At 35.3% G+C, this 72,089-nt stretch overlaps 3 protein-coding genes and 1 pseudogene across 3 annotated transcripts; 2 read left to right on the top strand and 2 right to left on the bottom strand.

The window, feature by feature from the left end:
* Positions 1–20,464: 20,464 nt before the first annotated feature.
* On the top strand, positions 20,465–28,243 carry LOC114401556 (annotated as a pseudogene).
* A 7,306-nt stretch (positions 28,244–35,549) lies between these two features.
* LOC114401829 lies at positions 35,550–41,058 on the bottom strand. The gene is made up of 3 exons (XM_028364415.1): positions 40,863–41,058; positions 40,368–40,519; positions 35,550–35,843 (listed from the first exon to the last, which is right to left on the bottom strand). Exons 1-3 carry the CDS (start codon positions 41,056–41,058, stop codon positions 35,550–35,552), a joined length of 642 nt encoding a protein of 213 aa, XP_028220216.1.
* Positions 41,059–49,170: 8,112 nt separating this feature from the next.
* LOC114401828 lies at positions 49,171–56,877 on the top strand. The gene is made up of 10 exons (XM_028364414.1): positions 49,171–49,287; positions 49,998–50,531; positions 51,039–52,190; positions 52,299–52,626; positions 53,030–53,285; positions 53,373–53,589; positions 53,922–54,274; positions 54,366–54,875; positions 55,341–56,487; positions 56,581–56,877. Exons 1-10 carry the CDS (start codon positions 49,171–49,173, stop codon positions 56,875–56,877), a joined length of 4,911 nt encoding a protein of 1,636 aa, XP_028220215.1.
* Positions 56,878–57,735: 858 nt separating this feature from the next.
* On the bottom strand, positions 57,736–63,009 carry LOC114402955 (calcium-dependent protein kinase 17-like). The gene is made up of 8 exons (XM_028365664.1): positions 62,085–63,009; positions 61,218–61,361; positions 60,428–60,580; positions 60,169–60,284; positions 59,594–59,761; positions 59,366–59,493; positions 59,158–59,257; positions 57,736–58,316 (listed from the first exon to the last, which is right to left on the bottom strand). Exons 1-8 carry the CDS (start codon positions 62,809–62,811, stop codon positions 58,212–58,214), a joined length of 1,641 nt encoding a protein of 546 aa, XP_028221465.1. The 5' UTR covers positions 62,812–63,009; the 3' UTR covers positions 57,736–58,211.
* Positions 63,010–72,089: the final 9,080 nt, after the last annotated feature.

The raw sequence follows: 72,089 nt of genomic DNA, 5'->3' as shown, positions 1-72,089 counted from the left end.
TCCACAATCAATAACTCAGCATCATCAGAGATCGTCATGTCGATCCTTTTTTCAACATCTATATTGAGTCATGTGTTTGAAAATGAGTAAGGTATGAGTTTATTTGAGCAGAAACCCACCCATACCCAGGAATAGTGATAGGGGTAAACTTCTTTTCCCTACTTTTCCTAACTTTTTTGCCATATGCTGGAGCATTGTCCCTCTTTTGCCTCTTAACTTCCCCATAGTTTCCCTCTAATACCCTCTTACCTTTCTTCCCCTTTTCCTTAAAAATCTCCACCTCATCGCTGCTACCCACTAGAAAATCCTCTGTTTTCTAAGAGTTAGAAATAAACAAAGGAGACGAAACAAAAAAATCATCAACACTTCTAGATTCCCCTATACCCTTAACCTCCCTACCCATAAGAGACCTACCGCGAATGGGAGACCCATCCTCCATAGCAGAAGAATACATAGATGGCTAGGCTAGATAATAAATGTAGAGGATGAAGGGGCGTACCTACACTAGATGAAGAGCAAGCAATAGAAGCCAATCGAGGAAAGCACGAGTGAAGGCGAAATGAGCAAGGAAGAAGGAGATGGCCTCTAGTTTATGCAAAGTACCCCTTTTATAAGGTTTTCACAACCCTTCACTCAAAACTCAACATCATGACTCTCCATTTCTCAAATCTATTAGTGGCACCCAACCTTGATGACCCTCGGTCTAAACGCCTCACTCCCATAGTCACTTTAAAAGCTATATCCGCTAACGAAGCAACATGGGAAACAAAGCGGTAGAACTTTACATAAGCGTCATGACATAACGCTTGCCCCAGTTGGACTCCTGAAGCAATAAGACACCCAAGGGTTATCGTACAACCAACCGCACGGATTGACACACGTGTCACCAAACAATTAATATTTTGAAAATTTTCCATGTTTGAAAGAGAGGAGACATACGTGGCAAATGCGTCTATTTGTTACAATTGAGTCTAAGTTCACTTGACAAATTTTTTTGTTCTATACAACTCGACTACATTAATCACATGATGTACCATGCGGCCCATGAACTTGGTATACACTATTAGAAAATACACTTTCAACATCGGTTATTTAGAACATTCTACATCGGTTCTAAAACCGATGTTGAAAGTGCCGATGTTGAATGTATCAATGTTAACATCGGTTCTCTGAATACCCGATGTTGAATGTATCACTGTAAAACCGATGTTAACATATATATGACAACATCGGTTCTCTGAATACCCGATGTTAAACACAATGAACAACAGCAAAAAAAGTGTACACATGATGAACGTTGACATCGGTTTTGCAGTAAAACCGATGTTAATATGTTATATTAACATCGGTTTTTCTTTCTAGAAAAACCGATGTTAATGTAATACATTAACATCGGTTTCCTACGATAACCGATGTTAATATATTCTATTAACATCGGTTTTTCTAGAAAACCGATGTCAACGTTGATGATGCATACACTTATTTGGTGTAGTTCTTTGTGTATAACATCGGTTATGTGTAGATAACCGATGTTAATATTCAAATGTTCACATTGGTTATTTATAAATAACCGATGTTAATATACAAGAGTTGACATCGGTTATCTATAGATGACCGATGTTAAAATACAAACGCTGACATCAGTTATACACAAATAATCGATGCTAATATACAAACGTTAACATCGGTTTTCTATTACAACCGATGTTAAGGTTCATGTCGACATCGGTTTTTGTAAATAACCGATGCTGTTTATCACATTAACATCGGTTTTTGTTAATAACCGATGTTGTTTTCAAGTATTTTTTTTATATATACTTTCTGTTTTTACAGTAAACCCAAAATTGTACCTGTCAAATGCAATTTCAAGCCCAATTCACAGCAAATAAACATTTTATTCCGCTTTCAAGCAGTTTTAATGATAATAAACATCAAATAATTGATTTATCATAAAGAACAATCATCAAATGAATTCAATGTTCATATTACATAGAAAATGTCAAAAATGTTAAACCAAAGTAAACTAAAGCTAAAGATAATGTCCCTAAATCCTAGGCCTGATCTCTAACTCGAAGATAAAATTGTGCCCACTAGATCCGCAATGCCTTTAATCTCTCTGGCTCCAATGGTCTAGGATCGTTAAAATACTGCATGATGAAATAAATCATAATAAGTTAATAATGTAATACAAATGATAAATAAATCGATTTTGTTTGAAATAAACTTACCGCTTCCCAATTATTCCTAAAAGTTCCTAAAATGATGGTGGACATCCAGTGCATCACATAGTAGCCGCACTTAGTACTTCCTTTTTGTCTATTACACTAAATACATAATGAAATTTGGATATTAATTAAACAACTAGTGTACAGACACATAAAGAAATATATATAAGTGGAAGTTTTATGTAAATGACGTACCTTGACAACAATCCACCTAGCAGAAGCCTTTGATTTAGGCTGTGGAGCATCATCAAGACCTTTTAAAGCACTGTTCCAGATGAGTAACAATTAAAAACTGGTGTTGTACGTTGAGGTATTACAATGCAAATGTATTGAAAAGAACACTAACCTATTAATAATCCCCTTAAGGTAGTTGTCTGGCCTGTTATGCAATGAACAAAACCAGACAACTAGGTGTTCCTTGGGCAGGATGACCACCATCTGCCAGTGTCCGCTGCAGTGGAACCTAAAATGGGTTAGTACATTAGTAAACATTAATTAAATTTAGTTATTTTGTGATTTACCCTTTTAGGTAGGCTCCAAGATATCTGCATCCAACTCTTTATGTAACTTTCAGATTCAAACTGCGATTGCCCAGACCTCTGAATGGACTGTGGCTCGAGGAATCCATAGATATCAGAATTCCCCACTTGCATACATGTTTCAGTGAGATGCATGTTTATGTTAAGTCAAAGTTAAATATTTATGAATTGAAAGCAATAACTTAGGTAATTAAAAGTAATATAAAATGACTTACAGAATCCACAACTGTAACACTGATATACTGAGACATTGACCACTGTGTGCGATTTCAGAGAGGTCTTCGTGCTTTATGTAGAGGGGGAAATCTGGATTATAGACCCCGAACACGGTGGTATCCCATCTAACCGGATAAGGCCTCAAGAAAAGCTCTGGGATGGTCAATGTCATCAGATAAAGTGGATCATCGACCTCCGGATCGGGCTTTGGAGGTGGTTTTGCCGGAGACACAACTACCTGTTCATGAAACAAAGTTAAATAGCCTAATTTGTGGCACGCTTAATGAATTAATTTAAAAATAAGAAATATATAGTAAGGACAATAAGTACCTGTTGTGATAAAGACTTGACCAGATGTGTTGTCCAAGCAAGGAATGTGTGAAGTGTTTGCCCCACTAAGGAAACCTCATCAGTGGGTACAGGAACTGGAGCATCTGCATCTGTAACCTCCTCCACACTTACCTTTACTTGGCCAGGCAATAAAGGAGTGTTATGAACAACAGTGGATCCCTCATAAACTCTCCCCATGGCAACCAGGCGGGCAGGATCTGCTTCTATGTACAAGCCGCACCTGTCAGAGTCACCCGTCTCATGATCGTTTCATGAGGGATCAACACAACTCCCCTTTGTGCTCACTCGAGGACCGGAGGGACCAAATAGAGGGTCAGGAGGCACTGCAAGTCCCTGAGATTGCATTTGCGACTGAAGCTGGGACTGCATGTGGCTGAAGGATGCCATGACCTGCCGCGTCACTTTCTCTGTGATGGACTCCTCTAGTTGGTCCTTGATTTGTTGGGTCAGCTACTGCAATTCATCAGGAGGCAAGGAGGAAGAGCTGCGGGACATCTGTGGAGCCGATCCAAAGTATTGCTTGATGGTGACGCCGGCTCCAGCAGCACGGACACGTCTAGGGTGCTCTGGACGTCCAATAGTAGCAGCGAGGACATCCTAACGTCCATGGGGGACGAAGGATCCCTGTGTGGCCTGCTCCTCAAAGGAATCCTGCACAGAAAACACACAGTGGTACATGGCATTCACAAAATATTGAAATATAATTGTAATGGTTAGTTGAAAATGACTTACAATCTTCTCAACAATTTCCTTTGCGGCCTCAGTCGTTATCTCCCCTATTTTCTTCGTGCGGGCCATCTTCCACTTCACGTGGCGTCTGACCGGGGATGGAGGGTCAATGACGCCATCAACGCTTCCTGACTGTGTAGCTTCCTCCAGCTTCTTCTTCGTCTTCTCAGCCAGGAGCTTCTGCTCCAAATAATCATAATCCCCACGACACAAAACGTGGGGGGCAGTATTCTGCTTTTGGATGGCCTGTGCCTTCTTGCGCACATCCTGAAAAAAATTAAACAATAATGTTTGAAATTGGTAGAATGAAGTATAACAACATCATGTTTTTTGAAATACAACTTAAATGGCAAGGAACATACCTCCAAAGAAGGGTCTCTGCGAGTCTGGCAAAACTGGGCCCACTTTTCCTTGTTGATGCCGTATTTCTCACAAACAGTGTCTTCGACATCGTCCTGATCGGCTGCAAGGGCCCATTTCCTCGTGAGATCTGATTTAAACTGCCTCCATCTCTCCCCCACGGTCTACAGTAACTTCCTTTTCGTCCTACTGTCAGAAGCCTCTGGGATATCAAATTCTGCCTGACAACATGAAATAAAGTTTATTTGTTACAATAATGTATTTTTTGGCTATTAATTAAACAAAATCAAATAAGAAAAGAAAAATACTTGAATATCCTCCCAAATCAGGTCCTTCTAAGCAGTAGGGACCTCCTTCCAGTTCTCGTAGGTGACGTCCACCTTATCACGTGTCACAATCCCCAAATATGTTCTTAATTTCTTCCTGTGGGGACCGTCGGCCTTCCCAGTAGCAGGATCAACATGCACCACTGGTCTTTCAACACCAGGTGGTCTAGTGGACAACGATGGTAGACGTGAGGCTTTGCGTGTCCACTTCACGGCAGACGGCGAAGCCGATGCGTCCGAAGGAGGAGGAGGAGGAGAAGGAGGAGAAGGAGGAGGAGAAGGAGGAGGAGGAGGAGGAGGGGAGGCAGGTGGAGAACCCATGATCTTTTATACAATAACATACAGCAACATACAAAATAGGATTAATCAAAAGATGATCAATCATAAGTTTTTTTTTTGGAAGGCAAAAGTATAATATTATTAATAAAACATAACAGTACCAGAGGTACTGAGGAGATCAGATACAAGACACCCAAGGTGCCACCTTCCAAAAACAAAAAACCCAACAAAACCCCACCACAGATGGAGACAAGACAAATTATCCAAATGGTGGAGAGTCAAAAGGGGTGCCCTGAAAGTGATTTAGTTGTGCTTTTTTATTGTGATTTAGGGCAACCATGTTATAAAAAGTCTATTACATGTAATTAGGAGTCAATGTATGCTTGAAGGAATATAAATACTATATCTTCTGAAATACACATGTACATGGCATCCTTAGGACTTCATCTAGCTGATGTTTGTCGCCAGTTTCATCATCCACCACCCTGACCTTCTCTGCCTTCTCACGTTTATTGTTGTTAAACCCATATTTATGTCTTCTTCCCTTCATGTCTTGTTTTATCACAACTTTAGCCGAATTTCCAATCTTCAGCACAGTTGAATCTCCTGTCTTATTCTCCAATGACACACTTTGATGGCCTGTATCCTTTTTCTTCATATGTTCTAGTGCTTCAGCTTCAGAATGCATAGAGCAATTTGAACTTTCCTGTCATCACCAAAGGCTTCTGCATCAGCATTGGCACTCTCTACCCTCTTTGGTTTATGCTTCTGTGTTGCATTCCGTGCTTCCTCCTTATAATTCTCAGATTTATTAGAGACCACTAGAAGAATTAGCACCAATTCGTGCCTGTTCCTCCTCTACCAGCTCAATACCTTTCGTTTCACCTTTGCTTTTGTAAACTACACTGTAATTTACAAAACAAAAGTTGAAAGGAAAGATATTGAGCTGGTAGACGAGGAAGAAGCACAGATTGGTGCTGATCGTTCTAGTGCAACTTCTAATAAATCTAAGATTTATAAGGAGGAAGCACGGAATGCAGCACAGAAGCATAAACCAAAGAGGGTGGAGAGTGTCAATGCTGATGCAGAAGCCTTTGGTGATCACTGGAAAATTCAAATTGCTTTACGCATTCTGAAGCTGAAGCACTAGAACATACGAAGATAAGAGATACAGGCCATCAAAGTGTGTCATTGGAGAATAAGACAGGAGATTCAACTGCGCTGAAGATAGGAGATTCGGCTAAAGTTGTGATAAAACAAGACATGAAGGGAAGAAAGCATAAATATGGGTTTAACAACAATAAACGTGAGAAGGCAGAGAAGAAAAGGGTGGTGGATGATGAAACTGGCGACAAACATGAGCTGTATGAAGTCCTAAGGATACCATCTAAAACAAAATACCGATGCCTCAATCAGAGAAAAATGTAGCTGTCACTTACTTGCTTTGGTGACCTCTGTCTCTGCAGAAAATTACATTAGACGATGTTAATCAATTCTCCTTCATCATGATCATTTCAATTAGCATGAACGTCGTCAGCTTCTTCTTCTCCGACAACGTTAGGAGTGATTTGAGCGGTCAAAGGACTAACATAGGTGTCCATGTATGAATCATCATATTCTACATTAACACCAATTGTTTTGCCCTGCAGAACCACGCACCACCTTTCATCACAAGGGTCTTGCACGTAAAATACTTGTCTAGCTTGTTCTGCCATGATGAAAGGGTCATTATGGTAACCAAGTTTCTTTAGGCCTACCAACGTAAATCCTATATCATCGGTGCACACACCGGTGTTGCTGTCAACCCATTTACATTTGAAAACACATACCGTAAATTTCACATAGTTAAGCTCCCAAATTTCATCAATGAACCCAAAGTAAGGGATCGAAGCTACACAGGGATTGGCGTCATTGACACTTGCAAAGTGTTGAGATTCAGCCCTTAGGGTGACCCCGCTGTTTTGCATTGTACTTTTGTCATCTTATGCTTTTGTGTAAAATGAATACCTGTTTATGTCGTATCCTTGCCAGGTTATAACATTTCTTTTAGGCCCATCTGCTAGCTTTCTTAATGTTTCTGAAGCATTCTCATCTGCAAAGATTGTATCTTTCAACCAATCACAGAAAGTCTTGTTATGCTTTTTCAACACCCAATTCTTTGACATTTTCGAATTACTCTGTTTGACTAAAACTTCATGCTTAACTATGTATGGCAAAACTTCATTACTGTTGTTCAAGACATACAAGTGAACTTGTAACAAATCTTCTACACTTGGAGTGATCACATGTAGTCCTCTTGAACCCTTACCACCCACTCTGTCATCATGCCGAGACTCAGGAAGCCCAACAGGTTTAGCCTTCTCTAAGTATTCTGAACAAAATTCAATGGCTTCTTTTGCAATGTACCTCTCAACAATAGATGCTTCTGGACGATATAGATTCTTTGTATACCCTTTTAAGATCTTCATGTATCGCTCAACCGGGTACATCCACCGTAGATAAACAAGACCACAACATTTGATTTCTCTGACCAGATGCACAATCAAGTGAATCATGATGTCAAAGAAAGCAGGGGGAAATACATCTCCAACTGGCACAGTATAATTGCGGCCTCATTTTCCAACTCATCAAACTTGATTGGATAAATGACTTTGCTACATATAGCGTGGAAGAAAAAGCACAGGCGAGTTATCGCTAACTTGACTTTGTTAGGCAAGATGTCTCGTATAGCCACGACTAACAATTGTTGCATGAGCACGTGACAATCGTGAGACTTTAACCCTACAAGCTTAAGCTCCTTCAACTGCATAAGACTTTTAATATTTGAAGAGTATCCTTGTGGAACCTTCACCCGACGAAGACACTGACAAAAACTTATCTTCTCCTTCTTGGACAAAGTATGGCAGGCTGGGGGCAAGTAAATTTTCTTCCCATCAGACCTTGGATGCAACTGTGATCGTATACCCATATCAGCTAGATCTTGACGGGTATTCAAGCCATCCTTCGTCTTGCCTTGAATGTTAAGGAGCGTCCCAATCACACTGTCATAAACATTTTTCTCCACATGCATAACATCAATACAATGTCAAACGTCAAGATCACACAAGTACGGAAGATCAAAGAAAATTGACCTCTTCTTCCATATGCAACTCTGACTTTTATCCTACTTTTGGGTCTTCCCAAATACAGTATTCAGGTGTTGAACCCGCTGATATACCTGCTCACCAGTCAATGGTATCGGCGCAGTATCATGCTCTTGACTTCCATTAAAAGCTTTTTTCCGTCGTCTGTAAGGATGATTGGGTGTTAGAAAGCGGCGATGCCTACTGTAGACTATTTTTCTCTCATGTTTAAGTTGTATGTAACTTGTGTTTTCTTCACAGATGGGGCATGCATAATGACCCTTAACATTGTAACCGCTAAGATTCCCATATGCTTGAAAGTCATTAATGGTACAAAAAAGCATTGCACGCATTTCAAAGTTCTCCTTGCGAAACACATCAAACACTACAACCCCCTCGTCCCACAACTTTCTCAGATCTTCAACCAATGGACTTAGATAAACATCAATGTCATTTCTTGACTGTCTTGGGCCCGATATCATCATAGACAACATCATGTATTTTCACTTCATGCACAACCAAGGAGGCAAATTGTAAATTACTAGCAGAACTGGCCATGAACAGTGTTGAGTGCTTAAGGTGCCATATGGATTCATTCCATCACTGGCTAGTCCAAGTCTAAGATTTCTTGGCTCTTTCCCAAAATCCGGATACAAACCATCAATCTTCTTCCACTGCGAGCAATCAGCCGGATGATGGACTATTCCATCAAAAATCCTTCCATTTGCATGTCACGTAAGGTCTTTTGCGTCATCCTCATTAGAAAAAAGACGCTTAAACCTTGGAATGATTGGAAGATACCACAAAACCTTCGCTGGGGGGCCCTTGTTGGAGTTTTCATCAGAACTACTTTCTTCTTCATCCTTCACTTTGTACCGTGAAGTCCCACAGATAGGGCATTTGGACATTTCTTGGAATTCATGCCTGTACAGTATGCAATCATTGGGGCAAGCATGAATCTTCTGATACTCCATACCCATCGAACACAATATTTTTTTCGCCTTATAGTAACTTTTAGGAAATGTGTTGTCCTCTGGAAGCAGATTGTGCACTACCTCAAGCAGTGAGGTGAAACTTTTGTCACTCCACCCATACCTAGCCTTCACATTAACCAGACTTAACACAGTAGACAACAGGGTTAAGGAATTCTTGCACCCTACATACAAAGGCTTCTTAGAATCACTCTATAATCCTTCATACACAGGGGCGTGTGCTTGCTGGAAACACTCTTGTCCAAGGTCACGAATCATGTCCTCTAACCGATCTCCCATTTCTACATCAAACGGTTCAGATTGGGACCCATTTTGCATGTCTGTGACTTCACCATGCCATATCCACGTCGTGTAATTCTTCTTAATCCCATGACACAATAGATGGTCCCATATGTCATCGAGTAATTGTCGTCTTCTATTCAAACAGTTGATGCAAGGACAATAATATTTTCCTTCTTCATTCAGTCGACCTCTTTCTGAAGCAAATTGCAAGAACTGTTCGACGCCATCCTCATATTCTGGGCTCATGCGACTTTCATTCATCCAACTTCGATCCATCTAAGCAATTCCATGCATTAAAATCTCACTTTTTTATTTATAGGTGTGGCCCTATCCCATTTAGGAAAATTGTCTTTTATGTTAGCTTCAAACATCAGGGTTACCATTATTTACAAAAATTTGACTAAATTTCGGCAGCATTTCGCATTGGTCTCCAAGTACACGACATGACATCGGTCAAATGAATTTCCCGATAATCAAGTATGCACTCGGAGAACAACTTAAAATGCATTGAACCGAAATTTAATCAAATTAATGAAAATAATAATAACCTTCACGAATGAATCTAACATAAAAATACCAGTCTCCCCAAACTGTCCAAACAGACAATTCAAGACTAAATACAATGACTAATGCAAACTGTCCGCAAGAGTTATTGCATTCAGTCTCAAACGGGAATCTAAGGTTCACTCACCATGAACAACAGTTGTTTATATAGCAAATTACACTGATCACATACAAGAACATACAAAAGGTAAAATTCAATTACAGACAAATATAGACATCAACAGTTGTTTATGTAACTAATTTCAAATGCTGGGTTTCAAGGGTGCTTATGCTTTATTATTGTAGTTGGGTATGTGTGTGTGTGTGTGTGTGTATCATGAGGGCCTGTGTGTATCATGAGTACCAATGTTGTGTTAGCCATTCTTTGTAGATCAGCCAACAAACTGCAGATATATCTGCAAAGAATGGGAAATTGGGATTGAAATTGATACCAATGTGAAGAGAGAAGAGGTGGAGAAGTTGGTCAATGACTTCATGGCGGGAAAGAAAGGAAACAAAATGAGACAAAAGATCATGGAGTTGAAGAAGAAGGCAGAGGAAGCCACTACACCCAGTGGTTGTTCATTCATGAACTTGGACAAATTCATTAAGGAGGTGTTGCTTAATTAGATAAACCGAAAAAGTTTCTTCTAGAAATCAAAATTCTCCTTTCTTGCCTTGAGATAGAAAGCCGAAACAATTATTGGATTTTGCCCTTAACATCTTAGCATCGGATTCTCGCTCCTCTTCTGTTCCTTTTGTTGTGGTCCTAAAACATCATAATGATCCTCTTCTCATTATTTCAGGAACCAATCAAGGCTATAGAGAAATCTCATGTACCTAGCTGCAATAGCTGATTCTCAACCACAACCATCTCCATTGGCTGGTCAGGTACATCATACTCTTGGGGATATCACTGCAACAGCCTTTCTCAGTGCTTCAACAGCAGCAAGGCATGCACAACCAACTTGGCATAAGTTCCAGTGGAAGTCAAGGCCTCCATATGCTGCAAAGTGAAGCCACTAATGTTGGAGGCAATGCAACCATAGGAACCGGAGAAGGGTTTCTAGACTTTGTACGCATCGGTAGTAGCAAGCAAGATATTGGAATCTCTGGTGAAGGCAGAGGAGAAAACTCTAGTGGCCACTCTGGTGATGGTGGTGAGACACTTAATTACCTAAAAGCTGCTGGTGATGGAAACTAAACTAGCCAGGGAGAATGGTAAAAGTTTCCTTGGCCCTTAGCCGTTTATTGAGTTAATTAGGAGAATTAGGCAGTGGAGATTAAGTAGGGAAGGGAAGGAGGAAAGGGAAAAGTTGCTGCTTAGATATCTTGTTTGTTAATCTTGTGCTAAAGGCAAATTGCCTTAACGTTTCTGTAGTACTAGTATTTTCTGTGTATGGTTGTGTGTGTGTGTGTGTGTGTGTGTGTGTGTGGTTGTGTGTGTGTGTATGTGGGTGTGGGTGTGTGTGTGTTTCTCTGTGTGTGTGTGTGTAGGGCAGGGTGTGGGTGTGTGTGTGTTTCTATGTGTGTGTGTGTGTGTGTATGGTTGTCTGTGTGTGTGGGGCGGGTGTGGGTGTGTGTGTGTGTGTGGTTGTGTGTGTGTGTTTCTCTGTGTGTGTGTGTGTTTCTGTGTGTGTGTGTGTGTATGTGTGTGTTTGTTTCTGTGTGTGTGGCTGTGTGTGTGTGTTTCTGTGTGTGTGTGTGTGTGTGACTGTGTGTGTGTGTGTGTGTGTATGTGAGTGTGGGTGTGTGTGTGGCTGTGTATGTGTGTGTGTGTGTGTGTGTGTGTGTGTGTGTGTGTGTGTGTGTTTCTGTGTGTGTTGAAGAATTGGTTTGGGATGATTTTTTGGGGGAGATGAGTTTCTTGGTGACGCTGCGATGCACTGTGTGTTTGCATAGGATACTGTCTTCCATTGTGTTCCTTATTCTAATGACTGTGCCGCGAAGCAAAATAGGGAATGAAAAGAGAGAATCGTGAAGGGGAAGGTTAAATCGAAATCTTCCAAAAGGTTAAAAAAAAGAAAGATAGAAAGAAATATTAAGACATGGTCGGGACTGATGATAGGAATAAAGAGAAAATAACCACTTTTGACATCATGGGGGTGTGTGAGAGAAAGAGAAAGAAAAAAGGGAATTATTCAAATGATGTTGATTCCAATAGTGTTGAGAAGGTAGTAGCTATGTGGGAGAGGAGACTTTCGTTGAAACTTCTGCTTGCTGCCTTGAATGGAAAGGATTCTGTAGTAGCTATGTGCAGATTCTGTAGGCTCATGGGTACTACCACTGCTGAGATGTTGTTGAATTGGTAAAGAAGAACAAGAGTTCAGTTTCTGCTTATAAGTCCCTAACATTGATTGCCATGTTTTATAGGTTTAAGGATACTTGGGTGTGGGGAGCTTCATGTAATGGGATCTTCTCTACCAAAAGTTCAATAAAAAAACATATATATAGATAATACAAGAGAGAGAGAAGGGCAATGGTAGTCACAACATATATATAGAGAAGGGCAGTAGATAAAATTACAAAAACATTCAACACTAACAATGAACGAGTTGTGAGAGTTAAAATCACAGTAAATACTTCAAAGATATCAGTCCAATGAAAGAAAGGTCATGTAGAGAGGCATGAACATATCAGTCCAATGAAAGAGGTCATGTAGACAGGCATAGCATAAGTTACAAATATACCAGTAATGCATACAGCAACAATTTCAAATTAGTTTTCCAATCAAAGATATAAATACCTGAGTTCGAGGCTTCAGCACAATTGACTTTCTAGCAATGACCGCAGGACCAGTTTGAATTTTCAAACAGCAATGACCACAGGATCAACAATGGCTAAAATCGCTCCTAATGGAATCTGAAAATAGTATGGTAGCATAATTTAGTGTTTAGCAAATTAAATAAAAAAAAGGCTAAATGACATTATAAATAATATATTTGATTCTGTCCTGCATCCATTTTCTTCCCTCTATCTAGTTGGGACTCTTATACTCAAATTACTTGCTGACTTTCTTCTATATTCACTCTTGCATTTGTGGGAGCTTGTGATTATGCTTAGTCATGTTAATTTCTTCTATATTCACTCTTGCTTGTGGCTAATATTTATGCCCCATGTAATTTAGAAGGTAAAAGACAGCTATGGCAGTCTTTGAGTACAAGGAAGCTTCAATCTCAAGTGGACTGTTGGTGTCTTGTAGGGGATTTTAATTGTATTAGACATCCCTCTGAGAGAATAGGTAGCAATCACAGTAATTCAGACTCTCAGAATTATGGACTGGTGGCTAAAGGATAAAGGGTTCCAGAATTTGGTGAAACTTGAATGGGGTAATTATCACCCTCGGGGATGGAGGGGTTTAGTTTTGAAACAGAAAATCAAGTTCATCAAACAGAGAATAAGGCAGTGGAGTATATCTCAGGGTCATATCAGTACTAGAAAAGTCTTTAACCTAAAGAGGGAGCTGAATGCTTTGGAGGATGGTCTCACCAACAGAATTTTATGTCAAGATGAAGTCAAAATTAAGAAATCACTCCAGGAACAACTCTGGAATGCAGCCTATGCAGTTGAATATATGTTGAGACAAAAGGCTAGAGTGAGGTGGTTAAAAGAAGGGGACAACAACTCCAATTATTTCCACAGATTGATCAACCATAGAAGGAGACAAAATGCTATTCAAGGGCTCTTCATAAATGGCGTGTGGGTGCATGATCCTAGCAGTGTTAAAAATGCAGCTCTTCACTATTTCAAAAGTAGATTTGCTGAGGAGAATACTAGTAGGCCAACCCTAGATGGTGTACAGTTCCCTTCTCTTCCTCAAAGAGAAAAGGAAAGTCTTGTAGCTAGATTTTCAGAAGTGGAGATTAAATCAGCTGTGTGGGATTGTGGTGGGGATAAAAGTCCTGGTCCGGATGGACTAAATTTCAACTTCATTAAGCTTTTTTGGGAGACTTTGAAACCTGACTTTATAAGGTTCATGGATGTGTCATTCTCAGGAATTTGTCCCTGAGAGAGGCTTAAGGCAAGGTGATCCCCTTGCACCTTTGCTATTCAATATAGTAGTGGAAGGCCTTACCGGGTTGATGAGATCAGCAGTAGCAAAAGATCTCTTCAGCAGCTATCAAGTGGGAAAGAAAAAAGAGGAAGTTAATATACAATATTATGCAGACGAAACCTTGTTCTTTGGGGCTGCCACTAATGATAATGTTAGAGTTCTAAAGTGTATCCTGAAATGCTTTGAATTGGTTTCTGGTCTAAAGATAAACTACAATAAGAGCCAATTCGGGTGTCTGGGTAAATCGGAAGGCTGGTGTAGGGAGGCAGCTTTTTCTCTCAACTGCAGTCAACTGGAATTTCCCTTTTCTTACATTGGAATTCCTGTAGGGGTCAGCTCTAAATGCAGGTCTGTGTGGCAGCCTATTATTAGCAAGTTTGAGGCCAAGCTTGCAAGATGGAAGCAAAGAAATCTATCAATGGGGGGTAGAATAACCCTGATTAATTTAGTCTTAACAGCCTTACCCATCTATTTGTTGTCTTTCTTCAAGATTCCTAAACATGTGATGCAAAAGATTGTATCTATTCAAAGGAATTTCTTATGGGGAAGTCACCAAGACTCCAACAAGATCCCTTGGGGAGGCCTCATTTGCACATGAATCACTCTTGAGGCAAAAATCAAGGATCAAATGGCTCAGGGAAGGTGACAGTAACACAGGCTTCTTTCATAAATCCATAAATTTCAGAAGACATTATAATGCAATTCAAGGAATATTCATTGAAAGTATATGGGTTCAACAACCAAAATTGGTTAAGGAAGAAGCTGTAAAATTCTTTGCTGCCAGATTCACAGAGGAAAAGCTTGACAGACCTACCTTGGATGGGGTACAATTTAATATCATTACCCACACACAAAGGGAGGAGCTGACTTCCCCATTTACAGATCTTGAACTCAAGGATGCTGTGTGGAGTTGTGGTGGAGACAAATGTCCTAGGCCGGATGGATTCAATTTTAATTTCATAAAGGAGTTTCGGGGGGTCTAAAACCAGATTTCAGGAGGTTTATGGATGAGTTTCATGTCAATGGAAGCTTTCCTAAGGGCAGTAATGCATCCTTTCTGGCCTTAATTCCTAAAATAAACCATCCACAATCATTTAATGAATACAGACCCATCTCCCTCATTGGTTGTATGTATAAGATAATAGCCAAATTACTGGCCAACAGGCTAAGAAAAGTGATGTCTGGCCTCATTGATGAGAGACAATCAGCCTTCATAAAGGATATATAGACACATCCTTCATGGAACGTTGATACTTAATGAGGCAATAGAGGAAGCTAAAAGATGTAAGAAGCCAGCTCTGGTGTTCAAGGTGGATTTTGAAAAGGCCTATGATTCTATTTCATGGTCATTTCTGGACTATATGCTGGACAGGATGGGGTTTTGCCTCAAATGGAGAAAATGGATCAATGCATGTAACCAATCAGCCACTATATCAATCTTAATAAATGGCAGCCCCACAAAGGAATTTGTTCCCACTAGAGGTTTGAGGCAAGGGGACCCCTTAGCCCCTTTACTTTTTAATATTGTGGCAAAAGGCTTGACTGGTATGATGAGGACAGCTTTAATCAAAGGTTTATACAGAAGTTATCTAGTAGGAAAGCAGAAGGTGCCAGTAAACATTCTGCAATATGCAGATGATACTGTCTTTGTGGGAGAAGCCTTATGGGATAATGTAATTGTGCTTAAGGTCATGCTTAGGGGCTTTGAAATGGCATCTGGGTTGAAGATTAATTTTTCAAAAAGCAATGTGGGGATATTTGGAGATGATATTAATTGGGTACATGATGCAGCTCATTTTCTCAAGTGTAGGAAGATGGAGACTCCTTTTCATTATTTGGGGATTCCTATAGGGGCTAAGCCTTCTAGCTGCATGGTGTGGGAACCACTGATTAAAAAATTTGAAGCAAAACTTTCTAAGTGGAACTAGAAATTCCTATCAATGGCAAGGAAGGTTACTTTGATAAATTCAGTACTAACTGCTCTACCAAAAAAATTTTGATATAGTACTTCTGGTACTATGTAACTTCTAAGTAACTTCTATTATATATTTAATATAATTTTGGCCGTTCAAAAAAAAAAAGAAATAGCCATAGAGGGGGATAAGGAGAAGGATTTGCCTCTTGAGGTAATTCTGCCTCACAGCAGCAATTCGAATATAAAGAAGAAAAGCAGCGTCAATGTTCCCTTTGGTCAATATGACTTAAAGGTAGCAAGTGAGGAAGTGGGTCAGCGGATAAGTGGCCCAACTCATTCTGCCACAAAGGTTTATGTGAGAAGAAAGGAGGTGTTGAGAAGTAATGGAAAGGCCCAACAGTTTAAGGAACCAGCTGTGGACTCAAACTCAGTTTCTAAAACTAATTCCATGCCTTCAATACAACAGGACCCAATAGAGCTACAATGTGCTCTTTTAAACGAAATGGGCTTGACTTATGGGGAAGATGCCAATAAGGTTAAGGGGCTTATATTGGATATGGAAAATAGAGATGATATGATGGCAGCTGAGAGGGGAATTAAAAAACATCAATAGAGCTGCATATGTATTAAAAGAAAAAATCAAAAGGTTGAAGTGCAGATTAAAGATATGGAACAAGGAAGAATATGGGGATAGCTTTAAAAAAGTCCAGCACTTGGAAGTGGAGCTTAATAAATTAGAGGAGGACACATTGCATAGACAGATGACTGATTTGGAAATTTCAAGAATAAAGAAGCTGCAGGAAGATTTGTGGGTGGCTGCCCAGGCCCATGAAGCATTGCTAAGGCACAAATCTAGATCAAGATGGTTAAAGGAGGGAGACTGCAACACTAGATTTTTCAATATCAGGGTGAGTGCAAATAGAAATACAAATTGCATCAAAGAACTACTCATTGAAGGTGAATGGACAAATGAACCTAATAAGGTGAAGGAAGAAATCAAAACCTTCTTCTCCAACAGATTCCAAGAAGCAGATTTTCAGAGACCTAAGATTGATGGTATCAGTTTCAAAACCATAGACCAATAGTAGAATTCCATGCTTGTGGCCCCTTTTCAGGAGATTGAAATTCAGAATGTTGTTTGGGAATGTGGCAATGACAAGAGCCCAGGTCCTGATGGCATTAATTTCTAGCATAGACAAAAAAGTTTTTTCAAGCATTGTGTTGTTACAAATTACAAATAAAGTATTAGGGATGACAGGGGTATTCTATAATACCTGTAACCACTTAATTTTAGACACTGGAAGAAAAAGATATGACAATCTTTTCCAATGAAAGCAAATCATTCAATTAATATGAACATCACTAAATTTTTATAGAAAAAAATGAAGAAAAGTATACTAATTCATTTTCACTCTATGCTAGAAATCTACCAAAACATGCACACAAAATTTGGTTGAAAACAAAAATCCAGGCCTCCAAACAACAAAAACTGGATACAAACTTAAACCAACAAAAACTGGATACAGAAAGAACACTGTACTTACCTAGGATCAGCTCCAGACAAGGATAGATAAACCCACCCAGTTGGCTTCACGAGTTCCACGGTCTTAATCTCCTAAAAATGTTCCCAAAGTCAACACCAAATAATTAAGCATAATCATCCCAATCAAACCCAAACCAATAAAATAAAAATTTACCTTCAAGTTGTGAAAACCATCACTGGCACGGATGGAAACTTTGCTCGGCGTGTAACTCTCGTCAAGCTTGAAAACCACGTAAAGCACAATCAACTGCCACAACAAAATGAAACCCCACATTACAATTCTTATTGATACTTTTATATGGTTAGCCAAGTGGTCAAAATGACCCAATAATTTGATAAGAACCTTCGAACAATGCCACCTCACTGATTAAGAACTTACTAAGAAGAGCAACAAACTAAGGTAGAGCTCATACCTTGTTAACTGGCAGCATAGAAAGCTTTGAGCTTTGAGCACCCACAAACTGTTCCAAGAGCAGTGTAGGGTTTTCTTCAACCCACAGTTCCAACAGCAGTGTAGGGTTTTCTTCGACTTTTCTTCGATAGGAGGTTTTGTGGGTTCCAGCGAGCGGTTTCCGACAGTATTGAAATGAATGTGGGGCAATGTGGGTGTCGACCGAGCAGTTTCCAGCAGATTTCAGGTGGGAGGAGAAAGAGAAGAGAGAGTGTAGCAGGGTTTTCGAGCGCGCAAGTTGTGAAATTTCAACACGTTTTAACTTATTAACATAACAACATCAACATCGGTTTTTTAAGGATAACCGATGTTAGGATGAATATGTTAACATCGGTTTTCTAAAAACCGATGTTAACATCAACATGGTAACATCGGTTTCTCAAAAAATCGATGTTCAGTTCAACTCCTTAACATCGGTTTTGTCAAAACCGATGTTAACACTATGAAGTTAACATCGGTTTTTACAAAATCAATGTTAACATATTTATCTTAACATCATGTTAACATCAGTTATTTAAATAACCGATGTTAACATTAAGTAGTTAACATCGGTTTTTATAAAACCGATGTTAAGTAATTCCATTTATTTACAAAAATGCCACCGCGCTTTTGTTAACATCGGTTTTTGCAATAACCGATGTTAATTGACCGATGTAGAAAGCCTTTTTTTTAGTAGTGATAGGATTAGAAGATCAAAGCTTTCGACGTGGTCAGAGACAACACATAAAACTTTATCATTCACAATGAATTCAGAGCTTGAGGGGATTATGTACCGTATAGCCCACAAACTTGACAAGTACTCGGTTCATTGGAATCGTCAATTCCCCATGACCACACACGACATTTAGAAGGACAGTTAGTCCACATAAATCCTCAAAAGACATAACTTCCTTAAGATCGAACATGTATATATAGACCTAACAGAAAGACCACCAGGTATGTTTTCAATCATTCCACGTAGAGATACTTAAACACCTCGGGTTCAACTGACTTGATCGTCAGAGTCATTTTTGAAGGTACTTCACCTCACATCAAGATAGGAGATCAAAGATCCCGCTAAGACGAGAGAGAGAGAGAGAGAGAGAGAGAGAGAAGGAAGAAAGGCAGATAACTTGTCAAGAACTCATCCGAAACAATTTTAATAATCAATTATATGTATAATTGATTATTTATATAATGAATTGTAATCAAAATCAGTTTTTGTTTTAATAAATTTGTTAAAAAGTAATTTTAAGATTAATAATTTTATTTGTAGCATAAAAATCAATTTTTACTTAATAAAAAGAGGTAAAAGGATAAAGATGTTAAAAATAATCGTAAGCTATAAATTTTCAAATACAAGAAAACACCTTGCTTTCCAGATTTTTTTTCTAAATTTCAACCTAGTGTTCCAAACATCTAGTTTATTTTATAAATAACTTAAATTAAAAAAAAAACAAATAAAATTTGAAGGAAAAAAAGGCTTTCCCAAGTTCACTCTAAATCATGCTCCCAAAATCTATGATAAAAAAACTCAAAATTAAAATTAAAATATGAAAAACTATTATTTCAATCAATGAGAACTTTTTTATTATCAAGATGACAACGTGTTATATTATTGAAAATTATTAATTTGATGATAATTACTTTAAAATTTATGATTAAATTATAATAGAATTAATTAATTGTATTGAAAAATTTAAATTAAAACTATTTATTTACAAAAATGCTTGAGTCGTGTCAATTAGGTGAATCGAACTTGGCTCAGTTCGCTTACTTTCAATCCTACTTGAGTCTCTTAATTAAGGTTGATTTGTGGTCTTTGGCTTAGATATGGAGTCGCAATACCGGAGATACCACTTTACTATGAGCTCAGCTGACCAGTAGGGAGAAAATTAATTAAGTGTCAAATAAAAAAAATTGAATGCCAAAAAATAAAATAAAATTATAACTTTTGAATTACCACTTATATGGTTTGTAAAAAGTCCCAAATGACTCTGTTACGCCCAAAAAGAGTATAGGCCAAACTGCACATGACTTTAGAGGTGTCTACAACCCATATTTAGCTACAATTTTAAGTATTTGCAACCCAACCACCACCCCGAAAACTAAAACCTTGAATATAATCATTATCTGGCTTTGGATTATGTGGAATTGAGTGCTGCTATGTTATATTGCCTATTATTGGTTTGTTAGCTGGCAAGTACATCATATTCGGCAGCTACCATTTAAAAAAAAAACAAAAGAATTATGTGGAATCTATTGCACCACGGAGGACATATATGCTCTTTGTGAAGTATCCATGTTAAATATCGTATCCCCACTCTAGAATTGTCACTTCACATGCCTCACATTAAGTTAGCAACTAGCTAGCACTAGTTTATAAAATTTGGTCGGCAATATCTCAATCACAATATCACACAATTGAAGTTTCTCCAATTTCAATTGTGATTGCACATTAGTCATTATTATTTTTTTGTTATTTTCTAGAACATTAAGGATTGCAACAAAAATTGTGACGGCATTTTAATATCATAGTTAATATGGATCGCGGCAATATGGCCAGCTTAGATCACTTATTCCTTCTCAAAGAAATTGCTATGTCCATTTTGATCTTCTTAATCACCCACCTCACCATTCGTTCACACTTCACAAACCGTCACAACAAGCTTCCACCCGGGCCTAGAGGCTGGCCAATAATAGGCGCCCTATCACTCTTGGGGAGCATGCCTCATGTCACCCTCTCTAGAATGGCCAAAAAGTATGGTCCCGTCATGCACCTCAAAATGGGCACCAAAAACATGGTTGTCGCTTCTACTCTGCTGCAGCTCGTGCATTTCTCAAAACCCTATTCAAAACTTCTCCAACAAGCCTCCAAATGCTGGTGCAACTCACTTAGCTTATGATTCACAGGTAAGTATTGTTAGAATATATGATACATATATTCTATATTTATGTATATCTCCTATTTTGATTATGTAATTAATCTTGTGCATATTCTATCCAGATTCTTAGCTAATTAGTGTCCTACTTTCTAGGCTAATTATGCTCTTGTATATTGTATATATTCTCACGTTACTAATGAGAAAAGGGCACAGATTCAAACTCTTTCATGGTATCAGTTTAGTTTTGATCCTAAAATCCCTAACAGTCACCTCTCTTCCACCCTTTTTTATTCTCCTTCCGCTACAATTCTCCATGGCCGATCAACCCAAATTCCATCCTGCTTTGACTATCACCAATGTTAAGTCTCTCATTTCCATAACGTTGGATACGGAGCATGGCATGTATCGCTCTTGGGCGGCTTTATTCAAGGTCCTTGTTAGGGTTCATGATTTACATCACCACATCATCTCTCCTATGGAGGCACAGGAGGTAGCCACCTATGCCGCATCCAAAGTCGCAGACCCTGCTCTATGGAAGCGTCTCGATGCCGTGGTGCTTCAATGGATATACGGGACTATATCCACCGATCTCCTTCATGCTATCTTGCTCAAAGACGACACGGCTCAAGGGGCGTGGGCTCGTCTCGAATCTATGTTTCAGGACAACAAGGCTTCTTGGGCTACTCATCTTGAAGAGGAACTTGCGGAATTTTTCGTCTATTGATAGCTATTGTAATCACATCAAGTTGTTGGCTGATCAACTTGCCGATGTTGATGCCCCTCTCACCAACAGCAGATTGATTCTCAAACTCATGGCAGGGCTACCTGAGGCCTATGTCGGGACGGTAGATATCATCCAAAATCAAGAGCCATTACCCTCGTTTGCGAGTTGCCGATCTCGACTCAAGCTTGTGAAGCGGACCATTAAAAACTGTTTGGCAAAGGAAGGCAACTCCGGCAATGGCTCTCAAGCCACTTTCCTTACGAGCACCGACAGCCACCACGGCACGGACAACAACACCTCTGCATCCTCTGCTTCATCCCGTCAGAGTTCTAAAGGAAATAAGCAAAAGAAGTCCAACTCCAAGGTTTTTGGGAAAAGCCATAATAGCAATGGGCAAGTGGCCCCACAACAATCTGGACTCATGCCATTTAATTAGCAGCAACAGCCATGGGCCGCCTGGGCTCCTTAGTTGGCTCAATGGCCAAACCCGCCTCCATACCCATATCCTGCTTCCTCTTGGGCACTAAAAAATGTTGTTGCTCCTACTGTTGGGCCACGCCAATTTGGGCCAGGGATCTTGGGTTCGCGTCCACAGGCATACAATGCCATAGCACCATCCACTAGCTACACACCTACGGACATTGAAGCAGCAATGCATGCTTTATCTTTTTCTTAGCCGGATGGGAATTTCTATATGGACATTGGCGCTACATCTCACATGTCTGCGAACCAAGGCATTTTTTCTTCATATTTCAATTTGAGCATTAAAAATAATAACATTGTTGTGGGTAGTGGACATCTGGTTCCAATTATTGGTCACGGTAGTACTATGTTGCCATCCCTTTACCCTCCCTTTCACTTAAACAATGTCTTACATGTTCCTAAATTGATTAAAAATTTAATATTTGTCCGTAAATTCACCACTGATAATTCGGTTTCCATTGCATTTGATCCCCTTGGTTTTTTTGTGAATGACTTACAGACGGGAGCCAGACTAATGAGATGTGACAATACCGGTGACCTTTATCCTCTCTTCTCAAACACTCAAGCCACTCCTCCAGTCAATAGTTCAGTGTTTACCGCTATTTTATCCGATCTTTGGCATACTTGCCTAGGCCATCCTGGTGATGTTGTTCTTAGTTCCCTTAATAGAAAATTTTTTATTAATTATAATAAGGCTTGTAAAACCTTTTGTTCCTCATGTCCTCTCGGGAAACATTCTAAGTTACTATTTTCTGATTCTATGTCGCACACTGCTTCTCCTTTTGATATAATTCATAGTGATCTTTGGACTTCGCCTATCATGAGTTCTTCTGGCCATTGTTATTATGTTCTATTTCTTGATGATTACAGTAAATTTTGTGGACTTATCCTATTGCAAAGAAATCACAAGTTAAACACTTGTTCAAATCTTTTCATAGTCTAATTCATACACAATTTACCCGTGATATTAAGACTTTTCAATGTGACAATGGCGCAGAATATATTAATGGCACTTTGCAAGAGTTTTTTTTATCAACATGGCATGATTTTTCGTCTATCTTGCCCCCATACTTCCCCTCAAAATGGAAAATCCGAACGCCACATAAAATCAATAAACAATATCATACGGACCTTGCTTGCTCATGCTTCTTTGCCTCTTTCTTTTTGGCATCATGCATTAGAAATGGCCACATATCTCCTAAACATTCTCCTAACCAAGGTCTTAGGATTTATGTCTCCCACTCAAATTCTATATCAATGTGATCCAATATACTCAGAATTATGTGTCTTCGATTGCCTATGTTTTCCTCTCTTCCCGTCCATTTCTATTCACAAATTGCAAGAAAGGTCCAGTCCTTGTGTCTATCTTGGTCCTGCCCCAAATCATAGAGGTTCAAAATGCTATGACATGTCAAGTAAAAAAATTATTATTTGTCGTCATGTGAAATTTGTTGAAACTAAATTCCCTTTCTCTAAGGTTCACTCCCCTCACAAAGATGACTATACTTTTATGGATTTTAATCCCATTTTTCATCACTTGCACCACCAAAGCAATACTCCTCCAAATTTGGAGCACCAAGCTGACCCTACTTCCCGTCCTAGGCCTATGGCGTCAACAGACCCACCTCAGCCCACTCACTCCTCTACTTTCGGTACTGTCACATTGCACGCTCTTGACCAGCAGCCTGGTTTGCCCCCTTCTTTCCCTATGAGAACTGGGCCAGTCCACCAACAAGCCTATCATCCCTCCCCAGATCGGCCTACAACCATTCCCACACTGTTGCCAAGTCCTACCCCTCATCCCATGACAACTCGAGCTAAAAATGGGATCTACAAACCGAATTCGAAATATTTTTCTAATTTTTATGCCATGACTACCGCTACGATATCTCCCTTACCCAAAGATCCAGCTAGTGCTATTCGTGACCTGAATTGGAAAAATGCAATGTTAGATGAATTTAATGCTCTTGTTGCTAATAAAACATGAGAATTGGTACCTAATCCACCGGATGTGAATGTAATCAGGTCTATGTGGATTTTTCTACATAAACGAAAATCCGATGGTTCTTTTGAGCGGCAAAAATCCCGTCTTGTAGGTGATGAGAAAACACAACATCCGGGTGTTGATTGTGATGAGACCTTTAGTCCGGTTGTCAAACCGGCTACTATTCATACTGTTCTTAGCATTGTTGTTTCTAAATCTTGGCATATTCACCAGTTAGATGTCAAGAATGCTTTCTTACATGGCTATCTCAATGACAATTTATATGCATCAGCCCATGGGTTTCCACGACAAAGGTCACCCGGATCATGTGTGTTTACTAAAGAAATCTCTCTATGGCCTTAAACAGGCTTCGCGGGCCTGATATGAGCGTTTTGCAGATTTTGTTGCCACCATTGGTTTTTCTCATAGTACATCTGATCACCCATTGGGCTTGGATATGGCATATATTTTGTTATATGTTGATGATATTATTCTTACAGCTTCATCAAATCGATTGAGAAAGCATTTTATGGCTCTCTTGGGTGTCGAGTTTGCTATGAAGGATTTAGGTCCTCTAAGCTTCTTTTTGGGGATTTTTGTGTCCCGCGATGCTAATGGTATGTTCTTATCTCAGAAACAGTATGCCACAAAGATCATTGAGAGAGCTGGTATGGCTAATTGCAGCTCTTGTCCCACTCCTGTTGACACCAAACCAAAACTTAGTGCATCAAAGGATTCACCTTATGAGGATCCTACGAAGTACCGCAGTCTGGATGGTGCCTTACAATATCTTACATTTACTAGACTTGACATCTCTTATGCAATTCAACAAATCTGCCTTCACATGCATGATCCCGGGAACAAGCATATGAGTGCTCTTAAGCGTATTTTGCGTTATTTGCAGGGTACTTTGTCTTATGTTCTACACTTGTATAAATCCTCTTTCAACAAGCTTATTTCTTATACTGATGCTGACTGGGGAGGATGCCCGGATACTAGACGTTCTACTTCTGGCTATTGTGTTTTTCTAGGTGACAACTTGATATCATGGTCGTCCAAAAGACAACCAACTTTGTCATGTTCCAGCGCTAAGGCTGAATATCGAGGATTAGCTAATGTTGTTTCTGATTCTTGTTGGATCTGAAATTTATTACTTGAACTACATTGTCCTATTCCTAAAGCTACTCTGATTTATTGTGACAATGTGAGTGCCATTTATTTATCAGGAAATTCGGTACAACATCAGCGTACCAAGCATATTGAGATGGACATTCATTTTGTCAAGGAAAAGGTCGCTAAAGGCGACGTACGAGTTCTACATGTTCCTTTCCATTATCAGATCGCCGATATTTTTACAGAGGGCCTACCTCGTATTTTATTTGAAGATTTTCGAGCCAGTCTCAATGTTCGTGAACCTCCCGTTTCGATTGCGGGGTATGTTAGAATATATGATACATATATTCTATATTTATGTATATCTTCTATTTTGATTATGTAATTAATCTTGTGCATATTTTATCCAGATTCTTAGTTAATTAGTGTCCTACTTTCTAATTATGCTCTTGTATATTGTATATATCCTCACATTACTAATGAGAAAAGGACACGGATTCAAACTCTTTCAAGTACTTCCTTTCAAGTACTTCCTCAGTTTTTATTTTAATCATGTACATAGATTCTAAATTTATATTAAAAAATATGTAGTGTCATAATATAATAACAAGTTTTTTTTGTTGGCTCAGTCAACATATCTTCTTTCACTTACTTTCAACAAAAAAATGGTTTATTCAAAAGAAAACTTATTTATAAGATTTTAAAAGTTTTAGGACATGTGATGATAATAGTGATCAAGGTTTTAAAAAAGAGTTTACGGTCGTGATTTTAACCGTTACAACAAAAATTTTCTACTTTTTTACTTTTTGTGGTTATATTTATTTGTACTTTTTCATAATGTGATTGACCGCAACGAAATCACAATCACAATTTAAAATCTTGATTGTCATCACATTAGCCGCATGTATCCGTTTATAATTATTTGCAATATATATTAAGAATTTTGACAAAACTACGACTGCTACTGCATTTTAAAACCTTATTTACTAATATGATTATATATGTAGAGTTTATTTAATTTATTTTCTTTTCTGATAAGATTTCTGGATTCGTCCTTGTATCGTATAGGACATGGTGTTTGCCCACTATGGCTCTAGGTGGAAGTTGCTTAGGAAACTAAGCAACTTGCACATGCTGGGTGGAAAGGCTCTTGATGGGTGGGCATAAGTTCGAGAGAAAGAAATGGGGTACATGCTAGGCTCAATGTATGATTGTAGCAAAAAGGGTGAGGTTGTGGTGGTGGCTGAGATGTTAACCTATGCTATGGCTAATATGATTGGTGAAGTTATATTAAGTCGTCGTGTGTTTGAAACAAAGGATTCGGAATCAAATCAGTTCAAGGACATGGTTGTTGAGCTCATGACTTTTGCTGGGTACTTCAACATTGGTGATTTTGTGCCATTTCTTGCGTGGTTGGACTTACAAGGCATAGAACGTGAGATGAAGACTTTGCATAAGAAGTTTGATTTGTTGTTGACAAGGATGATTAAGGAGCATGTGTCTTCTAGATCTTACAATGGTAAAGGCAAGCAAGATTTCCTAGACATTCTCATGGATCATTGTAGCAAAAGCAATGATGGTGAAAGACTCACACTCACCAATGTCAAGGCACTACTCTTGGTATTACCCTTTATCTCACCACATCTTATATGTGTCTATATTTTATTTATTGTTTTAAATATTAAAGAAAAAAGTGATAGTAAATTTTTTTGTCATAAAACATTATAAAAAAAAAAATAGAAGATGAGATCAATTATGCCTAGCTCAATACAATAAGGAATCCGAACATTTTACACAAATTAATGTGAAAACAAGCATATTTTAAACGTCCTAGTAATCTGCATTCCATTTTGTTCATAAAATTGTTGAGTGTCTAAACTTTAACATATCATGATTTTTTGGTTAGTTTAATCTATAGATCCTATAATTTTATTAAGACTTTAATTAAGACCTTGACTTATAATTAACCAAAATATTATATATTAATAGTTATTTACAATCAAGTCGTATAGCAGAATCAGTGTGTTCTATACGCCATTCTCTAACCTTTTTTTTAATATATTTTCTTTTTCATATTTTAGAAAGAAATATTTTTTTTTAAAAGTATTTATCTCCATATACCTACCTGCTTTGGACAACCACTTATTGAAGTTAATTTAAAAATTAACTTTAAAATAAATGATATTTATATAAATACTTCTTTAAGAAATAGATAGAATTTTTGTTTCTTAAAATAATTAGAAAATTGATTTGTTAAGCAGAAATAGTTTAAACAAACCCATTAAAAAAATAGAAATTTTTATTTTATTAAAATAAGTGTTTATTTCAACAAATAAATTTAAACAAACTGATCCTTTAACTCTTCACAACTACCAGCATTCATTTGAAAGGGAGTTTATGTAACTAATCATTGTATTATTTATGCCATTGTTTCAAGTTTGAGATTTTGTTCTAACCATCCACCTTTATGGTCCCATGCATGTTATAGAATTTATTCACCGCAGGCACTGATACATCTTCTAGTATCATAGAGTGGGCACTAGCAGAGATGTTGAAATATCCCAACATCATAAAGAGAGCTCATTTGGAAATGGTCCAAGTCATCGGCAAGAATCGCCGCCTCGACGAATCTGACCTAAAGAATCTTCCATACTTGCAAGCTATTTGCAAAGAGACAATGAGAAAGCACCCATCAACCCCACTAAACTTGCCTAGAGTCTCATCACAACCATGTCAAGTGAATGGCTATTACATCCCTAAAAACACAAGGTTGAGTGTGAACATATGGGCTATTGGGAGAGACCCTGAGGTTTGGGAGAACTCTTTGGAGTTCAATCCTGAGAGGTTTGTGAGTGGAAAAGGTGCCAAAGTTGATGCACGTGGGAATGATTTTGAGTTGATTCCCTTTGGGGCAGGGAGAAGGGTGTGTGCTGGGACAAGGATGGGAATTGTGATGGTTCAATACATTTTGGGCACTTTGGTTCATTCCTTTGAATGGAAGCTACCACATGGTGTGGTGGAGTTGAACATGGAAGAGACTTTTGGGATTGCCTTGCAAAAGAAAATGCCGAGGTTAGCCCTAGGTTGCACCCAATTTGTTATATTCATTAATGTTAGGTTGGGCTCACCAACTATCTAGATCCATGCAATATATGTGGGGAATTATTATTCCATTGCTATTTTGATTGATATGTTTTTTTATTTTGTCAGCCAAACAAAATATATTGCATTGATACCATATGAGTTTAATTACAATAAAAAAGGTACAAGCAGATACCCAACCAGGGCTAACCAGACCATGTGTTAGTGTTTATATATGGATTACATACCATTAATAAACTAATGAGAGTTAACCCTCCTGTGTATTTCCCAACTACCTATCAAATTCCCTACCACTGATTCACCTGTAATAAATCCCCTAAATACAAAATGTAATAAATGCCCCTGCATTGAATTATGCCTCAAAAATTTATGTGGCCAGGTAAACCAATGCGCAACGTGCATGTCAATTACCTAATGCCAAGAATGCATGTTACAGGACAAACCGACCATTGATTGAAAGACAAACTGGTAGTTTTTCCAAGGAATCGTAGCCATGACCACGTGCAGAGGGTGAACTCTTCCTTGATTTTTATAGTATCCAAATCCATGCCTTCAAAATTCTTTTTGTTCCTCGCACGCCATATACACCATGCTAATCTTGTCCAGATCAAAGCTCTCAATCTTGCCTCCTAGATTGAACTTGTTGGGAACATGTGCTACCAAAGGTGAGTCTCCATCGAGTTTGGCAAAGTTGTTGGACATTTTCTTGTCTGTACCAATCCATCCAGAGTTGAGATATTTTTGAGCAGGAGAGGATCACATGTGTCCTTGTCTCTTGCGTCGTATTACACTGCGGACAGAAAGCATCAGTTGCATTAGTGATGATGTTGCGCTGAAGAAGTTTATCTCGCAATGGCAACCTATTTAGGATCAATCTCCACCTAAAAGTCACCACCTTTGGCGGTATTTTAGATCCCAAACCAGCTGAAGTGCTTCATTTTCTTGTGTGTACAAGCTTGTCAACTTGAAGCACCTCACTTAGGTCTTGCCACCAAATAGAATCCCTCACAACAATCCTATCACTAACCAACCCTCTCCACCCTCCATGTCTAGAGGTTAGGACCTTTTCCCGTAAGGCATTTTTTTCATAGAAGAGACTCCATCTCCATTTACCTAACAACGCTTCATTGAAGACAATGATATTTCTGATACCTAACCCTCATATCTCCTTTGGTTGACATATTGTTTTCCAACTCACCCATGCTATTATTTTCCTTGTCACCTCATCCCCCCCCCCCCCCAAGAAGTGTCTATCTATCTTTTTTGCAACTGTTTTGGGTATCCTAAAGAAAAAAAGATAGAATAAAAGGAGAGAAGTTATTATCGAATTGATGAGACACACGCAACCTGCAAGAGAGAGGTTCTTATGTTGCCAACTAGATAGCCTCTTCTAAATCTTCCTAATCATTGACTCCCAAGTTGAAGCTCTCCTTAGATTGACACCAATTGGAAAACCCAAATAAGTGAAAGATTCACTCATAAGTTTACAATTAAGGATGCCAACCCACCTTTCTAGTTCACCAAACTCAACTCCTATGCCCCCAAAACAACTCTTGTGGAAATTTACCTTTAAGCCAGATGATAACTCAAAACACCTCAACATGGTTTTAATTGCTACCACGTTAGATGTTGTTGCTTCGCTTCTCCAAAAAAATAGTGTCATCTGCATACTAAAGCAGATCAACCACCACTTTGTCTTCACCCACCTCAAAACCTTTAAATGCACCTCATAACCTAGCCTCCATCATCACGCCACTCAGCCCCTATGCTACAATGTTAAAAAGGAAAGGGGGCGAGAGGGTCCCCTTATTTGAGGCCTTGTCTAGGTCAAAATTATTTCGTCGGGCTACCATTGACAAGGACTAAAATAGAGCTTGAGTGTAGGCATCCTTTGATCCATGAGATTCATTTTTGACAGAACCCTAGTCTCTGTAGCATGTACCAAAGAAATTCTGAACTCATTGAGTTATAAGCTTTATTGTAATCCACTTTAAAGAGAATGCCTTTTTTTTCTCTTACTCCTTGCCTCATCAACCACCTCTACTGCCACGCACTCTATGTAAGATGTCTCCCCTCAATAAAGGCACTTTGCCTTGTATCAACGAAGTTTTGCATAACTACCTCAAAACCTTTTAATTAATGTTAATATTGTATTTACATTTGTATGTATAAATATAGATAATTTAGAAAATATCGTATAAAATATAATATGTATAATTTTGTAAATATATATGTTTTGATATTGTGGAGTTTCTCTTTCTTATCATATCTATCTTGAAGTTGGGAGCTAGTCTCCACTGTGATTGCGCTTAAATAGTCATTATTATGTGATTTTGTATTTGAAATGGTATGAAAATATGTGTTAACTGTATGTTTTTCGTGGCAGCCACACATAACAGTGGTTTTATGGGTTTTTAATTGTCTTCAAATCATGTTTTTGTGATTGGGAATTATAGCTCATGCGTATGATTATTGGGTATTAATTAATTTCATGGCAATTGGATGCTTAAAAATGGTTTTTTAAGGCACCTTCTATGTGATTTTGGGGGAAATTCAAATATACACTTTTGGTAGTGATTTACAATAATTTATATTTAAGTGAGTTTAATTAAATAAATGTAGGTAATTAAATAAGTGACTAAAGTGAGGTTTTATGGGAAATTTGGTACAACTATGATTTTTAATCTCCAAAACATAATTTTGACCGTTGTATTGAGCCTAAAAGGAGTTTTTACTTTGGGAAAAGTTGGTGGCATTATTCCCTTGAGTTCCCAAATTTAATTGTGCAATTTAGATAAACTAGTCACATTCCTGAATAATATTTTAAGAAATTGATTTGAGAAATGTCATAGCTAGAAAACAGAGCATTTAGATCTTTTAAAGTGCTTAAATCATGCCTTAAATGTATATAAAAGATTGGGTTATTAACCCTTAATCTTAGGCATTTATTTCCTATCAACTAGTGGCTTAAGAGTGCTATATTTAATATGTTTTTGTGAGAAATTATAGAACTTTGGTACAACTAAAAAATATCATTTAGATCTTTTGATGATGATTTATTTCCTATCAACGATGGCAAAGTTGGTGGTGATGGAGGTGGTATTAATGGTAGTGACGGCGGTGGTAGCAATCTCAGTGTTGTTGGTGACGATGACGGGGATGGGGTGGTATTGTTGGTAGTGGTAGTGTTGACAATGACGATGGTAGTGACATTGATGGTGGTGATGATAGCAATACTAGTGGTGATGGTGATGTCGACAACACCGATGGTGGCAATCACGGCAGTGTTGGTGATGGCACCAAGTGGTGATAGAGTGGTGATGGTGGTGGTAGAAGCCAGATATGCTAGTAACAACGATGGTGATGATGATTGTGGTGCAGTGGTGGCAATGATGGAGGTTGTTGTAACAATAGTTTATGGCAAACCAAAAAAATTACTGGCTAAGTCGCGGACAATGTCGCTTTCTTTAAGACGTTTCGTGGCACTACCAAAAATTGTGCAAGCAGACTATCAACCACGAAGTCCCCAGGATAAAACAGTCCAGATCACTGTATAAGATTCCCACTGCACTGAGGGAACCTTTTCTAGAATTACACCCTCTTGTATGACTTGAAAAATCACTCTAAAGCCACCCAAAAAATATGACTTGAAAAGTCACTCTAACAGCCAACCGAAAATATGACTTGAAAAGTCACTCTAATAGCCAACCGAAAAATATGACTTAAAAAGTCACTATTATAGCCAACCGAAAATATGACTTAAAAAGTCACTCTTATAGCCAACCGAAAAATATGACTTAAAAAGTCACTCTTATAGCCAACCGAAAAATATAACTTAAAAAGTCACTATTATAACCAACCGTAATTTTAGAGCGACAGAAAGAAAGAGGGAGAAGTTTGCCGGAAATGCATCGGCTGAAATATGGGAGGGAGAAAGAAAAGTTGAGGAAATTCTTCTCAACTAGGGCAAGGAAAAAAGGAGAAATGAGCTCTCTATATATAGGAAGTGAAATACTATTCAAGTGTTTATCCTGAGCGATGTGGGACTTGAAGCCTTTTTTTTCTTTCTTTTTTTTCCTAACTTTCATCCTTTGTTCTAACAATCCCCTACTTGAAATTTGAAAAGAAGATTTTCGTGGATTTCATAAAATTGTGCATAAACAAAGGTGTCATACAACTTGAACCTTTACATAGTGAGTAAGATTCAGATTTTACTAGAGTGACTCGAAGTCTTGAACTCTATCTCCGACATCAAACCACACACAACCTTTTCATAGGTGTATTCTATAAAGCCCGTGCGTTAAAGGCCATGCACGTCTATCCCAGTATAGTGAACGCTCTAGAAATTTTTGCCCAAAATTTCATATGAAGCGACTCCCACTTCAACATTCACATAGGTGAGTCTATCAAGAGTACTCCTGTAGCCTAGGTACTCCACTCAACGTAGAGTATAGATCTCATTAAGAATTATGAATTTTTTTTCATAACTCATCCTCTTGTTACTTCAGGAATCATGCTGCTTTCACTTATAACAGCATGTTCATCTCATATCACTTCATAACTTGTTATTACCCATTGAACCTAGTTCTTCGGATCTCCAGTCATTTAGGTCGGGTTACCATCATGAAAGATCATCGCAGTAAGGGCAATAGTCCCATTCTTTTAGAAGTGTTATGGACTTTCTCTCTAGCTAATCCTTTTGTCAAAGGATCTGCTAAATTATCATCAGTGCGTACATGATCTACTCTAACAGCTCCTGTTGAGAGTAATTCTCTAACAGTGTTGTGCTTACAACGTATCTGTCGTTTCTTACCATTGTAATAACGGTTCTCAATTTTTGCAATAGCCGTGGTACTATCACAACGGATCAACATAGCTGGTATCGGTTTTTCCCATAAAGGAATCTCTGCAAGTAAGCTTCTCAGCCAACTTGCTTCCTCACTAGCAGTTGCTAGTGCTATCATCTCAGATTCCATAGTGGACTGAGCTAAGATAGTTTGTTTCTTTGACTTCCAAGAAACAGCCCCACCAGCTATGCTAAATATATAGCCGCTGGTTGCTTTGGAATCATCTGAAAGAGTGTCTCAATCTGCATCGTTGTATCCTTCAAGTACAACAGGAAACCTTTTATAATGTAATCCAAGGTTTATAGTTCTTTTAAGGTACCTCATTACCCTTTCAATAGCGTGCCAGTGCTCTATACTAGGTCTACTGGTAAACCTGCATAATAATCCCACAACATAGGCTATGTCGGGTCTAGTACAATCAGTGGCATACCTAAGGCTGCCAATGATACTTGCATACTCAGTTTGTCGTATACCTTCACCAGTGTTTTTAAACAGTTTTACACTTGGATCATATGGTGTACTAGCAGGTTTATAGTCAAAGTAGTCATATTTCTTTAAGATCTTCTCAATGTAGTGAGATTGATCTAGAGAAATTCCCTCTTTTGACCTAGTAATCTTAATACCAAGGATTACACTTGCTTCTCCGAGGTCTTTCATATCAAAGTTGTTACACAACAATGATTTCACATCGTTCACTACATGAATATTTGAACCAAATATGAGAAGGTCATCGACATATACACATATGATAGTGCAAATATTATTTACAGATTTGTAGTAAATGCATTTGTCACTTTGATTCACCTTAAATCCATTCGAGACAATTAAGTTATCAAACTTTTCATGCCACTGCTTAGGTGCTTGTTTTAGACCATACAAAGATTTATCTAACTTGCAGACTTTATCTTCTTGTCCATGAATCACAAACCCTTTAGGTTGTTCCATATAGATTTCCTCTTCCAATTCACCATTTAAAAAAGCAGTTTTAACATCCATTTGGTGTACCACTAGACTATGAATAGCAGCAAAAGATATTAGCACCCGAATAGATGTTATTCTAGTAACTGGTGAAAAGGTGTCGAAGAAATCCACATTCTCTCTTTGCCTAAAACCCTTGGCTACAAGGCGAGCCTTGTATTTATCCACAGTACCATCAGGTTTTAGTTTCTTTTTCAAGATCCATTTACAACCAATTGGTTTGCAACCAGGAGGCAAGTCTACTAAATGCCATGTCTTGTTAGATTCTAAAGAATCCATCTCATCATTAATAGCTTCTTGCCACAAGTCAGCATCCAAAGAAGACAAATCTTCTTGGAGGTTTGATGGATCATCCTCTAATGTATAGGTCATATAATCGGGCCCATAATCTTTAGCAATTCTGGCTCTCTTACCTCTTCGAGACTCTATATCTAATTCTGGTTGTGCAAGATTTTCACTACTAATAGCAGGAAGATGACTAGATGAAGTACCCCCACTATTTCTTAATTTAAAAGGAAATTTATTTTCATAAAAATCAGCATCATTTGACTCTATGATCACTTTTGCGTTTAGGTCATAAAACTTATACGCTTTGCTATTAATAGCATAACCAATGAACACACATTCATAGGCTCTACTTGCAAGTTTAACCCTCTTGGGGTCTGGGATCCTTACATAGGCCAGACATCCCCAAGTTCTCAAATAAGACAAATTTGGTTGTCTTTTCTTTAATATCTCATAGGGAGATGTTTTGTTTTTTGATTTGGGAATTCTATTTAGCACATAACAAACAGTTAACAAAATTCCGCCCAACCAAAAAAATGTTGCACTAGAACTCAACATAGTAGCTACAACTATTTTTGTAAAAGTTCTGTTCTTTCTTTCAGCTTTATCGTTCATTTCAGGTGAGTATGAAGTAGTCGTCTCATGTATGATTCCATGCAAATTATAAAACTCATTAAACAAACTAGAATCATACTTTGTGCCTCTATCACTTCAAAGTTTCTTAATTTTCTTATTGAATTGATTTTCAATTTCTGTTACAAATAACTTAAACATGTCAAGCACTTCACTTTTATTTTTCATAAGATATACATATGTATAATCAGAGCAATCATCAATAAAAGTGATAAAATATCATTTTCCATTTCTGGTCAACGTTCCATCAAATTCACATATATCAGAATGTATTAAATCCAATGGCTCAGATTCTTTAACTACTGATTTATGTGATTTCTTAGTTATTTTAGATTGACTGCAAAAAACACATTTTTCAAAGTGATTTGAAGATAGCTTTGGAATAAAACCTAAGTTACTCATGTTAGATATGCAACGACTATTTATATGACAAAGTCTAGAATGCCAGATATTAAAATCACACAGCATGTAAGCAGAAGGAGAAACTTTATTAATATCAAGATTCAATTTGAACATGCCATCAGTGGCGTACCCTTTCCCTACAAATACCCCATTCTTGGTCAAAGTAAATAAATTTGCACCTATGGTCCGAGTAAACCCAGCCTTGTTTTAAAGAAAACCAGAAACCATATTCTTTCTCATCTCTGAAGTATGCATCACATCTTTGAGAATCAAAGTCTTTCCAGAGGTAAACTTCAGTTCAACATCTCCAGTTCCAGCAACAGTAGTGGTGTGGGAATCACCCAGCAACACTTTCTTATTTTCAACATTCGTGTATGTATCAAACATAGCATGATCATAGCAGACATGGCGGGAGGCGCCAGTGTCTACCCACCATCCATCTGATCCTCCAATCATATTGATCTCAGTTATCATAGCTATGTATGACTCTTGAGCAATTTTCTGTATCTCATGGGATTGAGACTCTACTTAATTGTCATAAGTCATTTGATACTTGAGGTAGCGGCTAACAGCATACTTTTTAGTCCCAGCTTCCTTAGTATCATACTTCTCTTCCAGAGCCAGCCAAACTAATTTGGCAGACTTATATGGGCTATAATAATCATAGAGATCATCAGCTAACCCATTCAGAATGAAATTCTTGCATAGGTAATCATTTTCATTCCAAAGAGCTAATTCCATAGTCTTTTTATCCTTCACTTCCTTCTCAGCATCTTTAGGCATCACTGGAATATCAGTGTTCAAAACATAGGCAACTTTTCTCATAGAAAACATCATCTCTTGTTGCCAACGTTTGAAATGATACCCTTCAAACCTAAAAGGTTTGTTGAGGTCATTGCTGTTCGAGCCAGAAATATCTACGGTAGTCATAGCAGAGCCGAAAAGCGTCTTAAATCTGTTGTAACAATAGTTTATGGCAAATCGACAAAATTACTGGCTGAGTCGCAGACAATGTCGCTTTCTTTAAGACGTTTTGTGGCACTACCAAAAATTGTGCAAACAGACTATCAACCACGAAGTTCCCAGGATAAAATAGCCCAGATCACTGTATAAGATTCCCACTGCACTGAGGGAACCTTTTCTAGAATTACACCCTCTTGTATGACTTGAAAAGTCACTCTAAAGCCACCCAAAAATATGACTTGAAAAGTCACTCTAACAGCCAACTGAAAATATGACTTGAAAAGTCACTCTAATAGCCAACCGAAAAATATGACTTGAAAAGTCACTATTATAGCCAACCGAAAATATGACTTGAAAAGTCTAGCCAACCGAAAATATGACTTAAAAAGTCACTCTTATAGCCAACCGAAAATATGACTTAAAAAGTCACTCTTATAGCCAATCGAAAAATATGATTTAAAAAGTCACTCTTATAGCCAACCGAAAAATATAACTTAAAAAGTCACTCTTATAGCCAACCATAATTTTAGAGCGACAAAAAGAAAGAGGGAGAAGTTTGCCGAAAATGCATCAGTTGAAATATGGGAGGGAGAAAGAAAAATTGAGGAAATGCTTCTCAACTGGGGCAAGGAAAAAAGGAGAAATGAGCTCTCTATATATAGGAAGTGAAACACTATTCAAGTGTTTATCCTGAGCGATGTGGGACTTGAAGCCTTTTTTTTCTTTCTTTTTTTTTCAAACTTTCATCCTTTGTTCTAATAGAGGTAGTATTGGTGGTAGTGGCGGTGGCAGTGGTGATAGCAAAAAATATTATTGTCAAATGTGAGAAATGTGATTTTTTTAACTAAAAACTAAATTCATAAAACATTTTTTATCTATTTTCAAAATGACAATAAAAGTGTTTAGAAAATGACTTAACCATTTCAGCTCCATTTTTTGTCAAGCACATTTTGTTTAAAAAATTGCATTTGAAATATAAAAACCAAAAACTCAACCACCCCAAATAGATCCTTAGATTTTAAAACCAATTTGAGAGAAAATTGTGTTCAATTATTCCTTTAAGAAAAATGAAGGTTGAAGCATAAAGTTGTATTGCAAGAATAATTATGAAGAAAGCAACATATATAGGATTATGATTTCACTCGTAATCTTTTTCCCAATTATTATTCTTATAAAATCTCAATTAATCTTCAATTAACCGTTTCTCATATATTCATTGATTAGCCTTTGTTTATGGTCTTAGCATTGCTCTTTATCCTAATTCAATCATAGAACTATTAAATTGGGTTAAAGGAATAAGTCCCCAATAAAGATTACTTAAAATTATTGATCTATTATAAATTCACATAGTTTGATCATGCAAGTTATATGAATTCAATTTTTTCATGGGTCAATCAATCACAAGCAGACATTCACTGACAAACAATCAATTAAAAATTAAATTAGTCCATTATAAAATAACAATAAAAATATAGGAGAAGTATAATTGACTAGATAAGATTGAGAATTTTATTATAATCAAAGAATAGGTACATAGGTACCATTACATCACACTATTGATTGTGACTATTACTCATGGTCATGAAGATGAAACCATCTCAATAAAAGACATAAAGATTACAAAAGAAAAAGAAACTTTACAGTAATAACCACCAATTATGTTCTTTTGTAACTAGAATTAAATCTTACACAATTTCTCACTCATTTTTTAAATGTATTTATTTTAATGCTTGTTATAAAAGAAACTGAATTTTAATATTATTGACATTAAGTTTGGGGATGTTAATATTGTATTTATATTTGTAAGTATAAATATATAATTCAGATGATTATTTTAAATGTAAATGTTGTATAAAATATAGATATGTATAATTTTGTAAATATGATTTGATATTGTAAAGTTTTTATTTCCTATAATATGTCAATCTTAAAGTCAGGAGCGGCTCAAGGACTTGAGAAGCCTAAAACAAATTTAAGAATGAAGTCTTTTATTTACTCATAAAATAGTTTATTAAAATTATCATTATTTTATTTAAAATTATTTTTTTGGACTTTTTGTGATGCAAAATTATCGATTAAATTGTCGTAATTAATTTCATTTAACATTTCTTTTTCAATAGACAATAACGTTAATTTGTTCAATCTTTGTTGAGACATTGTTGATCTTAAATAAGTTTTTATTATTTTTAGCTTTGAAAAACTCCTTTCCGTTGAAACAATTGATACTGATGGTATCGTTAACATTATTCTATAAGCTATATACGCATTTGGAAAAAAAATTACTCTTTTTATATAATTAAGAATGTCAATTCATTTATCATCTTCCAATCCTGCAATTTTCTTTAAGATATTTAATTCTGAAAATAAATCTAATCCATTAACATCCAACAAATTATCATGTTTCAAAGATTTTTCAAGGTTTAGGCATTTCTCTTTCAAAAGTGTACAATCTAGTAACTTTAATTTTTAACACTAAATAAAAAACCAAAAATATCTTCATATATTTTAAATTGTTCAAATATACTTTGCAGTGTTGTAATTGCTTTATCTACGATGTACAAAATGTAATCAATTCAAAATTATTCTTGAAGAGATTTTACAATTTTATCCTCAACATTTTCATCAAATTATTTCTTTCTACGACTAATACATTTTTCACGAAACTTGGGCTCTATATCCATTTCAAAAGCAATTTCCTTGGTAGAAATCAATGCATTTTCAAATCCATTTTCCCAATACTTTTCAAAAAATGAAAGAAGACCTTTTATTTGTTCAATAGCTTCATCAATGCACATATCTTTTGATTGTAAATTCTTACTAACTAAGTTAACTGCAAATAAAATGTCATACCAAATAGTCATGCCTAACAAAAATTCAATGTTTTTAAGCCATAATTTGCTAAACAATCAGCTTCACTTTTTATTTTAGGATCATCACTAACTTCAACTAATTCAAATAAAGCATCTCTTATTTGTAAATTTTGAAATCTTACAGCTTTCACACTTACAATATGGCTTTCCTAACGTGTTTGTGACAATGACTTAAGAGTTAAGTTATGTACATGGTTTTGTAAAATTTTCCACCTTTTTGTAGAAGAAGAAAATAAAGTGTATACACGTTGTAACACACCAAAGAAAGATGTAGCTTTAGGACAAGAGTTAGCCATATCACAAAGTACTAAGTTTAAAGTATGACAACCACAAGGATTATCAAATGATTTAGGATTAATATCAATGAATCTTTTCTGCACACCCTAATGTTTTCCTTTCATATTAGATCCATTATCATATCCTTGTCCCCTAAGGTCATTAATATCTGTCACAACCTACCCTTCGAGGGGAGGGCAAAAGGGCCAAAATAGATAGGCCAAAGCATTTGCCTCCAAGGGAGAAAACGAGCGAAGTCACCACCAACGTTTATTCGAGGAAAATGTTATAAAAATCAAAAAGACGAAGGTCTGCGGATTTTGAAAATGAAGGTTCGGGAGTTATTTAAGATAACTTGCAGTATGGGTTCCTCCCTCCTTCTCATTCTCTCCATTTGCCCCAGGCTTCCTATTCATCAAAGCAGGATAATCAAATTTGCCTCTTTTCAGATCCACTTCGATCCTTTCACCGGCAAAAACTAAATCAGCAAAGCTTAAAGGTGTGTAACCCACCATCTTCTCATAGTAGAACACCAGTAATGTGTCCACTATCATTGTTATCATCTCCTTCTCTGTTATTGGGGTGCTACTTGAGCTGCCAGACCCCTCCACCTTTGGGCATATTCTTTGAAAGATTCATGCTCCTTCTTACACATGTTATGTAGTTGCATTCTATCTGAAGCCATATCAAAATTATACTAATACTACCTAATGAAGGCAACCATTAGGTCCTTTGAAGAATGGATTCGGGAAGGTTCCAAATTAGTATACCAGGTGACGATTGCCCCAGTAAGACTTTCCTGGAAGAAATGCATCAATAATTTTTCATTTTTCGAGTATGCCCTCATTTTCCTGTTGTACATTTTCAATTGATTCTTGGGGCAAGTAGTCCCCTTGTACTTATCGAAACCCGACACCTTGAACTTCAAAGGGATAACGACGTCAAGAACTAGACACAGTTCTACCATGTCAGCAAAGACATAATCTTCGTCTCCTTCAATGGCTCTCAACCTTTTCTCTATATGATTGAATTTTTCCCTTTCCACCATGGCAAGAGGGACTCTTCCCACTGCAAAAGGCAAGGGTTATGGTTGTGGGTGATACTGAGGTCCCACCCAAAGTGTTTGGCAGGGGTATGTCACCAAATGTTTGCCCCTCAATGGCACGTCTGAGGTGAGGCTCAAAGTCAGCTAGATTGTGGTCTCGGGTGCTTCATGTGTCTCCCCCCATGGGTTGAGAGACATGTGCATGATCAGATTGAGGTTGTTGGCTCTCAATGGGTATAGGTGTAGAGTTGTCGACATTCTCATTGGGAGTGTGTGCAACATTGGATGGAGTATAGTTGGGAGGCAAGCCATATGGTGGGAAGAAATGCTTGTTCTGAATTTTCACAAAATAGGGGCCATCCATACTTCCTAACGCTTCGCCTCCCTGCCTTACCATGTCTGAGGTTGGACGATTTACTTGGTTGAGGCCCGATAGGTGAGTCGGGTCTACCTCAGTGGCGGCACTCGTAGTGGCAACTGCAGCCGCATTGCTTTCCATTATTTTCTTCATGCTCAACATGGCCTCCATTATGGCAGCCATTTGGTCTTTCATGGCCTCCATGTCAGCCTTCATCTGTTCTTGCACCTCTTCTATTTCACTCATTACTTCAACAACATCTCATAGAGATGAATGACTCAGGCATACTTATGCTATGCATGGCAAATGCAATTATGAGATTGACATGAGATGCCCTAAGAACCATCATTTCCTAGTTAACCATGCATTAGGCACCATTGTTCACATGATTTTCAATCATTTTTTTAAGAGAAATGTATGTATAATCCCAACATGGTTGGTTTATAGCCATCATCATGGTACCCAACACATGTAACTAAGAATGTGGTGTGAACCTTCATGCTTCATTGTGACCTTCTTTTTATTCTTTCTTTGTTTTTGTTTTTTTTTTTTTTTTGCAGAGGAAAATGCAAGGATCATGCATGAGTGAACATCATGTGAATGATGAAAATAGAATGTATGTAATTGGTAGAACAAAAACACTCTAAATGAAGATGTATGTTAATGGAATGATTTATGCAAATGCAATGCTGAATATGATAAATAACAAATACAGGAATGATATGTCCATCACGACGCTATGAAGAGATGCATCATGCGATCAAGGAACAAGCCAGAGTAAGTTTGCTATGTGCCCCCCTAATTTAGGAACCTAATGGACAGGATCTAAAAGTCCCCTTCTAGTGACAACTCCCAAGGGTGGTTTCATGTAACTTTACTGGCTTCTAGAGATATCATCCTCTTAGGTAATGCATTGTGGCAATAGGGACTATCAGCGACAATGCATCACTAAAAGAGAAAAACTATAAATGAGGTTTCATTGTTATCAAGCGAGTCGGAGACCCAGCATGATCACAAATCGACCTCCACTCCTTATGGCTCTCATAGAACCGGGTATAGGGCCTAATATCTCAATGTGTATGCGTGGTGTAGGTACCATGTGTGTGTAGAAAAATATTTCTAACTATGAATTTAATAGATAGACAGACACATTCCAAACATAACATCATAGCAAAGGTTATATACAAATATGGACAAAACAAAAGACAAAAGGGAAAAGGGAAAATAAATAAATAAGTCATGATAAAATATTGCACACTGATTGAATGGCCTAACACTCTAACAGTCCCCAGTGGAGTCGCCAACTATCGCAACCTACCCTTCGAGGGGAGGGTGAAAAGGTCAAAATAGATAGGCCAAAGCGTTTGTCTCCAAGGGAGAAAACGAGCGGAATTGCCACCAACATTTATTCGAGGAAAACATTAGAAAAACCAAAAAGATGAAGGTCTGCGGATTCTGAAAATGAGGCTTTGGGAGTTGTTTACGCACGGGGACACGTGCCCATCACAAAGGACGACAGCCTTTAATCGAGTGTGCAAAACATGACTTCAAAATTATGTATTTTTCCCTTTTTATGTTTCTTTATTTTTTAGGGTCGACAAGGGTGTTCCCTTGCTCTTACGTATCCTCAAGTGCAATAAGAAAATCATATCTATGTAATTCTTTAAGTCTGAAAGTTTGTGTGTTGCATTGATTTTATGTTTTTAGAAAGATTGATTTTAATTGTGAACAAAATTTGTTTAAGGTGTTGGACCTGGAAACGATGTTTTAAACTTTGAAAAGTGGAGAGAGTTGTTTAAGACGTTGGACCTTGAAACGATCTCAAGTGATATTTGATAAAAAGAAAATAGTTATGGGTTGGTTTTATCTTGGTTTTTGCTTATTAACCTTCAATCCCTTTTTAAGATAACTTGCGGTACTAATGATCAGTTAAAACTTACTTTATAAAAGAAAAGCGATTACCGATGATAGGAGAAGGAGATGAATATCACAAACCAATAGAGAGGACCCCTAAGGGTCCATAAATCATGTTTGAATCCTTAAAGACAAACACTAACCGGATGAAGAACAAACGAAGAACCATGTAAAAGTCAACTACGGTCGCAATTCGGTAGCCTCGGCCTTGTTTTTCTCTTCTTTCTTCCTCTTCTCTATGATTTCTCTCAATCCTTTCAATATATGAAAGCTGAACTACTTCCTTCAGCCCCCTCATGCCTATTTATAGGAAATTAGGGGACTTGGTTGATCTGCAGCTCGCCCATTCAACCTGAAGTAACCTTGCTCGCCCAAGCGAGCTGGTTACTTCACCCCTAAGTTATTTGGGGGCCCAGGCGAGCTAGAGGCTAGCCTGGGTGAGCCAGGAGTTAGAAAAAGCTTCCAAATGACCCTTTTACCCTCCCTTTTGGGTATTTTCCGCATTCTTTACCGAAACGTCGAAAAACCTTTCGTATTGCGCGACAATTGGTGTCAAGCAGCTCAATTCGGCTAGCAATAATCAAAATGTTAGCAAATGATAGTCCTCGGACGAAATTAGGGTATGATAATATCAAGTCCAACAATTTTTAATTCATCTATAATACCATCAAAAAGACCTTTTCCACTTGTATCATCTACTTTTAAAAATTCTAAAAAATACTCATTAACTTGTATTGGAGTTGATGAAATATCCACACTCCTTAATACAAAAGACATTTTATCTTGATGACTTATATCTAAAGTAAAGTCAAGTATGATTGCATAATATTTCTCATCCTTAATTTTTTTTATAATTTTTGTTTTTATTTCGCCTGGTATCAAATTTATCAACTCATTTTGTATATTATGCCTAAGGTAAGGGTTGTGAATTTCATCGTCTTTAATTCGACGAATATGTTCTTGCATGATTAGATCAAATTCTGCAATCATTTCAATTAGACTTAAAAAAAATTTCATTAGCTTCTTGGTAGATCTTTTCATTTTTTCCACGGAAGGCTAAGTTATTTTTACCAAGGGTTTTAACAACTGCAATAATTCTTAACAACACATTTCTTCAATATTCTCTATCTCTATTTATTTGTTCTTGAACATGTTTGTCTATTGTTTTATTTTTTACCAATCTCATTTCCAAATCAATCTATGCATTCATGTTTGTAATATGCTCATTCTTTATTTCATGACTCTTCAACTTAGCACTAAGATTTCTCCAATCTTTACTACCTTCATTAGCTAGTTTACTTGTACAGGAAACAATACTAAATAATTTGCAACAAAAACAAAAGACTCTATCCAAATCTCTAGAATAAATTAGCCATTTTTTTCATGTTTCTCTCCATTAGGAAATTTTTGAATGTAATTTGATGAAGAAAAGTGCCTAGAATATTTATCCTTTGGGAAATCCATATCAGTAAATTTAATAGGGCCATTTTCTACTAATAAATCTCTCAAAGTCGTATCAATATTCTTCCATTGGCTTGGATCATATATATTTTCCAAAGTAGAATCATCTAGTCTCCCAATCTCCTTCTCGTTATCATGAGTTTGAGAATCAAAATTATAATTATCCTTATCACTAACTACTTCTCTATTGTTGCTTTCACCTATATCTAAATTGTTATCTTGTTCATTCAAAGAGCACCCACCTATATTTTCTAATTCATTTTTCTCATCTATTTTTATAAATTTATCCATAGCTCCTTTTTGTGATGCAATTAAAGCCTCGACTCTTCTCTTTTTCTAAAGTTTTGAATAGCCTGATTCTTATTTTCTAGTTGACATACTTATTATATATATTTTTGTATGAAATTAAAAATTATGATATATAAAACACTACAAAGATGAGTACATAAAATAAGAATGAGCTAAAACAATAAAACATGATTATGGTTGTCAAGAAAATGAACTTGATCGTAGTATCTTGAAGTCTCAAGTCTCTTTCTCTTCTTTTGTAAGTGCTTAAACTTAATTTCCAAATTTCAACCTTTTTGTTAAACCTGCATAAATTATTTTGAGATTAATCATTATTCATTAATAAAAGAATAAAAAAATAAACTTATTTTGAGATCAATCTTGCAATTCATCAGGATTTGGGGTAGAAGCTTGATAATATATATATATATATATATATATATATATAACTTGTCATTTGTCAATACAATAATGAAACTATTACTCTATGTATAAGATTTTAGATTATTAAATTAACACTTTTCAATAGAAAAGGTAATTATAATTTGATAAAGGAATATGTAAGTATGTAATAATTATTAGCAAAAGAAAATTTGAGTAAATAAGAGTACAATAAATTCTATTTTTGACTTTTACCTGATATTGATATACTCAAAAGGAAGAAATGTCAAATGTTCCCTCTACCCTCCAAATAGAGACACATGCACACATAAAAGATGAGAATAAACAAATAGGTATTGAGGAGCTATTGGTTAATGTGTCAAAGTGAAAAAGAAGACAAAATTAAAATTGAATAGGAAGAGAATAAAGAGCATAGAAATAAAAGAAAAGTTTTTGGGTTTATTTAGCTATTAGCTATTAACTATTAAATCTTTTTTTTCTAAACAAAACTATGATATTGGTGAAAAGTTGTTGCTCATTAATTGTTACTTATGGTACCAACAAAAAAATTAATAGTTACTTATAATATTTTAATTAAAATTTATTTTCAAATATAATTTTACAATAAATTTTTTGAGGTATAGTAGTACTAAAAAAAATTTGAAGCTTTTTTTTTTTGGTCTAAAGCCCTTGCTTGGGCTGCTTGAGACTTAAGCCGACCCTAGTTAAAGTTGGGAGGTAGTCTCCACTATGATTGCGCTTAATAGCCATTATTGTGTGATTTTGCATTTGAAATGGTATGAAAATCATGTGTTAATTTTCTGTTTTTCATGGCAGCCACATAGCAGTGCATGGTTTTATGGGTTTTTAATTGTCTTATAATTTATCATGATAACTAAGTTAAAAAGCATGTCACAATGATCACCATCAACTCATCCACTACTCACTGACTCACGGCCACAACCTATGCAGCAGGGTAAACTTATAAATTGCTTTCAACATCTCGAGGAAAAATAATTGACGTGGTAAGTAACAAATTCGAATACCAAATCGGCTATCCCTATATTCGGAAATGATTCATTAATATAATTCATTAAGTTAATTATATTTTATCCATTTACCGAGGGAAATCGAACTAAAAATAATTCTTTTTAACGTGACCTTAATATAATTCATTAAGTTAATTAATTTAAACATTAAGCCATTTTATATATCTCCAATTGTTTCGAAATACTTTAAGGCTTAAGCTCGATAAATATATTTTTTGGAAAGCTAATTGCTATTTTAACTAAACTATATAACCTTCAAATATTTCAATTCCACTTTAATGGGAAGCTAGCTAGACCAATTAAATTGCTAGAGTACTATTATAAATTGAATGTCTAGCTGAAATATATAGGCCTCTTATTTACGGTAGATTTAGGATAAATAACCAATTTTGTTCTAAATGTGTAATTCACTAATAAATATATCCTTAAAAGATGAAAATATAAAATTTAGTTCCTAAAAGTATAAAAAGTGCGATAAATATATTCCGCCGTTAACTTTCATTTGTCATCGTTAATAAAATTGTGAGGGATAAATTTTTCACTGAAATGATTGTTAACGTGGTCATGTTAACTAAATTGGATGAAAATGTCAATAAGATACTATTTTTGGACATAAATGTCAGTAATTTTTTGTTCGAAAAAAAAATAACAATATTTTTTTAATTTGAGAAAAATGTCAATAATTTTTTTTGGACCTAAATGTTAGTACGTTTCATTTAACCAAAATGTCAATAAGTTACCATTACTAGACGAAAGTTTTAATAATTTTTTATTGGACCTAAATATCAGTATGTTTCTATTGAACCAATTTGTTAGACCTAAAATTTCGTTTCATTTAAGGGTAAAATATAATTTTAGGATAAATTTTTATCATATTTTATCATTACAAGCACAACATTACAATAATTACTTAAAAAATATATTGGTAAACATAATTTGAAACAAACATAATAATAATGATAATATTGATTGTCAACCATAATTTATTTGTCACAATAGAAATTATCCAAAATAAACATTGTACCAGTTTACCAAAATAAACATTGCAGTGTACCAATCATTAAAATTTTTCCCAAATGCTAATAATAATTAATCACAATCTACTATAAATAAAAGATAAATATATCTCATATATCACTTCTTCGAATCTTGACTATTTTATTAACGATGATGAACGAAAGTTAACGGCCGTTGTTGTATTTTTTACACTTTCGGGGACTAAATTTTGTATTTTTATCTTTGAAAAACGCATTTGTCAGCGAATCACATGTTCAGGAATAAAAGTGACTATTTATCCTATTCCTATTCCTAGAGAGTGAAAAGACGAAAAGTCAAGAAAATATTATATGACAAATATATCCTTATGTTGGTAATTAGAGATGACCATGTTGACAACCATTTCAGTGATAAATTCGTTCCTATATGTCACGTAGGTTATTTTTTTAATGGTAACAGACAAGTTAACAGTCGAATATATTTATTGCACTTTTTTCACTTTCGAGAACTAAATTTTGTATTTTTATCTTTAAAAAACGCATTTGTCAGCGAATTACACATTTAGAGACAAAAGTGACTATTTACCAAATAATATATGTATGAGCTTGGAAGAAGACAAGCCTTACTTGCCAAGGACATAGTTCTTAATTAAGCTTCCTATCTTCCTCATAAGTTATAATCAAGCTCTTTCCATCTTGCGCTGCTCTTGATCCCTCTACATTGCACTAAAGCTTCAAAGCTTGCTTCATTCTTCCCCTCTCTTCTCATCAGATTGAGGTAAACATGGACGTAAGGAGTTTGTTCTTGCGTTAACTGAGTTTTAATTTTGAAGCTCAATTCTTGCTCTTGAGCTTTGGTTTCTACATGCATGCAAGTAATCACTTTCCTCTCTTTTTCACTTTTGTAGACTAACCTAGCTAAGTTAAATAAGTTCATGCATGTTAGTTTCAGAAGATTTGGAAGCGACCAAAGTGATCTTTAGGAAAAAGAGCATTCATTTCTTCGTTTGAGCACACAAAGAACAACCTACAAAAGGTAGGTTAAAAACTTATTCTAGTGAGGTTGAATAACTACTTTACTTGTATATTGCTATGTTTGTAGGTATTTTTGGGTATTTTGTAGGTAATTAATCATTTCAATAAAAATTATGACCTTATTCAATCATAGAAGTATAGTAATTAATTTTTTTTTATTTAATATTGATGTGAAGTATCCACTAATTTTATTGATGATTATTCTTGATTCGAAAACTTGACTGATCATTTTTAGTAAAAATTTCCTTCTCAATTATATTTTTCATTTACAAAACTTGAACCCAAAAATTTATTTAAGGGGATCGAACTCAATATCACTTAAACTAACAACTTATTGATAATCGATTTGAATATGACTGTTATTTTAAAATTTAATTTAATATATTTAAAATTTGTGGGTATTAATTTATACATAAATTAAGATTTAAATAAAAATTAATAATTTTATTATTATTATTATTATGTAAACAAAATTGTATGCATTGATTCAGTAATTCCTGTGTGTGAAAAAATAAAGTAGAATTGTATTAAAATTTGAATTAAGAAAATATGGTCATAAATTTATAATCACATTTATCTTGTGGCCGGCGTTGAAGAGTTCACACGTTTGCAACTTACTACTACACAAAAATGCCTAACTTATCACTTTACTTAATTATTATTACTTGATAAATGAAGAAGAGTTCTTTGAAGTAACCCTCCCCTCTATAAAATTTAAAGTGTATTTAACTTTTTAAACAATGAATAAACGTATCATTAAATGTATTTTAGGGATACCATCCATTTTTATGGACTAAAACGTTCTTCCCAGTCGCTTAAAAAGTCACGGAAGTTGAACAGTTTTTTCCCAAAAAATTTATTCTTTTATGAGCAGACAAAGAGTCAAGAAGTAATATAAAGGGACATTCTTTGATGAGAAGAATAGAGCCAAGAAGAGTGTATAGGGAAAACCAAAAGCTGTTCTTGTTGTTCTGTTTTTATGCCGAAGGTTAACTCTTGGAAAAGCAAGCATTTTGGTTGTGTAAGGCTTTTTAATCTCTTAAAAGACTTTTCATAATTCAGTTAACATTTTAAAGATGATAATCTCAGTTTCTTCATTAGGTTTCTGACCATCACGTTGTTATATTTGCATTTGCATGTACGCTTTTTGTGATTTTGTTTTGCGTAGGAAATTATTTAGGTAACAAGGAATGATGGAAGGTGAGACTACAAGTAAGAAGAAGAAGGCCAATGATGATCATGGATTCATTGATTTGATTTTTTCTTGGTCCATTGAAGACATTCTAAATGAAGATATGTACAAGAACAAGGTTAGTAGTGGAACTATTCATTCATTCTATCTTATGTTAAGCATCATCAATTGAACCCTTTTTTTGTTAGTGTAGTTTTATCTTAATTATGCAAAGTATGCCAATGCTTATTTTGACACACGCTAGTAGTTCTGTCACGTTCTTTTTGGCTGTGACTTTTTCATTTAATTAAGAAAAAAAGTGCTTTTGTATAGCCGTATATATGTATATTTCATATTTTGGAAAAAAAACTAATTTTGAATTTTTTTAGATGTTGCAAAATACATTTGTAATTCACATAAGCCTAAAATATATTTTTTATTCCAAATAAATATTCAAATTTTATGTTTGTTCCATAATAAATTTTTTTACATTGAATCTCTAATAAAAGATATTTTTTTATTTTGATATTTTTTATCTTTAATAAATTATATTTATTTTCTGATAATTTTTTTCATTTGTTATTAGTCTTTTCCAAATAGACTAATAACAAATGATTTTTTTTTTATCAAGAAACATTAAATTTATTAATTTATTAGGAATTAAAAAAATGACAAAGACCAAAAACAAAAAAAATTAATATAAATAAATCTAAAATTTAAATATTTATTAGAAATCACAACATATTCTTGTGTTTACATAATAAGTATAAGATCATGGCCTACAATTTAATGTTTTCCTTAACAAGTTATGTATGGCTTGAGTTTGATTGTCCTTAATTTGATTTGCAGGTACAGAAGATTGATCTATCATTTCAGTCCATTGATCACTACGTTCAATCTTATGCCTACCCTTTATTGGAGGAAACAAGAGCACAACTATGCTCAAGTATGGAGATCATACACCAAGCACCTTATACAGAGGTGATTGGTATAAAAGAGGCCAAACCACTTCAAAATAAACTGTATAACTTGAAAATTGATGGCTGGAAAAACAGGTTTTCTCATCATGGAGGAGAACCATACAGAACTTTACCTGGTGATGTTTTGATTTTGGCTGATTATAAACCAGAAGCTGTAAGAGACTTGCAAAGGATTAGAAGGTTGTGGTGTTTTGCGTCAACCGTATGGACAACAGAAGATGAGGGTGATAGCACTTCTTTGAAAGTTAAGGCATCAAAAGATATTGACCTGGAAGAGAGGAGGAATAAAACTCTATTTCTCATCTTCTTGACAAATGTAAACCCTAATAGAAGAATTTGGGGTGCACTTCATATGCCTGGTAATTTGAAGCTACTCAGGCAGATTTTGTGCAGCAGAGACGATGTAAGAAAGTTAATTTTATTGAAATTGTTTTTGATTCCTAAAAATGTGTTTCTTTTAGTCTTTTTTTTAGTAATTGTATTTTTAGTCCTTGAGACAAGACATACAATTTTTATGAACAAAATTTGAATATATAATTTAAATAGGAACTAATTACAAAAAAAAAAAAAATGCCATAACTTTAAGGATTAAAAAATGTTTAAAGGAACCTAAAATGAAATTTTTAATGCAGCATCTTATAATTTTATTCACTGTTTAACTAAAAACTAAGATGGTGGTAACATATATTCATGATTTGCTAAATGCGAATTGTCTGTTATTTGTTATAGGATTGAACACACTATTCTTCATTACAATTAACATTTGGTGCCATTCAGACACCGGACTAACCACACCAATAAGATAAATTGATTCTCAAATTCCAATATATTTATGGAAACTATGTTCTATATTATTTTAAGATAATTTTGAAATTAGTACAATAGCTGATGAATGTATGCTGGAAAACAGGTTGAGGAATGTTGTGGATGTAGCTATCCGTCTGATGCTTTAAGGGATGACTGTACATATCAAATGTTATTATCAGAGCTGAATGAATCTCAAAATAAGGCAATTTCTGCATGTCTTTCTGGCCTCAATTGCAATCACAACTCCGCTGTGAAGCTCATATGGGGTCCCCCAGGCACAGGAAAGACTAGAACTTTGGGTACACTGCTTTATGCTCTGTTGAAAATGAAATATAGAGTCCTTGTATGTGCCCCCACAAATGTTGCAATCAAAGAAGTTGCATCACGTGTTGTAGATATAATGAAAGAGGCACATAGTAAAGAATCTGGTGATTTGTTTTGTTCAATGGGAGAAGTCCTATTGTTCGGGTACAATGAGAGGCTGAAAATTGGAGAAGATGTTGAAGATGTATATTTGGATCATCGTGTGCAACAGCTTACAGAATGTTTTTCCCCATATAATGGATTCAGTTCCAGTCTAAAATCAATGATTGGTTTTCTTGAATATTGTGTTTCCGATTATCATATATATGTTGAGAATATGAAAAGGGAGGGGAGCATGGCCAAATCATTTTTAGTGTTTCTGAGAGAAGGGTTTCATTCTATAGCATTGCCATTGAAAGCGTTCATTTCTATCTTGTGTACACATGTAGCCATGAGTCACTTGCTGAAACATAACTATCAAAACTTACTGTGCTTAAATGAGGCACTTGAATCATTTCAAGACCTGTTGTTGAAAAATACTTTGTTTTCTGAACGATTGGAAAAACTTTTCTCCTATAAAAAGTTACCAGTTGCATACCAGACGATTTCTTGGTCATTTGATGGTGATGCATACCAGTTGTACGAGAAGCGAACTGCATGTCTTAATGCTTTATTGGCGGTGGAACATTCACTTCAAGACTTCATGTTGAAAAAATCTAATAACAGTGAGATTAGGGAGTTTTGTTTCCAGACATCATCATTGATATTTTCCACTGCTTCTGGTTCTCATAAGCTGCATTCTTTAACCATGAAGCCACTTAACATTTTGGTGATAGATGAGGCTGCAATGCTAAAAGACTGTGAATCAATAATACCTTTGTTACTTCCAGGCATTAGCCATGCCCTTCTTTTTGGTGATGAATGTCAACTATCTTCAATGGTTAGAAGCAATGTATGTAACCACTATCAAGCATATATAATTTTTTTATCAGATAATTCTTCATCCCCAATTCTCCTTTTATTACTAATTTGATTTATGCTTATTCTTTATGTGTACAAGGTTTCTAATGAAGCTGGTTTTGGGAGGAGCTTATTTCAAAGATTGAGTTCATTAGGTTTCCCAAAGTATCTCCTTAATATGCAGCATAGGATGCATCCACAAATAAGTTCATTTCCAAATTCATATTTCTATTTTAACAAAATTCAGGATGCATCTAATGTTGAAAGAATTGACTATGTAAAGCAATACCTTCCAGGGCCAATGTTTGGTCCTTATTCTTTTATAAATGTATTTGAAGGAAAAGAACAATTTGATGATGCAGGAAGAAGCTATAAAAATATGGCTGAGGTTGCAGTCGTGATGACAATACTGAAAAATTTGTTCAAAGGTATGTTCATCTATTCAAAATTTCAGCTGTAATTTCTAGTATTTTTTCATTCTTTTTATTGTTCTTTCCATCTTTGGTGCTGGACCTTAGATGACGATAAAACTTCCCTATAGAATATCTGATATCCTTGAGCTGCATTTCTTTATTTGAAAGAAGTTCAGTTCTGAATAAAAAAAATTGTTATACTTGGTTATAAGCTTTTATCTAGGAGATTCTACTTGTCCTGGTAGTACTAATAACTGAAGTTAATCATGAGTCACCTAAGGGTGAAAAAAGACCAGCTTTGTCATTTTCACCTGGTATATTTAGTAACTCATGTAGTCAAAAGGAAAGAATACAAAGATGTTGCTTAAAATAGTTGATGTCTGAATTTTAGTATAAAGCTGCCTTTTCCTTGTTTCAGCATGGTTGAACTCAAAGCACAAACTCAGCATTGGTATAGTGTCTCCCTATGTTGGCCAAGTTGTTGCAATTCAGGAGAAACTTGGACAGATTTATGAAAGTCATGATGGATTTAATGTGGACGTGAAGTCCATTGATGGTTTTCAGGGAGGGGAGAAGGATGTTATTATATTATCAACTGTAAGAACTAATAACAGAACATCTCTTGAGTTCATTTCCTCTCCACAGAGGACTAATGTTGCTCTTACAAGGGCTAGGTAGTTCTTGTGCTCTAAACTTTTCTATTTTTTGTAAGTCTTATATCTTATTAAGTGAAAAGTTGCTGTTGGTTTGATATTTTGTAGGCACTGCTTATGGATTTTGGGGAATGAAAGGGCCCTTGCAAGCAATGAAAATGTTTGGAAGGCTATAGTGCTTGATGCCAAAAATCGGAAATGTTTCTTTGATGCTGATCAAGATAAGGAATTGGGAAAAGCAATATTGGATGCGAAGAAAGCGTCAAATCAGTTAGATGATTTGCTTGATACAAATAGTGTCCTTTTCAAAAGTCAATTGTGGAAGGTATATGGATCCTTGACTTATTTTATACTTGTTCTTTTATTAACTTTTGATTTGAGTTGTTAGCTACTCCTTAGATGTTCATTCTCATAATAAATATTTGAATCTGCATCTCTTGTTCAGACGGTAGTAAAAGCTCACCCTTATGTAATCACGGTTTGATATTTTATAACTCATTAAAACATAGTATACTTGATATTAACCCGTTATTTTGGTCTAAGTTGAAGGCAGTTTAAGCCATGACTGATTTGTTATTGATATCCTAATATATGTGAATATATGTGAATATATGTGAGATCTGCTCTAAACATTGCTGCCAATGCACACATTTGCAGGTTCATTTCAGTGACAAATTCCTGAGATCATTCAAAAGGATCAGGTCTGAAAAGATCAAGAAAAATGTTATAAACCTTCTGATAAGACTTTCTAGTGGCTGGAGACCCAAAAGGTTTTCTGTGGATTTGTCTTGTGAAAATTCCTCACAGATGTTGAAACAATTTAAGGTTGAAAGCTTCTATGTTATTTGCTCAATCGACATAGTCAAAGCATCAAGGTATATTCAAGTTTTGAAGATATGGAATATATTGCCTTTAGAGGATATCCCACAGTTAGCTAAGCGCCTTGACAAAGTGTTCAAAGGATACACAAATGAATATATCAGCAGGTGCAGGTGCAAAAAGAAAGATGGGTGAGTGCTTTCAATTGCATTAATTTAAATATATTTAGGTTTTTCTACCCTTAAATAATATGGAGCCTTTGGCTTCTTTCTTTGAAAACAGGAACATAGAGTTTCCATTGAGTTGGCCACTTTCGGCAAATATCCAAAAGTTTAAGAATGTTCATAATGATGCAAATGTGGGAGAGAAAAATGCCAATGAAGATGGAAGTGATGATGAAAACTCAGGGGTTGAGGATGAGAGTACGTTATTGATGAAGTACTGCTCAATTTCAAGAGATTACATGCTTTATGGCCTCGACAGTTTACAAGTGGATCTTCCATACAACGTAACTGATGAGCAGCGCAAGATTATTCTTTTTCCCAAAAGTACATTTGTACTTGGTCGCAGTGGTACCGGCAAAACCACGGTTTTGATCACTAAGCTAATCCAAAATGAGAAATTGCACCATGTGGCAGTTGAAGAAGCATATGGATTCAACAATTATGCAAATCTGGAAGCGTCTAAGGACATCGTTTCTGAGACTGAAAGACCAATCTTAAGACAGCTGTTTGTGACATTGAGTCCTGGACTATGCCAGAAGGTCCAACATCATGTTTCTCGTTTGAGAAGGTATGTAGCTTCTTTTATAAGACTATGTATTCTTTGGGAGCTGCTTTAGTTTTCCCTTAATTTCTCAAAGTATAAAATGATGACGGAAATAAAAAATGCAGCCTTCTAGTTTTAGACTTTTATCAGATTAATTATAGCATACATTCACAGTAGAAAAGTATCAGTCATCAACCGTGTTTCATATATAAAATAAAGAATTTGATATGTATTCTGTGATGCAAAGGGTAATAAGTTCCTGACCATAGACCCTATAAAGCAATAAAAAGATGAAGTTTGGAAGTGAATTACCTTATGGAATGCTGATTTTGATGTTTTCTGTCTAATGAACAATGTAATGACTAAGTCAAACCATGTCAACTCTGAGTTCCATAAAGTAATTGATTGGTTCTCACATACTTTCATTGAATTGAATTATACATGCCTTGTATCATGGTTACTAAATTTTGTTTTGGATGCATCACACAGGTCCTTTGGGGATGGAAGTACCTTAGCTGCCAGTACTGATAAGAATATCCCAGATTCCTTTAATGGGGTTCCATCAAATTTATATCCACTTGTGATAACATTTCGTACATTTTTGCTGATGCTTGATGGGACATTGGGAAATTCTTATTTTGAGAGGTATTATAATCTCAAGGGAAAGGATCTTGGTTCAAGGTTAGTAGAATTGGAAACCTTAATATTGAGGAAGGAGGTGAATTATGAAAGGTTTGATTCAATATATTGGCCACACTTCAATACTCAGCTGTGTAAGAAGATGGATTCTTATCAAGTGTTCACCGAAATAATGTCACATATAAAAGGTGGCTCAAGAACTGTTGAGCATGGCAAACTAAGCCGTGAGGACTACTGTACTTTATCTGAAAGCCGAGCATCAAGTTTAAGCATAGAGATAAGAAATATGATTTACGATATATTTCAAAGTTATGAAAAAATGAAGATACATTATGGTGAATTTGATTTGGGTGATGTTGTAGTTGATGTTCATAGTAGACTGAGGAATAAAAGATACAAAGGTGACAAAATGAATTTTGTGTACATTGATGAAGTGCAAGATCTGACAATGGCTCAGATTGCTTTGTTTAAGCATATTTGCAGAAATGTGGAGGATGGATTTGTTTTTTGTGGAGATACAGCTGAGACAGTTGGGAGGGGTATTGATTTCAGATTTGAAGATGTAAGATCCATCTTCTACAAAATGTTTGTGTTAGAATCTAAGAGTTATAATGATAACCAAAGAAAGGAGAAAGGACACATTTCTGATATTTTTGTATTGGGACAGAATTTTCGCACAAATGCTGAGGTTCTGAAGTTGTCACAAAGTATCCTTGAACTTCTTTATCATTTCTTTCCACATTCTACTGACAAGTTGAAAGTAGAGACTAGTTTGATAGATGGGGAAGCCCCAGTTGTGATTAGATCTAGAAATAATGCAAATTCAATTCTAACCGCTTTTGGAAAAAGTAAAAACAACGGTGATAATTTAGGGAGATCCGGAACAGAGCAAGTAGTTTTGGTAAGAGATAATTTGGCTAAGGAGGAAGTCCTTCAAGTTGCAGGAAAACAAGCTCTTGTTTTAACCATTTTAGAGTGCAAGGGTCTTGAATTTCAGGTTGTTGTCACAAGCGAACTTGATTAATTTTACTCTTTTTTTCTTGTATTTCATAAAGTAATTTTGTTATGGTTTCTTTTTGGCAATTTTTAGGATGTATTGCTGTATAAGTTTTTCGCCTCTTCACCTCTGCAAAGGAGATGGGGGGTGATATATGATTATATGAAGGAACAACATATGGTGGACTCAAGAAACCATGCCAACTTTTGGCGATGTTTTGATCGAGATTCCAAACACAATGTTTTGTGCTCTGACCTTAAGCAACTGTATGTTGCCGTAACTCGTGCGAGGAGGAGACTCCTGATTTATGAGGATGCAGAAGAGTTCTCTGGACCTATGTTTGACTATTGGAAAATGAAGAATCTTGTCCAATTCCAATACCAAGACTAGGTCACAGACTCACAGTGATGGAGGTAATCAACTAATCATTTAGACTTTGTTCCTCTGTAAAAATCACAATCCTTGAATATTTAGATTGAATAATTTGTCAATTATCAATAATGTTTTGAGAGGACTCATTTATTAGGATTTCTTCACCAACATAGATTACAGTCTTATATTAGTTAGTCTCAATGTTCATATATGTGACATTATTAACTCTTACATGGCAAAACATTTTGAGCGATTTGCTGACATTATTATGCAATGTAGCTGTCTCTTTGCAGATGATTACCAAAGCAAATTTGAAAAGGCAACTGTGTGTTTTTGAAGGTGCTGGAGACGTTCACTGGTAGATAAAAGTTTAAGGCTGGTTAGTAGTTCCAGAGCAATAACATATATCATGTGTTGAAAGAGATATTAGGAATAGCTGATTCCGCCACATACAGTTATTTATTTTATTTTGGGGGCCTTGAAAGAGCTTGAATGTCTATATAGATGTATTTGATTTTGTATGAGATGGATGTGTGTAAAATATTTTCTTCTGGCTTTAGAACTGTGTTTTTCTATTTTTTCTTTTCCAGTAAAAGAAACAATTTAATGACTTGGAATAGTAGTAGGTTTATGCTTCCTTATCGAGTTGAACTTTCAAAGAACAAAGGATTTTGTTAATTTTTGCTAAATAATATTGTGGTAACTGGTTTAAATTCCTTTATATGACTTCTAATCAAAGAAATTGACTCCGGGTGAAGAGATGCTATTAAGCTGTTGTATATGATGAATTCAGAATTCGATCAGAATCCTTTAAAATATCTTAGTGCTCAATGAAAATCAATGAAAAATTCATGTCAAGTTTCAAGAGAGCATGATCATCATATATATAAGTCAGTAAAATATATGAAACCTAGCACAAACTTTTTTTTATGGTAAACCTAGCACAAACTATTAAGGCCTAGTATTTAAAAGGAAATAATACATAAACAAATACCCTTTTTTTAATTCCTAATTATGTGAGCCGCAATATCAATACATGTCATGTTGCAACGTTTTCACATATAAGGAAAAAGCAAAAGCAAAAAAATGTTAATCAACCAAACCACCTAGTGTATCTTAACATTTCTCAAGGATTTGTTTATGTTCTTCTTACCCCCCCTCCCCCTTTCCCTCTTTTCTTGGTTTTTGATTTTACCTTTCTCCCGTTCCTAATCTGTATCCCCTCGCAACCAACAAAGCTATGATGAAATGCAGCCCATGATCATTCTTTCATTCACCCATAAGCTTCTCCACCTAAGAAAACCATTGTACTGATGAAACCATTTTAAGTTCCTTCCCTTAGAGTCCCTCCATTATGGCAATGGCAATGGCAATGAATCACGCCTCTTCTTCGTCATAACTTCTGGGTTTCCTTTTCTCATCATTGCCGCAAACTCATCGTAGTTAATGCGTCCATCCTGTACAACATGACAATTAATTTTCTCATAATTACTAACCATGTAAAAATGCAATGAAAAAGGAAATGGATCCTGTCGTGTTAAATTTTAACATAACAAGGTCGTGTTTAAATTCTGTGTCTATCTCTCGCAAAACAAACATTAGGCACTAAGTTTGAGCATAAGAGGGTCCATTCTCACATGGAAGTAATTTCCATAAAAACTACTCCTATATAAAACTATTGATGTTTTAACTTTTCTTTTTTGTTCCAAACCTATTGATGTTTTATAAATTTCTATAATAAATATTAAATGAGAGTATTTTGGACTATACATAATAGTTTAGCTATATGTATTAACCGAACATCAATAGTTTTGGATCGAAGGTATTGTATATAGGGTGTCCAAAAACTAGTTCGGTAAAAAAATCGAACCAAATTGATTTTGAATTGTTTTAATGAGATTGATTTTATATCTAAATAGTCAAATTAATTTAGAAACTAATTTAAAATTGAACTGGTTTTAAAAAACTGATTTTGAAGTAAATTAGTTTTTAACCTGTTGTAAACTAGTTATAAGATCCAAACCAGTTTCGAACTGGTTTTCGAATTGATTTTTGAACTATTTTTTTTCAAATAAAAAAATATTTTAATGAAAATCAATTCAGTTAATCGAACTAATTTTATAAAAATAATTCGATTAACCGAATTAGCTTTATAAAATAGTGACTCATTTTTTCTTGGATTAATTCAGGGAAAAACCAATTCGATTTAGATTCGGTTACAATCCGGTTCAATCCCAACCAATTTTTTTGAACACTCCTAATTGTATATATCCAGTTATTTATGTGTGTAGCACTTACATTATCTCCATCAACTTCTTGAAGGATTTCCTTGATGTCCCTGCCATCATGCATGTTATACTCACGGAGGGCTTGTTCTAGTTCTTCAGTGGTAATAAACCTGATTTTTGTGGCATAAGAATGATATTAGAACCTTGATTTATCAACACACCAAATAGTTTACAAATGGGCTCCATGCATATATATTCAATCTAGTATAATCTCTTACCCGCTGTTATCTTTATCAAAGTATTGGAAGGCAGTGTAAAGATGTTCTTCTCTGTTCATTCTGTTCATGTGCATTGTTGCGGTGATGAACTCGTCGTAATCAATGGTTCCATTGCCATCAGCATCAGCCTGTAATTTGTAGAAGAATCAGAAAATCCATGTTTGTAAATGATTGTTATCTAGAACTAATATTGAAATTGGTGCCTTTTTTTTGTTAAGAACAACTTACAGCTTCCATTAATTGCTTAACTTCTTGCTCTGTTAGCTTTGTTCCTTGTTTTGCAAGCCCTTGCTTGAGCTCTTCAATTGTAATGGTTCCACTGTTGTCAGTGTCCATCCCCCTGAACATTTCCTTCAACCCCATGATTTCTTCTTCTGATAGACATCCAGCAATGACCTATTCATTTGTAATATTTTAATGTTATGTTGCTTTGATCATACACTTTCAAACTTGCAATGTGCAGCAAGAGAAATGTTCTGACTATTAAATGTTTTTAGTGAATCATTACTCTATTTCAAGCTAGAATTGTTAAAACAATTTTATATAAAGGTACAAAAAGAAAGATCCGGATCCTCTAAAATGAGCAATTCACTATAAAGAGTAAAGTAGGTAATCTCAAACACTAATGAAAAAAAAATTGTTGATATTGCATACACATGCATAATAAATCTTGCATGTGTTAATTTATCAACAGTTGATTTTCTCATCAAATGACTGAAATTACATATTTTAACTTTGGTTACTAAAGACAAACCAAATTCCAAAAGAAGTATCTTCATAAGAATAAAAATAATAATTAGTACCCTTAGAGCAACTTTCTTGAATTGGTTCATTGCTCTAAATTGTTTGAGCCTATTCAGTACAGCATTGTCAAGTGGCTTATCTGGTGCTTCGCCGTCCTCCTTGATCCAAGGATGATCTGTTTTTAACATAACAAGTTCATTGATTATTAGAGTTGATTAATTTCCTCAGTAAATCATGAAATTATAAGAGGATTCAAGCGACTAGTAAGACAAAGAATTGAAGGTGAAACAAAAACAGCGAAGAATAATGAGTGCTTACTTAAAACTTCTTGTGCTGTCAGTCTTTGTTTGGGGTCTGTGGTCAACATTTTCCTTACAAGATCCTTTGCTGCACTGGACAATGAAGGCCATGGATCGCTTGTAAAATCAACGTGGCCTCTTAGGATGGCATTGAATATACCATGTTCGGATTCTGTGAAACCAATTCACTTTTTTCAGCTTCAAGCACACCATAAATTTTAGGAGAGTTGTTTTATATATATATATATATATATATATATATATGAATTAAGTACAATAGCAAGATTTACAACACTCATACATCATTATTAGACCCCTAAGTATATATTATCAGGGACTATTAATTTGAACTTTTCACGTCCCTAATAATATGAAGAGTTCAAATTGGTACCTAACAATCACAAATACAGGTCAAATTTAGTCCGTGAATGGAACCTATTTGTGAATTTCAAGGACTAATTAAATGGAAATTTTACATTTTAAAGGTCGGATACGTCTAATATAAATTTTTTATAGAGATGAATTTGGGTCTTAATTTATAACTCCTCATGTTGATATCTATTATGGTTTCAAAGTACAGTTTGCAATTACAATTGTTGCTTCAACATTGCAATTTTTATGTTTCCTGCAATCACATGACGAGAATTATATGGTGGTAATGTTTCACAATTGTGCTATTTACAATTCAATCACAATTGCATTGTGACCGACTATTTTAAAACATTTAGCAATATCCTTGCTCATTAAAACAGTGTTCAGCAGAAAGTGATTAATTTCTTTGCAAAAATGAGAAGATAAAATATAGAGACCTGCCCAAAACGGAGGGACACCACTTAGAAGAATGTATAGCATGACACCAACACTCCATATGTCAACTTCTGGCCCATATTTCCTCTTCAAGACTTCAGGAGCAATGTAATATGCACTTCCAACAATGTCTTTGAACGTCTCTCCTGTTAATTATAGCATAAAAATATGCTATTAAAATCTATTTTTCTCTAAAATAAAGTACTTTTAAAATATGCTAACATGTTTGGATAATTTTATAAAAATTAGAATTATAAAAAATATATTAAATTATTTTGAGGAGCTATAATGATGAGCAGTTTGCGAAAAAATATCAAATAAAATTATATTTTGGTGTAATTTTAAAACCATTTTAATAAAAAAAACTTAAAGAAAGGGGTACTAATTAATAATTCTGCAGCACAAAAAAAAAGAGGTACCTTGCAGAACAAAATAAAGAGGTACCTTGCATGAAAATGAACTTTTTTATTAGAATTAATGTTGAAAATAGTGTTTAAAAAATGGTAAAAAAAAAACAGAGATGAAATAGAATACAGAAAAATCTCTTTTGTCTCTAAAAAATACTTTTACACATGTTTTGACAAATTATTCTATAAAATTTAGAATTAAAAAAATATGAGGAGCTATATATAACAATATAAATAAGAAATTTACAAAAAAAGTGTCAAATTAATTATATTTTTATGTAGTTTTAAAATCATTTTAAAAAAAATAAACAAATTAACGGGTACTAACTGCACCACAAATTAAAGCGTTTTCTTTGCGAGGAAAATGAGCTTTCCAATTTGAAAAAAAATATTGATAAAAAGAGGACGTGAAAAAGAGAAAAATAGTAGAGACGAAACAGAATAAGGAAAAAAAAAAAAAACCTTCTTTGAAAAAAACTGATAGACCAAAATCCGTGGCCTTGACGGGTGAATTTTCATCCTTATTCAACATGAGGAAATTCTCGGGCTTAAGATCTCTATGAATGACACCCATGGAGTGGAAAGTGTGAATAATTTGCATTATGGTTCTTAACAACGAAGCCGCGGCACGTTCAGTGTAATGTCCCTTAGCAATTATACGATCAAAAAGCTCACCACCCGCACAAAGTTCCATGACCAAATGCACCGATTGTTTGTCCTCATATGCACCCTTAAGTTCCACAATGTTAGGTTGACCCGAGAGATGGTGCATGATTTGAACCTCTCTTCTCACGTCCTCTATGTCCTCCTTGTTCACGAGCTTCCTCTTTGCAATTGTTTTGCATGCAAATTGTTGCCCCGTGGCTTTGTTTGTGCACAAATGTGTGACACCAAATTGGCCTCTCCCTAGCTCTTTACCTATTGTGTACGTGGCTCTCACGTCCTCCATCGGCCGGCCGAGGACTGGGCCCATTGCAGCCGGTTTCGAGGGTTTTGAAGTGGGTGGGGTGACCGTGGGTGGTGGCTTTGATGTCGTCGTTGGGGCAGTGGTAGGGTTTGTGGAATTATCATTGTTGTCGTTTGCATGGTTATTACTACCTTGTTGGTTAGCTTCTCCCTTGTCATTGGCGGCGGCAGAGTCGTCAGCCGGGCCGTCGGCAACGTTGCCTTGAGAGCAACAGTTGCCCATTGAGGAAGGGAGGGAGCAAAACCACAAAAGAGCCTCAAAATTGTATATGAAGGAAAGAGAAAGAGTTTGTGTGTGAGAGAGATATAAGGGGGGAATGGGAAGGTGGTGATTAATTATTGGGTTTTTGGAGTTGAAAGATAGATTTGTTAGGAGAGAGGAATGACTAAAAGAAAAGTATATGGGAGGAAAATTAAAAAAGAAAGAGTGAAAATGGAAAATAAAAAAAAAGGGAAAGTTCAAGGGTGTCAAAATGGGTAGTTTTTTTATCACATCTTGGAAAGTTGATGAAATTAGAGGAAGGTATTGATAGTGAGAGAATGTAGGAAGGTTGGAGGGTGCATTTTAAAGGAGTCTTTGGCGTGTCTATTACGTGTAAGGGTAGGGTTTATTGAGACAAGGGTGAAGAGAATTCTTCGGAGGGGAAATAAAACGGGCATGCTTTTATATGTTAAAAAGGTTTAGTTAATAATTGGTGACCTATTAACGTTGTCTGTTAGACGAGATATTGTTAATTTGTAACTATGCTTTACAAAAGTAACGCAATTGAGTTTTGATTTTTCTTTAAGGCATAGAAAAAAGTACAATTTCAAGGGATGCTTTCAGGCAAAGATCAAAAAAACACCAGACCATGTAGTCAAAACTTGTTTTGGGGGGCTGTGATTTTTTACTTGCTTATCCACTTGCTTGAACAATTGGGTCACAACGGCTAAATTCTTTCCATAGATATTTTTTTAATTAAAGAAACAGTTAAAAACTATTGTTTTTTTTAGGGAAGTTAAAACTATTGTTAATATATAAGTCTAAGCTGACTCTAAAATAGAGGGAGGGGGAAGGGAATTGTTTTTTTTAGGAAATAAACTTATGATATTTCATTCATAATTTGGTTCACAATAAAGCTGGAATATAATTAAAATCATGAGAGGAAGAATAGAATCTTGAAATCCGTACTAAGTTGTGAACCGTTGGCATAACGTATAAGTGGGTTAATAAGAGTATAATCTATTTAATTATTATCTATTTATCTATATGTTGCAATAGAAATATAATACTTGGACAACCTTGGATGTCTCTACCTAGAGAGAATTAGGAACAAAATAAATAAGTGATTAATATGATAGGAAAAATATACTTGAACACCTCAAATGCTATTCAACACCTAGAGAAAGATAAAAGAGAGAAAACTATATGTATGATATATGATATAATTTGATAGAAAAAGAAAGATTGAGAAAATTAAGAAATGTTAATAGAGGTGTTTAAGTTAAACAAAGCTAGCATCCAAATATTGTTACTCTTGAAGACAGATATAGGGAGGAATGAGAGTTGATGGTGAAGTATTTGTAATTTGTAACTGTTCAAAAATCAATATACTCATGTAATCACGGGCAAAACCAGGTGTATGCGTACAGGGCCAGCCCACAACAGATCTTAAGCCTTTTAATATTTGCAGCTAAGAAAAAGAAATTTTGCTCTCATATCGGTCGCCCCCCTCAAATGTGTACATGCTTGTCTTTTGAGTTATTGTATGCAGTATATCCAATAATCCCATCCATATTGAAACTTTTCTTTTACATTGTACGTATATGGCTAAATTAGTTAATTCCAATCGATTAACTCAATCTCTTTATTTGCACTCTTAGAAACTTTTTCTTATCTTGAATTTAATCTAATAATAATCAAATATTTAATGTTTTAGAAATCATTTGACTAACCGTTTCAAAAATCTAATTCATATAAATGTCTTTTGCTAAAAGTTAAATTCACATATAAAGACTACATGCATGTTTTGATTTTAATAAACTTCTATATCAAAGATTGGTTCACGTATAATATTTGCTTTCGACTTAAATATTATATTGATAATTGTAAAATTTTAGTTAATTTTAGTTAAGAATGATTACAATTTTTTTACTTTAGTGTTATTTTTAATGAAATAATAAAGAAATTAATATCTTTACAGTTTTTTATTAGTAGAATTTAAAAGAAGACTTCAAGTGCTTTAAAGGAAAATTGATGCAAAAACGTAAAGAAAAAGTCTTGAATAAAAAGTTGAAGATTGGGACAACTCTCTTAGCACGCAAGACAGACCAGCGCATCTCCTCGCTTAGCGGTCAGCTCACGTTTAGCGCAAAGAAGGTCCACAAAGAAGCCCAAAAGCATGCTTAGCGCGAAAGCCCGCGCTAAGCATGAGGTTGCTTGAAAATTAAGCTACCTTAGGCCTATAAAATGAGTAGGAAGCAAAAGGAAAAGACACAACCTAAACACCGGGACAACACCACCCCGAAGATTTAGAGCTCTCTAATGAATACATCATAAGTCTAAGTATCTCTAATAAGGGAAACCCTCTATCTATGTCCATTATCCCCTTTTCCTCATCTATTCATCCCTCTTCTTTTATCCACATCAATCTCTAAAGTGTAAAGTCTCTCATGACAGTGAGAGGCTAAACCCCCATTGTTGGAAGCCTCGCAGGCCAACTCTTGTAATGTAACTTTTTCCTATTATCTATTTAATGCAATCTTGTTTATATTACTCTTTTCTATGCTTAATTGTTTATTATGGTCTGACCATCAATATATTATTTAGGGGATAATGCATTGAAAAATTGTTATTTTCTAAAGAACTGGAAAATGGTATCTAAATGGAATCATTGCTAGAAATAGATTGATGTTCGTTTAGCATGTTTCATGCATCTCTAGTCTTAGTGCAATTTATATGTTTTTATCTTTGTAAAGAAATTTGAGAGAAAAAAATAGATAAATTAGGCTCTTCGTGCGGGAAACCAAAGATAAAGTGTCTTAGTAGATGTGAGTGGAAACAAAGATATCATTAGATAGAGAAAATCAGTAACATTGCATCACAAATAGTTTTGGTATGCTAGGACCCAACATATTTGCATTATGAGTACTTTATTACTTGAGACAAATTGGTGCACTTGCCAATGAGTTAACAAGTTTTTGGTGCTATTGCCAGGGACTTTGTTTTCATACTTGGTTGTTTGCATATTTCAATTTTAAAGCAATCAGTTTTATCTTTTTAACTTTTTATTTTTATTTTTTTAAAAAAAATATTTTTTAATTTTTATTTATTCACTCTTATATTAAAAAAAAAATCTTTTTCTTATGAGTCTATGCTTGCAGGGTGGAACCTCAGAAGAACTGGATCCATGTAATACACTTCAAAGTTGGAAGATCTTTTAAAGGGGTATCTTGAAAGCACACAATCAGGGGTCAGTCACCCACCACCAGTAAATTGTGATTTTTGGAGAGAAGAACATTTCAATGACAACTGTCATCTCTACTCCATGAAAAATTCTTGGTGGGGACAAGAGTTACATCCTTACAATCAATACGACGAAGAAAGAACTTCTAATATGGATGATGTGTTTAGGGAATTCATGGTATATCATGCTAGCTATAAAGCCAGTGAAAACCCAATGCAAAACCAAGAAATTCAGATTGGCAAGAGCTACTCCATGGAAAATTGTTAGTGGGATCAAGAGTTACATCCCTACAATCAATATGAAGAAGAAAGAATTTCTAATCTGGATAATTTGTTGATGCAAGTCAAGGAAACATATGAATACACTCAACACACATTTAAAAATCTAGAAATTCAAGTTGGTAAGTCAGCAAAAGAAGTGGCTAAATTTATGGTCACAAGGGAAGAAAACTTTGTAAAGGTTGAAGTTCATGAGGAAAGTCTTGTAGAAGAGCACGATTCAAGAGAAAAAAGATGAAGAAAAAAATGCGGAGATGACACAACAACAATGGGAGAAGTCCTCACATGTAGATAGTCAACAAGAAAGCATTCTCCAAGTCAATATCCCTCTTCATCAACTGATTGTCAAGAAAGAAAGACATGAAGAACATGATAAATCTTTAAGTGTCTTTCTCTCCTTGACCACCAGCACTTCTCTTGCAATGATATGGAAGGTGTTTCCGGGATACATGAGTTTCTAAGAGTCTCTAGCTAAGAGGCGAAAATGCAAAGAAGATGTGTTCTATGTGACCTTCATGCCACCTTGAAGGCATTGGACCCGTCAAGCTAATGATGTTAAAGAAGCATTTACTGGGAGGCAACCCAGGATTTCTTATGCTATCTCTCTTTTAGTTAATTGCATTATGTGTTTTATTTCTTTTCTTTATTTTATTTTGATTCCGTGTAGTTAAATTCAGCAATTTAATTCCAGTAGTTTAATTTCAGTCATTGAATAAAAATTGCATGATGGAGACATATGAAATCAGTAATTGGCTACGACTTGTTTTGGATGAATTGATGAATGAGATATACTATGTACTAATGAGATGATTGTGGAAAATTTGAATTTTGTGCGAGCAGGCATTATTGTGAGTGATGAAGTATGAATCGAAAGCACAAGAGTGAAGATGTTAGCAAGTCTGAACGGATATCATGGTATAGTAAGCCAAGCACTTCATAAAATGTCCGGTGAGTTGTGCGAACCTTTGATTGTGAGAGAATGATTGTTCTTAATTTTCTGATTTTGCATGATTCTTTTACTGTTTGAGTATATATAGAATGTGGAAATGATCAAGGCCTTATTTGTATTAAATTGTTTCAGCCACTTAGCTAAATAGCCACCCTGTCATGAATTAATACATCCCTTACACCCTGTTGAGCCTAAAGTGAATAAATTGTCTTTGAAACCCGAGCCAAATGAAATTAATAACTACCTTATCTTAGGTTGTAAGAGAGCATGGGTTAAGACAAATTTGCCCCTAATTTGGGGGAGGATTCATGGGTGATTTTTGTTGCAGGGACATTAATAACAACATACAACCAAAGGTAAATTGCAGCATGTGATCAATTGCTACAGTGCCATTGTTAGTTCAAAAAAAAGAGAAAAAAAATGTGTATTTCAAATAAAGAGTTGTAAGCAACTAAGGGCCAAATAAATTTTGTGTGTTGTTAAGAGTAGAAAACATAGAAGTTGGGCTGTGAAATATGAGCCATGGGTTATCAGGAAAATTTGGGTGTGTGCTCTCTTGAAACCTAACTTTGAATCCAAAGAAAAACCATGAGTTACTTATTAGCCCAGCCACGTTACAAGCTTAAAAAGTCCTTAGTGACCCACAATATGTGTGTATGATTACATTAACTGAGATGAAGTGCAAAGTTGGAAATATTATTTTTAGTTATTGGATTAAAAACACTCTTAGCCGAGACACTTGTGCGCCGAGAGAAACACTAGCCTTGTGAGGAATGAAGTGTGGTAAGTCTGCCTTGATGAAGTTTTTACTTGCTAACCTTTTTCATCTCCATGTGCATTCCTTCGTGCTTTCATCACAAGATCAAGACAAATGCAAGCTCGGGATCAGTCATTGAAAAGTTTGAAATGGTTCGCAGTTATCTTATGTACCGGTACATTCATAACTTGTCTTCTGCATGAGGACAAACAAATGTTTTAATTTGGGGGAGTTGATAATTGTGAAATTTGAGTTAATTTGATAGTTAATTTTGGCTAAGAATGATTGAAATTTCTTTATTTTACTGTTGTTTTTAATGAAATAATAAAGAAATTAATATCTCTGCAGTTTTTTATTAGCAGAATTTAAAAGAAGAAGATTTCAGTGCTTTAAAGGAAAATTCATGCAAAAAATGTGAAGAAAAAGTTGAAAACTAGGATAACTCACTTAGTGCGCAAGACAAACCCAGCGCGTCTCTTCACTTAGCGGCCAACTCACACTTAGCGCAAAGAAAGCCTATAAAAGGAATAAGAAGCAAAAGGGAAAGACACAACCTACACACCGGGACAACACCACCCTGAAGACTCAGAGCTCTCTAATGAATACATCATAAGCCTGAGTATCTCTAATAAGGGAAATCCTCTATCTATGTCCATTATCCTCTTTTCCTCCTCTATTCATCCATCTTCTTCTATCCACATCAACCCCTAAAGTATAAAGCCTCGCATAATAATGAGAAACTAATCTCCAATTATTGGGAGCCTCGCAGACCAACTCTTGCAATGTAACTCTTTCTTATTATCTATTTAATGCAATCTTATTTTTATTACTCTTTTTTGTGCTTAATTCTTTATTATGGTCTAGCCATTCATATATTGTTTAGGGGATAATGCATTAAAAATGGTTATTTTCTAAAGAATTGAAAAAAGGTATCTAAATGGAATCATTGCTAGAAATAGATTGTTCGATATTCGTTTAGCATATTTCATGCATTTCTAGTCTCAGTGCGATTTATTGTTTTTATCTCTACAAAGAAATTTGGGAGAGAAAAAAAGATAAATTAGGATCTTCATGCAGGAAACCAAAGATAGAGTGTCTTAGTAGATGTGGGTGGAAACAGAGATATCATTAGATATAAAAAATCAGAAACATTGCATCACATGTAGTTTTGATATACTAGGCTCTAACATATTTGCATTATGAGTTTATCTTTTTATCATCGTCTTTGTCTTTTATTCTTCTTGTCTTTTACATTAAAATTTATTATTTATTTTTTATCTTTATCATCTTTTAATTTAAATCCTTTATCTTTTCTATCTTCTAATTTTTATCTTTAAATCTCATCTTTTCTTTTAAATCTTTGTCTTATCTGCTATATTTTTTATCTTTTATTTGAAATTCCTTATCTATGGCTTGTAAATTGGATTTGCACGAATCTAAGTACAAACAAAGTACTTGTGGATGCTCGGATTATGAGTATTTTACTACTTGAGATAAATTGGTTCACTTGACAATGAGTTAACATATATTCAACATGTTATTGTTCTAAAATAATAAATATTAATTCAGTTTCAAATTGGTTTATTTAGTCTAAAATTCTAACGCTATTTCATCTTCACTTATTAAATTATTATTTCAATGCAATTTATATTTAAGTCAATAATTATATCTATCTCAGTCTACTCCTTCATTATCTCGACTTTTAAGTCCTAAGAATGCATGCTTTCCTGTTTGTATGTAATTTTTTCATAAAATATAATTATATATTTACTTTCATGGGATATTTTACTTTTTATTAGACTAAATTGTAAAGTATTACAAATAGTAGAAATTAATTATCGTTGATTCTACTTATCATGTGAAAAAAAAAAAAATCGCCCCTACCTAAGATTCTTTCTTGGTTCCACCTCTGCATGTAATATATTGCCTTTGATCATTTACATAAAGTAACTAATTAATCAAGATAAATAAATAATATGAAGTTAGTTAATTTTGGTTAATAATATAAGTTTAAATTTTATTCTAGAAAAACTCAAAAAAATAGTTGAAGTACTTGTTATATTTATTGCACTATTCATAATTTAAGGATAAATTTTTCCACCAATGACTATTGTTCTTAAAAAAAATCATTAATAATTTAACACCAACCTCACATTCAATCGATACATACCAATAGTTATTACTTTCATTTAAATGGCCGATGACAAAATTCACGGGCAAAAGATGTTGTGAAAATTGTTCCGGTCAAAACATTGAGTTAGTAGGTAAGTAATCGAACTAATGGATAACTTATTGATCATATTTTATTATATATATATATATATATATATAATAAAATATTATCAATATTCATAATTCATATTCTAAAATTAAAATCATTTTCACGATCAAACCATAAATATTACTTAATCATTTTTTACTATAAATTATTCATTGTGTATCATCATTAAGTTACTAATGAAAATCTTGTTATCTTTCATGGTTAAGGATAGTAGGTGTTGCATGCCTATAAGCAAGTATGGTGAAGTTAAATAAAACAAGTAAATATTCATATATTACTTCAGTTCTTCATATAAGAAACAAATAACTAAAAAGTAGATAAGTTAATTAATTTAATTAATAATATCCACAGAAAATAGTGGTAATATTGAATGACACTACACATCATTTCAGGGATGATATTTTTTTACCAATGAAATGTGGGTCCATGTTTCTTATAGTTAGGACCAAAATAATATTCCCATCATTTGTTTCTTATATATGAAGGACAGGAAGGAGTATAGGCTACTCAACAATTAACTCCTAATAATTTAACATATTTTAGGAATTATAAAAAAAATACTAAACAATATTAAACTGTCAACCCGATCTAGGTCACTGACCAAACCCAGCGAGTCAAATATAGTTGATGCAGGTTAACTGCATTTCCTTCTTGATAGCCTAACTAGACCGATCAAGGCACCGATTCCTAGCCAAATAGATCCCATCTAATTTTCAAAACTATGTGGGCAAGCCTGCAGAGAGTCGGACATAGAAAAACCATTTAACTCACAAATTAAATAATTTGAGCTAAAAAGCCCACTTTTCAATGTGTCCACTATTATATATGGAGGACCATAGCCTGCATGAGCTATGTGTCATACGGGTGACTTGCAGGCCAGAGCCCAAATGGTCAACTCTACATGTATGGGTCACAAAGGAAATTAAAGTGCCAACTAGACACACTATTAAAGATATCATGCTCGAGTTAATGTTTGTAATGACAAGATAAATGAAATATACGAGTACCAAGAGTATTTGTTTTTAGCCAAAATTGCATTTTGGGTCCCCCAGTTTATCTCCAGTTTTGGATTTGGTCCCCCAGTAATTTAATTCACGAATTGGGTCCTCCTATTTTGTAAAATCGTGCAATGTTAGTCCCCCAGGCCACAATTAGACGTTGATCGTTAGTAAGTGATGTTGACTGCCACGTGTCACGTTCTTATTGGATGATGATTGTCACGTGTCATGTTATAATTGGATGTCAACTCCATGAAAGATGAAATGCATTGTTGTTTTCATTGACCAATCAGAACATGACATGTGGCAGTCATCATCCAATAAGAACGTGACACGTGGCAGTCAACATTCCTTTATAATAGTCAACGTTCAATTGTGGCTTGGGGGACCAACATTGCACGATTTTACAAAATAGGAGGACCCAATTCGTAAATTAAATTATTGGAGGACCAAATCTGAACCTAAAGATAAATTGGAGGACCAAATTTGCAATATTACCTTGTTTTTATAATTTTATCAAATCCAATGACTAATCTAACAACAAATGTAAAATTTAGGGGCTTTCCAACTTTTCAAATCTAGCCTTAAAGTGTTCAAAATGGTCCTTGCACAATTGGATTATACAAATGTGCCATGTGTGTCTCATGCAAAACACTTAATTATTAAAGTTAATAGAGATGGGTGTATGACTGGACTAATTATCTTGAACAAGAATTCTATTTGGTACAAGACCTGCGTAGTCAACCTGAACAAGAATTTGAATTTGATCATCCAATGGGTGGCCTTACAACC

The sequence above is a fragment of the Glycine soja genome, chromosome 20 (assembly GCF_004193775.1).
Source record: "Glycine soja cultivar W05 chromosome 20, ASM419377v2, whole genome shotgun sequence".
Taxonomy (NCBI): Eukaryota; Viridiplantae; Streptophyta; class Magnoliopsida; order Fabales; family Fabaceae; genus Glycine; species Glycine soja.
Note: the sequence above shows the minus strand (reverse complement) of the source record. Positions and strands in the feature narration are given on the sequence as shown.

What these genes read in the sequence shown, in the direction of transcription:
- LOC114402955 (XM_028365664.1), bottom strand. Translation starts at nt 62,811, where the DNA reads ATGGGCAACTGTTGCTCTCAAGGCAACGTTGCCGACGGCCCGGCTGAC. An exon ending in ATCAGTTTTTTTCAAAGAAG is followed by an intron (nt 61,362 to 62,084) that starts GTTTTTTTTTTT and finishes TATAATTAACAG; the next exon opens with GAGAGACGTTCAAAGACATT. An exon ending in TTAAGCAATTAATGGAAGCT is followed by an intron (nt 59,494 to 59,593) that starts GTAAGTTGTTCT and finishes TACAAATTACAG; the next exon opens with GCTGATGCTGATGGCAATGG.
- LOC114401829 (XM_028364415.1), bottom strand. Translation starts at nt 41,058, where the DNA reads ATGGAGGCCATGAAAGACCAAATGGCTGCCATAATGGAGGCCATGTTG. An exon ending in GGGAGGCGAAGCGTTAGGAA is followed by an intron (nt 40,520 to 40,862) that starts GTATGGATGGCC and finishes TGCCTTTTGCAG; the next exon opens with TGGGAAGAGTCCCTCTTGCC. An exon ending in TTATCCCTTTGAAGTTCAAG is followed by an intron (nt 35,844 to 40,367) that starts GTGTCGGGTTTC and finishes CATGAGATACAG; the next exon opens with AAAATTGCTCAAGAGTCATA.
- LOC114401828 (XM_028364414.1), top strand. Translation starts at nt 49,171, where the DNA reads ATGGAAGGTGAGACTACAAGTAAGAAGAAGAAGGCCAATGATGATCAT. An exon ending in TTTTGTGCAGCAGAGACGAT is followed by an intron (nt 50,532 to 51,038) that starts GTAAGAAAGTTA and finishes GCTGGAAAACAG; the next exon opens with GTTGAGGAATGTTGTGGATG. An exon ending in CTTCAATGGTTAGAAGCAAT is followed by an intron (nt 52,191 to 52,298) that starts GTATGTAACCAC and finishes TATGTGTACAAG; the next exon opens with GTTTCTAATGAAGCTGGTTT.